The sequence below is a fragment of the Nicotiana attenuata genome, unplaced genomic scaffold, assembly GCF_001879085.1.
Source record: "Nicotiana attenuata strain UT unplaced genomic scaffold, NIATTr2, whole genome shotgun sequence".
Taxonomy (NCBI): Eukaryota; Viridiplantae; Streptophyta; class Magnoliopsida; order Solanales; family Solanaceae; genus Nicotiana; species Nicotiana attenuata.
Window position 1 is genome coordinate 317,769 of NW_017670863.1, and position 72,089 is coordinate 389,857.

The following is a 72,089-nucleotide window of genomic DNA, read 5'->3' on the forward strand; positions in this document are numbered from 1 at the left end:
AGGTTGGCTTAAAAGGCCAAGTTTGACTTTGGTCAACGTTTTGAGTAAACGACCTCAGAATTAGGATTTGGAGGTTCCAACAGGTTCGTGTGATGATTTCGGACTTAGGCGTACGTCCGGATCGGGTTTTGGATGACCCGGGAGCGTTTTGGCGCAAAAATAGTGAAAGTTGATTCCTTAAGGATTTTGAAGTTCTTTAAATTTGGTTTGGAGCGGGCTTTTTAGTTATCGAGGTCCGAACGGAAATTTGAGACCGGGAATAGTTCCGTATTGTCATTTAAGACTTGTACGCAAAATTTGGTGTCAATCCCAGTAGTATAAGTGTGTTTTGTTACATTGGAGGTAGATTGAAGAACTTGAAGTTCATAAGTTTGATTCAATTGGTTTTAGGGGGTGATTCTTAGATATAGCGTTGTTTCGGGCGTTCCGAGGGTTCGAGCGAGTCTGTTTTATGATTTCAAACTTGTCGGTATGTTCGGGCAGGGCCTCGGGGGCCCCGAGCGTCAATTGGATGAGGCTCGAGTTAAGTTAGAAAAATTTAGAAGGTGCTGAAGCTCCAGTTCTGTCATAATCGCACCTGCAGTTGGCCAGCCGCAGGTGCGAGACCGCAAAATCCCACAATTCGCAGATGCGGCCAAAGGGGAGGAGCCCAGGAATCGCAAATGCAGCTCCTCTTCTGCAGAAGCGGCCCCCAGACCACAGATGCGGCCCCAGCTGGCCTGGTCAAATTCCGCAGATACGGACCTTTCCTCGCAGAAGCGAGACCGCAGATGCGGTCCCCTAACCGCAGGTGCGGAAATCGCAGAAGGAAGTGCCTTCATTTAATACGAGAATGTGTCATTTTTGACAGATTTCATTCATTCCTTGGGCGATCTGGGAGCTTCCAAAGAGAGGATTCTGGCCTAGCATCTTGAGGTAAGTTATTCCTACTTAATGTGAGTTTAATACATAGTTTAGGGGTAGATTACAACATGTAAGTTATTGAAAATTGTGGGTTTAGAGTAAAACCTAGGGTTTTGATAAAAACAAGTTTTAACCACGAAATTCGTTAGGAAATGAAGTAAAAATTATATATTCTTGATCCTTAGGTTATGGGTAACAACTTCCCTCGAAAATTTCCAGAAGCCGGGCACGTGGGCCCGGGGATGAATGTTAGGAAACTTGTATTTAGGGTTAGGAAATTACTTTAATAGTTAGAATATGAACTCTTGAGCTTGTATTGACTAGTTCTTAGCCCATTTGAATAGTTTTGGATCGTTCGGCTCCGAATTGAGGGTTTGAGCGCGTTCCTGAAATTGGAAGTAAGCTTTGGAGCAAGGTGAGTCTCCTTTCTAACCTCTTAAGAGGGAAATAACCACCTAGGTGAATTAAATAAATGTATGTGACTATATGTAGGGGTTATGTACGTACGTGGTGACGAGAGTCCGTGCGTACCTACTATTATGCTAATTGTCCGGGTAGTTTAGGACCCGTATCATGCCATACTTGCAAATGCTTACGTTCTTGCTTGCTACTGAAATCACTTAGGACATGCTAGAAAGTGTAAATAAATATAAACGGATGTATGCACTTACTTGAGAACTTGTATGAATTTATTTGACTATAAATGAGTATGTGTGCTTACTTGATAACAATTGCTATTTGTGGCTCGGGCCGATCACCTCGGTAGAAATAGATTCATCTATGGCGCCATTCGACCCTCTGGCAGTGCACAGCTTATTATTATTTTGGACCGGGCCGTACGACCTCGGCATGATGTGCGCATGTTATTTATGTGGAACTTGTACACGGCCAAAATCGGAGAGTTCGACTTTGCGACTGTGGCACTCCACGCCCGACCTCGAGGAGCTCGAAGTGGAATTCGAAGGCGGACCCCGAGGTACTTCCTTCGAGGGGGCACATCGAAGGTCAATCTCGGAGCAACACTAGTCGGTGATCGTCATGGAAAGGGGATTCACCCCTCCTATATAAAGGGGACCCTTGTAATTTTGTAAGGGGAGATCGGATTATTACACGATACATTGATTATAATACAACATTCTCTGTTCTCTTCGCCTTAACAATTGTTCTACACATTTATTACTTATTCTTTCAATGTTCATTTATTGTTCATTCATTGTTCTTCATTTATTGCTCATTATTAACCGCAAAAGGCCATCTTGAGGCCTAATTATCATTGTTTCTTCATCAATAAGCTCACTACCAACTGCCTTAAGCAAGCCTCGAAGCCCCTGCTCCGGCCAACTCGAGGCTCGGTTTTGTGACAACTTTGGTTTGCTTTCCTTATTCTCTTTATTTACTCTTAGCATCTATTGCCTAACAACTAGTATTAATATAAACCACGTATTTTTAGAACCACAAAATCAAATATAATTGTCATTACCATTTTCAAGGTAAACAGTTTGGCACCCAACTCGAGGCTCGGTTTTATGACAACTTTGGTTTGCTTTCCTTATTCTCTTTATTTACTCTTAGCATCTATTGCCTACAACTAGTATTAAAATAAATCACGTATTTTTAGAATTACAAAATCAAATATAATTGTCATTAAATTTTCAAGGTAAACTGTTTGGCGCCCACCGTGGGGCTAAAAGTAATAGTGATTGTTTAGGTGCTAGTTCTCTGAAAACACAAGTTATTCTTCACACTTTTTCTTGTCCAAGAATCTGTGATTTCAGGTCAAAATGTCTAACTCAGCGAATGCACGCGAAAACAACGGTATTAGGCTTTAGCGAGAAAACGGTGCAGACGCTGGTGTACCACCGCAAAACCCAGGGGTAGCACCAGCAGATGCTGGCGTACCACCGCAAAACCCAGGGGCGGCACCAGCACAAATCCCCATCAACTTAAGCTCACGCAATGCTGTGCATGTCGACATAAGCTCTCACACCGACGGAAGTGTGCGCGGGGAAAAAAACCTTAGTCTTCAAGTCATTTTTGAGATGTTGCAAGCGCAACAAGTGGCTATTGCTCAGCTACAAAGTCAACAAAAGACTCCATGCACAGCAGCACCAGAAACGGCTCCTCGAGTCGAGCAGGCACCAGAAAGATCGAGTAACAACAGGTCAGCAGCAGACCCCGCCATTATGAAGATGCCCGAGGACCTCACTAAAAGGATCGAATCAGGAGAAAAGAAGATAGAGGATAACGATAAAAAGGTGGAGACTTATAACTCGAGGGTCGATCAGATCCCGGGCGCACCTCCGATCCTGAAGGGCGTAGATTCAAAGAAGTTCGTATAGAAACCATTCCCACCAAGCGCGGCTCCAAAGCCCATCCCAAAGAAATTTAGAATGCCCGTTGTCCCAAAGTATAACGGGGCCTCGGACCCCGATGAGCACGTCACTGCTTATACTTGTGCTGTAAAAGGGAATGACTTAAAGGGTGACGAGATTGAATATGTCTTGCTGAAGAAATTTGGAGAGACACTGTCGAAGGGGGCCATGATGTGGTATCACAACCTACCCCCAAACTCGATAGATTCATTTGCCATGTTGGCAGACTCTTGTGTGAGGGCACACGCCGGTACCATCAAGGTCGCCACCAGGAAGTCCGATGTTTTCAAAATCAAGCAGAGAGAAAACGAGATGCTAAGGGAATTTGTATCTCAATTTCAGATGGAGAAAATGGAATTACCACCGGTCTCCGATAACTGGGCAGTACAAGCCTTCACTCAGGGCTTGAATGAACAAAACTCGGTAGCTTCGAAGCAACTAAAACAAAATTTGATCGAATATCCCGTCGTGACCTGGGCGGATGTGCACAACAGGTATCAATCGAAGATCAGGGTGGAAGACGACCAATTAGGAGCCCTTTTGCACTCAATATATCCTAGCAGGCTCTTAACAAAGAAACAAAGGTTTACGAAAAGGGAGTCGAGACCAAAAAAGGAAAGATACCGGCCTTACGTAGAAGATAAAAGGAACGCCCCGAAGCATAATGTGCCTCGAGGCAATCAAAGGACAGATCGGGGTCAAAATTCCCGGGGACTCATGAGTAAAGCCGGGTTCGATAGGCACACTAGGCCAGTAGAGGCACCCCGGCTATCCGAGTACAATTTTAACGTCGATGTCTTGGGCATCGTATCAGCCATATGCAGAATCAAAGATACCAGGAGGCCAAAACCCATACTATCAAACCCTTCACAAAGGAACCCTAATTTGATATGCAAATATCACGGCACTCACAGTCAAAAGACCGAGGACTGCATATAGCTTCGAGAAGAGGTACCCCGTCTAATCAACGAAGGGCATCTTCGAGAGTTCCTTAGCGACCAAGCTAAAAACCATTTTCGGAAAAGAGAGGCAAAGAGGAAGAACGAACCAGAAGAACCACGGCACGTCATCCACATGATCATTGGAGGGGCCGATGCCCCACAGGGACCCGTTGTCAGACGAACGGAAATATCCATCACCGGGGAAAAGCGAACTCGGAGTTACATACCAGAGGATGCTCTCATATTCAGCGAAGAGGACATCAGACCTTGTCTCAACCTCATAAGGACGCACTGGTAATTTCTTTTGTTTTGAGTAAATTTCAAATTAAACGTGTGCTCGTGGATCCAGGTAGCTCGGCCAACATAATCAGGTTGAGGGTGGTCGAAAAGCTAGGACTGCTCGACCAGATCGTACCCGCCTCTCGAGTCCTCAATGGATTCAACATGGTGAGCGAGACGACGAAAGGGGAGATCATCCTCCCGGTCAACGTGGCCGGTACAATCCAAGATACCAAATTCCATATCATCGAAGGTGACATGAGATACAATGCCTTACTTGGAAGGCCATGGATACACAGTATATGGGCAGTGCCATCAACCCTTCATCAAATGATAAATTTCCAACCAAGGATGGAGTAAAAGCAGTGTATGGGGAGCAGCATGCAGCGAGGGAGATGTTCGCGGTGCACGACATGGCACCGGCATCGACACCCTCCACCTCGAAAGAGCATTTAGACAAACAAACAGCCAAGTAGCAACCGCAACCGACATTCTCGGCTGCACCCCAATGAGTGAATAAAGGACCATGCTGCGCCCTCGTAGCAAGCAATTGAAACGCATCGAAGCAATTGAAACACATCGAGGCTCAAACGCTATCATTGCTGAGGTACAACCCGCTCCCTTTTCATTTACGTTTTATACTAACCTATTGTAGGTATTCAATTGAAAGGAATCAAAGGACTTTCCAGCTCAAAGACCTTGGGTTTTAAAGCATGCGTTGCGCTCTTTTTCCCTTGGGTTTTATCCCGAACGGGTTTTACCGGCGAGGTTTTTTAACGAGGCAACATCCATATGCTACCTAAGGAGAACTCATCAAGTATTCAAGGCTTCTCTTCGATCAACCTCAAATACTGGGGGGCATCACTCCAGGAGGTCATCTCTCAGAAGAAATCAAACTACGCCCAGGAGGACTTCGATAGGAGAATGTTGTATTGGGCCAAACGGTCAAATGAACCGTGTCCATGTAGAATAATGGACCCTCCAAAGGCAAAAAACATGTACGCATATATCATGTAATTGAGGAAGCCTCTTTGCTTATCAACACTTTGTGCATCGAAGAAATTCTCTACTGTCACGAAAAACGGCCCAAGAGCCAAAAAAACTCTCGAACATCCGGGGACTGTCATCAACAGTCAGCTCATCGAAGCCATCGAAGACTCGAATTCGTAAGACCTCGATCAGGCAACTTTGAGCTCGTAAGCCCACAGTGAGGCAACATCAAATCTGTAAGACCTAAACAAGGCATGCTCAAATTTATAAGACCTTAAAAAGGCATAACCCCGATATTAAGGCCAAGGCTATATATTCGAACTTGTAAGACCCCTAAAAAGGCATACCCTCAATATAGACGCCAAGGTCACCGCACACGGGGACTAAAGGCTACGGCCAAACATAAAGACTACGGTCGAACATAAAGGCTACGGCCGAATTAACGCGGCTCGGAGACGTCCGACTGCTGCCATAAAACTAAAGACCTCCAAATACTTCAAAAATGCTTTGAAAAGAACTGGTTAATCAGGCTACCCTCGGCATAAGCAAAGGAGCTTCGATAATATCAGCTCCGAACAATAAAAAGGCTTCGAAAACAATTAGCCTTCGATGAAAAGGTTTCGAAAACTCAACCTTCGAGTGAGCCTCCCAAGGTACTCAGCTATCGTCACATATCAACTCATAATCGAGGTTCTCGTTTGAGTCGTCGAAGAGTCAGACGAACATAAAAAATGTCAAGGCATAATCAAAACTTCAAAAGTCCTTAGCCAAAATGAGGGGAAAATATAGCCATATTAGAGGTCGCATCGACCCAATCTAAAAAGAGCCTAAGGGCCAATGCGTAAGAGCCTAAGGGCCAGCCTAAAGAGCCTAAGGGCCAATGCGTAAGAGCCTAAGGGCCAGCCTAAAAAGCCTAAGGGCCAACATGTTGAAAACCTAAGGGTCAATGAGCCCGAGTCAAAATTTGACTCGAGGATCGAACACCGAACGGTCAACTGTTATTAACCACTCATCGAGCATGAAAACCTGAAGGGTTTATATCATAAGTCAGACACACCGAACTGGTTATCGACAAGCATCAAAATTTATTCCAAAAAGGAAAAGGGAAAACAAGAAATAACGAAAAGCAAAAATCCATATATATATGATAAAGTTTCACGAAGACATATTTACAAGCATCGCGCCTGGAGCCCTTACACAAAAAAGGAACAAATGAAAACCTAATCTACCGCCGGGGTTAGTGACCAGACGGAGCTCCCTCGGAAGTTATTCCTTCAACGGCCTGGCCCTCGACCCCCGGAACATCGACAGACTCCTCCCTCTCGGGAATTAACCTTTGTCTTCATCATCCTCCGAGCTGCTGGTCGAATCACTGGCTGAACCATCATCGGAAGAAAGCAGAGTTGCCGATCCTTTCTCTAGGGCCTTCACCCTCTCGATCTCGGCAGACAAGTCGATGCCCCCTGCATATACATCCTCGAGAGCCTGTCTCCGAGATCTTAATCGGGCATGTTCCAAGGCTCTGGACAGTTTAAGCTCGACTTCTTTGGATACCTTCCTGGCTCGAGCATTTGCAATAAAACAGCATCTTTTCGGTATGAGGATATGAGTGCAGCAGCTTCGGACTTAGCTGCAGATAGCTCAGCAACTAATTCAGCATGGAGATCTTTGTACTTGCGGCTTTCTCCCCTCGCCCCTTGAATTTGGCACTCAACCGAGGTCAGCTTCTCTCGAAGAGTATCTTTATCGGAAGACACCTCATCCATGCGCTGCTTCAGCCCAAGGATTTCGGTATCTCTGACTTTAAGCTCCTCTCGCATTAGATCATCTTTTTGGTTGAGCTGAAAAAGTCAAATTAAGGTATCAAACACTCAATTGACTGAAGCACAAAAATAAGCCCACGAAGGTCGTATTACCTGCTCATCGAGATTGGCCCGCTCTCGAGATATCCTCTCCAAATGAGCTCGATGGTCACCTAGCTCCCCCTCCTTTTGGGCATGAAGGGCCTTAAGTTCGTCCAATTTAGAAACGAGCTTCCTAAATTCGTTCTCACAACGAGCCAACTCAGCTTGTGACTTGGAAAAAGCTTGGTTGGAGAGCTTCGCGGCCGGAAAACAAAGAAGAAGGGAGTCGGAAAAGCAAGAATCGAAACTCAAAATACAACGGTCAAGTCAAGATTACCTGTTGTCGAAGCTTCTCGGCTTCTTCAAAGATCAATGAGGCATCGATATCAGGGCCTTCCTCAACCCCGGCAAAATATCCTTCAAACATACTATTCTCTCCGGGGGATGCCCCCACGTCGGGAGTTTTCATATCTTGGGCATCCCGTATTTGCCCAGGAGAGAATGATGGGCCCGGCAGAGGCTCATCTGCGTTGATCACCTCGACTGGTTCAACGGGGGCCCTCTCCCTCCTTCGAGGGGCTTCATCATTGGTTTCTTCGGGTTCATCAACCAGGTGCCCCTCGGCACCCGATGTGTTTTTATCGTTGGTCGGCCAGGGGACTTCGTCTAAGCTCCCTTTAACAATTCCCTCAGTTCGGGTCGGGACCACCTCGGCGGCCTCTGTTCCAGCAGCCTTCGGCTCACTCACCTTCAGCTCAGTAGACTTCGTGGCAATAGCACTTCTTCTCCCCCTAAGTGCCAGCGGGCAGTCATCACTCTCTTTGCCCTCGGCACAAAGACTTTCGGCCGCCTCTTGAGTTGAGGCCACTGAATCGGCCTCAGGCTTTTGAACTTTAGCCTTTTTCGTCTTTGGGGACTCATCTGGTGATTTCTTCTTTCTCTTTTTCTCCTTAGCAGGCTTCGGGGTATCTGCTTCCCCAGGTTGGGGTTCCCTCATCAAAACGGCCTCTCTAAGGCCTGCACAGGCACAGAGGACAAGAGTACTATCGAGAGATATCTTCTCTAAGGAGGCTCAAGTATGACAAAAAAAATAAAAACTCACCATGGTTTTTGGCATCCCAACGGTTCTTAGCCAGATCCCGCCACACGCGTTTAGATATGGGCAGATTGAATCGAGTCATCGGACCCAGCCCGGGAGATCCTTGACGGCACCGGGGTACCACTCGGCAGCTGTATCATCGAAAGGAGTTAATTCAAAGGCAAGAAAAGATGTCCGATTAGCAAAACATTTTTACTTACTATTCATATTCCATTCCTCGAGGAATGGCATTCTCTCAGCGGGGATCAGGTCCGAGGTCCTGACTCGGACGAAGCAGCTCATCTACCCTCGGTCCTTGTCTTCATCAATGCTAGCAAAAAAGGCCTTCGGGGATCAATGTTTTAGCTTGATCAAGCCACTACGATACGGTTGGGGGCTATACAGTCTAATTAGATGGTTGAGGGTAAAAGGCATCCCCTCGGCCATGTTTGAGAAATACCTAATCATATAAACTATGCGCCAGAATGATGGATAGATTTGTCCAAGTGTCACCTGGTATTGGCTACAGAAATCGAGGATCACTTGATCTATCGATGGTAAAGAGGCTTCTACCAGGCCTAAGGTGAAAGGATATGTGTATACACAGAGGAAGCCGGCCTTGTGCTTGGTTATGTCTTCTCCTCGTGAAGGAATCTCTACTTGCACTGCCTCCTCCCAACTACAGTCGGCCTTCACCTTCTCGATTTCAGTTATTAAACTGATATATTGAGACATGGGTTCACATGGTCCCGCAACAGAGGAGGGGTTTTCGACCTGGAAATCAGAAGATGTATCACAAGGCCCGGGAGTACACTCCTCGATACTAGGAGGAACTACCAGTTTACCTTTGGTCGTTCGAGAAGACGATGAAGCCTTTTCCTTTTGAGGAACAGTTTTAGAGGTTTTTGCCATTTCTAAAGCGGAATACCCGAGAAAATGGAAAATGTCGTTAGAAAAGAGAAGGGAGAGTTCAAAGAAATTGAAAGGGGCTAAATGAAATCTTGGAAGCACTAAGAGAGTAATATCGGCAAAGTTATGGGGTTTTGTCTATTTATGGAGGTCGTTTGAACGTGTTGAGGAAGCCAAAAGGCCGACCGCCGGCCGCCTACAATTAATGATTTTGGGAATCGTACAAAAGCAGCTCTTCAGTCACTTTAACCGCTTATGTCATGATGTTGACGTCAGGACCAAAGCATCAGGAATCGGATTGTCAGAAATTATTAAGGAAAATCTACGAGTTGGGCGCGAGTAGTCACTCGCTCAGCTATTGAAGCCCAAGGGCTACCCGAGTTTGAGCCAGTTCTCACTCGGGGACTATTCATAAAGCCTCAGGGCTATCTTTACTTCGAGTTCGAGCAAACGCTCGCTTGACTATTAAGCCCAAGGGCTACCCGAGTTCGAGTCAGCTCTCACTCGGGGACTATTCAAAAAGCTTCAGGGCTATCTTTACTTCGAGTTCGAGCAAAAGCTCGCTCGACTATTAAGCCCAAGGGCTACCCGAGTTCGAGCCAGTTCTCGCTCGGGGACTATTAATAAAGTGTTAGGGCTATCTTCATCTCAAGTTCAAGCAAATGTTCTCTTGATTATTTTAGCCCAAGGGCCACCCGAGTTCGAATATGTCCTCACTCAGGGACTATCTATAACGCCTTAGGACTATCTTTATTTTAAGTTCAAAGAAAATTTTCGCTCAGTTGGGGGCTTCCCGAGTTCAAGCAAACTCTCACTCCGGGATTATTTGTAAAGGCCTAAGGGCTATCTTTACTTTCAGATCATCAAACAAACGGTCACCCGGTTGCTGAATCCAAAGGTTATTTGGGTTCGAGAAAATTCTCACCCGAGGACTGCCAACAAAGCCTAAAAGGGCTAGATTTATTTCAAAAGTCGAGACCCAGCTCTCACTCAATTTAGGCTCAGAAGTACCGCTGACCTAAGTTCGCATCAAATCAATCCAAGCTCAGTCCGAGGGATAAGGAAGGACTTCAAGAAGCATCGTATTAATTAAATTAATAACCTGATGGTTTATTATTACTATTTTCCGAATCCGGTATTCGGACCAATCGTTAGAGTCGAACACTTGGATTTTTCACAAACGAAAGCAGAACGAAATTCAACACAAATCAAAGGCAAAACGAAGACATTCTTGTATTAATAAAAGATGTTTTACAAAGCCCACGAGGGGCCCTTACACAGAAACAAAGAAGCAAAAAACAACAGCCAAAGGCCTAATCTACTTTCGAGGGACGTCCTCAAGGGCAACATCCTCGAGAACCTTTCTCTCAGGGACTTCATTTCGATCTTTAGAACGTGGTCTTCGAGAATCTCCTCCGAAGCAGCAATAGATGAAGAAAAGGCTATAGCCTATCAAAGAGCAAAAGCTTTTGACAAGCAAAGAAAATTGTGGCCTGGAAAAGCTTGGTGAGTAGGGGTATCGTCAGCACTACTATTGTGAAGCCACTTCTTGAGACATTGCACCAGTGTGGGATGCAAAAGTTAGTAGATAGTGCCACCTCACTCCATGGAAAGAAAAAGGAGTGAAGCGCCACACCAGGTTGAAGTTAAGAGAGATGAGCAGCGGTTTACAGTCCACATATCTTCTGATACGGGAAGAATCTGATGCCCTCCTCTCATCGGGCCAACAACAACAACAACAACTCAACATAATTCTTTTTAGAGGGGAATGGCCTCGAAAAAGAGCCATGGCATGACTGATAAGGTTGATGCCTTATGACCTTATGGTCACAGTTTTGAACCATAAGAATAAGAGATCAGAAGAGGATACAGAGAAAGGGAAAGACTAAAGATTGTTGAAGAAAGAATGTATGAAGCTTTGCTTTCAGAAATCCCTTATTTATAGAGAAATGGCGACGAAACTCATGACGCATTCAAAGTTTTTGGGGAAACGGACCGGCACTGCACTTAATGTTTTTTTGGGAAACGAACCGGCGGTGCATTCAATGCTTCTGGGGGAATGAACCGACGGGACGTTTCGAACGCCTACATTGCAAGCGAATGTCATCACAAGAGGTTCGAGAAAATCGAAGTCAATATCGTTTAATATCTTTTCATTCTAAGAAACGCGGGGACTATCTGTACACAGCCAAAATTGGAGATTTCGACTTTGGGACTACTGTGGCACTCCATGCCCGACCTCGAGGAGCTCGAAGTGGAATTCGAAGGCAGACCCCGAGGCACTTCCTTGAGGGGGCATATCGAAGGTCAATCTCGGAGAAACACAAGTCGGTGATCGTCATGGAAAGGTGGGAGACCCCCGAAGGCACGCGATGAGGACTGACAGAGTGTGCAAGAATAGTACAAATCTATACTGAGCCGTTGTATAGCTGTACTAGTAGCATTTCTTCGTCATTTAATAGACGCGTACTATGTTGGGATTCACCCCTCCTATATAAAGGGGACCCTTTTCATTTTTTAAGGGAAGATCGTATTATTACACGATACATTGATTATAATAAAACATTCTCTGCTCTCTTCGCTTTAACAATTGTTCTACACATTTATTGCTTATTCTTTCATTGTTTATTTATTGTTCATTCATTTTTCTTCATTTATTGCTCATTGTTAACCGCAAAAGGCCATCTTTGAGGCCTCATTATCATTGTTTCTTCATCAATAAGCTCACTACCAACTGCCCTAAGCAAGCCACGAAGCCTCTGCTCCGGCCAACTCGAGGCTCGGTTTGGTTTGCTTCCTTATTCTCTTTATTTACTCTTAGCATCTATTGCCTAACAACTAGTATTAAAATAAATCTCGTATTTTTAGAACCACAAAATGAAATATAATTGTCATTACCATTTTCAAGGTAAACAGAACTTTTCCGTGATATACTCTACTTAAATGCTTTGAAATGTACTTATTACATGACATGATTGAAATTGATATACTGTTAAGAAGTAATATCCTATTTCTCCTTATTTTGGGACTATCATCATATTCATGCTATTCATGCTTAGCGTAACACCTAAATATTATTGATATTGGCCTTAGTAAGTGTCAAGTCAACCCCTCGCCACTACTTCTTCGAGGTTAGACTGGTCACTTGCTGGGTACATGTTGTTTATGTACTCATACTATGCTTTTGTACTTAACTGTATAGGATCTGAGGCAGGTGCATCTAGTTACCCATCCGGCGCGCATTCCTAATTCCTGATCGAGATCTCATGGTGAGCTGCCTCTTTTGAGCTGTTCAGCAGCATACCGGAGTTCTCTTCTTTGTTGTTGTTATGTACTGTCTATTCTGTTCAGGCAGTAGGATAGTGGTATTTTTGTACATTCTACTAGTTGCCCTTGTACTTGTGACACTAGTTCCTGGCACACACTTTGTAGACTATTATTTTGGGTTGATTCTCTATTAATATGAACTTGTTAATTATCGGCTGTTTTAAATTTAAGATCAAGTAAATGGCAGGATGGGTTGGTAAAATAAATGAGAACTCACTAGTTGAGTAGAGTTGGCTTTCCTAACAACGGTTTTGGGCGCCATCACGACCTACGATGGAATTTGGGTCGTGACACCCTAACCCCTCAAATCCCTCATCTTCTTCATCTCTCTCATCTCTATAACCCTAGTCGCCCCACCGCTGCCGGAAATCACCCACGGCGGCGGCCCGTCTCCAAACACGCCCAAAACTTCACCAGACAACCACCACATTCTCCTCATCTCGTATCTCCGTTCAATTTCACCAGAAACCCCACCAAAACTAGTAAATTTTAGATCCAAAATTCCAGAAAACCCCTAATTCGGCCCGTTTTAAAAATTGCTTTGGTATTTTTTTTGTTCGTTTTGGTTCGAGACTCACATGAATCGAGTGTTGTTGATGAGAGCAATAATTTTAGGTTAGTTTCGTCCCATTTTGAAGTTACCGGAGTCTACTCTATTCATCGTTGGCGGCCAGAGTCATCACTTCTGTTGCTCGCCGGTTTATTTCGTTCATTCATTCTTTAGAGTTTAAATTAGTATCTCTTTCCTCATTTGTTCTTGCTCTGTTTTTCTTTCTACCTTTCTTTTCTTTTCGGTTGGGTAATTAAACTTCACTGTTAATTGCATGCTCAATTAGTTTAACTAATAAACTGATTTAGATTAATTAAAGTTTAAGTATTTAGTAAAATCCCTGATTATAATTGGATTTCAGAATATGGCATTTGTTGTGTTTTGGGCTCTTTCTTATTGAAACCGGACTGGGCCTGTCTTAAGCCATTTGGCCATGACATTTGGCCCAGACCCAAGAAGAAATTTATAGAAAAGGGACAGTTGTCCCAATTTGTTAGAAAAGAGCTAGAAATAAAAGAACTATCTAGAAACAGGGACAGTTGTCCAAATTCAAGTTTTAAAAGATGCTCTTTTCTTGAAATTTAGGGACTGATTTCTGAGAATTATTCCCCCATGCTTTTGAGCACATGACAGATACTCTATATATAGGACCTCTTATTTTCTCACAAAGACAGGTTAATTTTTGCATTCTCACCAGCACATTCACTAATTCTCCATAGAAAAACAATCTGAGAGTTGAATTTAGACTTAGAAAAAACCAAAAAAAAAAAGAGAAAAGAGTTGAAAGCTATTTTGAATTCCATGGCAATTTTTTAGTAGGTCTTAAGTTCTCGTTGGATTTTGGAGTGGATTCGAAGCTGTTTTTCTTGCTGTCACTGCTGCCATTTTCTGCTATTTTCTGTTGTTTCTTTTCCAACTTCAAAGATCTATTTTCTTATTCTGTTTACTTGCTGCATCCAGGTACCACCTTGATCAAATGATGTAAGTTTTGTTTTGTTTGATTGAAAGTTTTAAAAGATGTGTTTGTGCCTTGTTGTTCCCTTTGTTGTCTATTGATTGATATTCATTATAGCAGATTCTATTTGTTTGCTGTCATGAGAACCTAAATTGAATTGTAAGTTAAGTTTGCTATATCTATCATGCTAGAAAAACAGTTTTCTTGTAGGTTTGTTTTACTGATTTTCCTCGAATAACTGGTGCTACTAAGGATGAGACTTGGCCTGGGATACATGTGAAGGCAGGAGGAGGAAATAGTGTGTGTTGGTTCAAGTGCCTGAAGCATATTTGCATTAAGCCACTGTTAAGATATTACATTGTTTTTCTCTATTTAACTCAGGTCATGACTTTGTTCATTAAGGAAGTTACGAATCTGGAAAATATTAATAATGGTCATGTTATTTTAGAAATATGTAATCAGTATAAAGCAGCACTCGCAGGTGTATGTGTAGTCCATTCGATATTTTAAATGCATGAATTAATTACTGATTTTTATTAAAGCTAGCAACCATGTCAGCTTGTTAAAGTGGTAAATTATGATCCATTTGCTTGGGATTCTTGTCTTGATTTGGCCTTAATTTTAAATTTGTGGCCATTCGTGAATGTGTAATAAGCAGGGTTATCTTTGTAAAGAACCCATCTGAGTTTAAAGCATCGACATCTTCTTGTTAAACGTCGTAAAAATTTCACAGGGCGCCCTATTTGGTCGTCCCATTTAACCTATACCCATTTTTTTAAAGTTTTAACTTGTACCCACTTTTTAAACAACTTCAGTCCCCTTTCTCCTCTTCCTTCTCCTCCTTCTTTTTCTTCTTCTTCTTCTTCTTTCTTCTGCTGCTGTTAGTGCTGCTATGAAACTTCAGTTCATGGGATGATTTCCATAAGTATGTTTATCAGATTATTTAAAAACAAATTATAAATAATTACGCAAGTTAGTAGACAATAATTTGTGAATATTTTCACGTAATTCTGTTCTTTTCACGTTTATTATTTCCAAAATTTATAATTTAGATATTGTTGGCAATCTGATTATTTTATAGTAGTAATACACTATGAAAGAATAAGGTGATTATTTATCTAGTATGTTAGAAAGCTTTTTCAAAAACTTCAGCTTATATAGTGCTGAAGTTTTTACAAATGAACTAAATAACTTCAGCATCTTCTGCTGAAGTTTTTGAAAAAGCTTTATGACAAAACTAATGAATCCAGGACAAAAAAACTTCAGCTTATATAGTGCTGAAGTTTTTATAAATGAACTAAATAGCTTCAGCATCTTCTGCTGAAGTTTTTAAAAAAGCTTATCCAGGACAAAAAAACTTCAGCTTATTTAGTGCTGAAATTTTTACAAATGAACTAAATAACTTCAGCATCTTATCCAGGACAAAAAAACTTCAGCGTATTGCCTTTGCTACTTCAGGCCCGTCTACTAGAATGCTGAAGTTTTGCGTGATTGTCTTTGCTACTTCAGCCCTGTATGCTGAAGTTACGCGAAAAAGTTGTACGCTTGCAATTTGCAAATTTTTTGCAAAGCGGACACAAATTAAAACGCGACCCAAAAAGCGGATATAGAAGTAAATCCCCCTTAAACGTCCCACGTGGTATTATTGGGCCTATACTTCACTTGGTCCATTTCAAGCGTTTAGGACTAGTTTGAAAATCACTGACCGTTAGAATAAGACCAATTCATAAGAATTCATTTCATACTTTTAGTTTCAGTAACTCTTTGTTGATTAACTTCACGTGATTTAGTTTAATGCCTTACATTAAATAAAAATTAGAATAACTATTGAAAATATCGTAGTTTGCTTTAGGCGCGTTTAATAATAACTCATCATGACCATGGGTACGGTTCCCGTGGCATGGTTACGATACGTAATTCCCAAAATTCGGGTGCACATTTTATGTGACTCAACTACAACTTCAAATAATAATAAAATTTAAGACGTTGTAAATCGCGGGTGCGTTTCACGTGGCGCGATTCACAATGTGTATAAAAACAAACAAGTGTGCGACATCGCGACTTGTTCAAACAAATTTCATAAATATTAAAAGCGGTTAAAAAGGTAAAAATGCACAATATATTCTAAATATATAATAAATAAGATAATTAGGCCAATTATTAATAGTTGAGCGACCATGCTAAAACCACGAAACTCGGGAGTGCCTCACACCTTCTCCCGGGTTAACAGAATTCTTTACTCGGTCTACTGTGTTCGCAGACCAAAAATGGAGTCAATTTCCTCGATTTGGGATATAAAATAAAACGGTGACTTGGGACACCATCCATTATTTCAAGTGACGACTCTGAATCAATAAATAATCTCATTTCGAATGTGTTACAGGGCGGAATCCACCGGCGAATTCGCCGGAAATAGCAACAAACCCAACAGTCTCATCTCACTTGCAGATTATGAATAGAAAATTCCGTTTTTTTACTAAACTTAGTACAGTAGACTAATCTAGAAAATAAAATCCATGATAACAAAAAAGAATTCAAAAGAAGAAAACAAATACTAGAAAAGAAATTATCTAAAAAAGTTCCAACTATTATTAGTACACCATATGAATCCAGTGTGTGAAATTTGACAATACTAGTTACACAGAGGAGAAAAGCTTACATATTAATAGAACAATAGCAAAATAAATTTAAAATAAAGATGCACATTACATATACAACAAAAAAAATTAGAAATAATCCTCAGATTTTCATAGAGGAATGACAAAAATTAGAGAACAAAACCCCGTGAATAAAAAAAACTTACACAATAAGGGATACCCATTACACAAACAAACAAAAAAAATCTAAACTTTTTGGCATAAAGAAGAGTATGACACTTCCTTCCATCTTCCATAAAAATGATTCTAATAGAGAATTTAATTTTGGATTTGCCTCATGGACAAAAGCACTCATAAAAACAAAAATGATGAAGAGCGAGAGGGTGTGTGAGAGAGAGAAAGAGAGAGAGAGAGTGTTATGTTTAAAAATTTGGGTGGGTCAATATCCGGGCGGGTTACCGGTGAACTTTTTATAATTTGGCGTAGGGTTACGTTAGACCAATGGGACGATGACACATGAATACTAATTAAATTTTCTTTTTCTTCTGAATTTTCTGTTAGTAATAAGGGTAATGTTGAGCCCAAAAGATAATGGTAGAGGCATTTTTATTCAAATAGGTGGACGAAGGGTATTTTTGTACCAATTTCAATATTTTAAGGGCAATTTTTAGGATATGATAAAGATTTTTCCTTCAACAGCATAGCAAATTACTAAGTTGGCATATTAACAATATTTACTTTATTATAACAAAGAGTGTTTTAGGAAATGAATTCTTAAGAAGATCTAAACTTTTTTTTGGAAATTGGTAGCTTGATATGTTTTTGTTATCATATGTCCATATTTGATAAGTGTAATTAAGTTAAATATTTAAATTTACCAAGAGCAATAATCAATAGTAATTTGCTCTTCTATTGAAAGGAAAAATATTTATCACTTTGCTACTTTATGGAAAGTAAATTAAATCATATCCTAAAGTATGTTGTTAATTACTCAAACCAAATGTGAACTTACTTAAATCATATGTCCCAAACTTTAAAATTCCAAACTACAAATAAGACATCAATGTATAGTGAAAGGCAAAAACAAATTAATTATAACAAAAATGGCTTTCAATACCAATTCTTTCTTGATTCTCATTTTTGTTGTGGCTTTTACTTTATCTCAATTCTCATTTTCTACTGCAGATGATACAACACCAAGTGTTCATCTCATTGCAGATTTGCCTACAAATAGAACACCAACAATGCAAGTTACATGTAAAATACAAACAGGATTGCCTTTACTTTCTGTAACTATGGTTCCAGGCCAAGAATTTCCATTTGATGCTGGTATTGTTAATGATATTTATGTTTGTTTTGCTGAATGGGGTGCTATTTATGCTTGGTTTAATGCATATGATCCACTTAAAGATGATAAAGGTAAACCTATTGTTTATTGGTCAATTAGAATTAATGGTTTTTTTAAGAGTTGGGATAGAGTTAATTGGGTTGGGGTTACAGATTGGGTTAACTAGCTTTCCCTTTTGTATGGTTGTTACGTGTTATTGTATCGTATCATTACTTTAAATAAAATGTTTGTTTTGATTGTTACTTAAATTTTATCTTATTGTAATGTTATATTCGTCGTTACGTAACAACGAAAAGTGCTACTTTACAGCTTGTTTGGATGATTATTACCTATTGTATCGCATTGTTACTTTAAATAAAATATTTGTTTTGATTGTTACTTAAATTTTATTGTATCGTATCGTTAAATTCGTCGTTACGTAACGACAAAAAGTGCTACTTTACCGCTTGTTTGGATGATCGTTACCTATTGTATTATATCGTATTATTACTTTAAATAAAATATTTGTTTTAATGTTACTTAAATTGTAGTGTACCGTATCGTAAATCCGTAGTTACGTAACGACGAAAAGTGCCACCTCATGGAACGACTAATTTCGTGTGGTCACGTCGTTATCTTATTATTTTTCCCTCATCTTGCCCTTCCTTATTATTAAATAATTTTATTTTATTATTTACTGTAACCTTTTATATAATAATTCTATCTCGAATCATATTTTTTATTTATAATACTGCAAGTTCATTCTTCATATTGTTGGTGCACGACGTCATGTAATGACGGCAAATAATACACTCTATTCAAACATTGTATACATTAAAAAGATACAGTAAATACAATACAATACATTACGAAACGATCATATTATATCGATCGCTACGTAACAGGAGAAAAGTGTCATTTTATGGAACGACCGAGTTGTTGTGGTCGCATCGTTACCTTATTTTTTTCCTCTCATCTTGCCCTTCCTTATTATTAAATATTCTTATTTTATCATTTAGCCTACCTTTTTATACAATAATTTTTTCTCATAGCTTATTTTTTTTCTTTATAATATTACAAGTTTATTCTTCGTATCATTGGTGCATAACATCATGAAACGACGGCTAACAATACAATCTATCCAAACATTATATATATCAAAACGATACAATACAATATAATACATTACTATACAATATATTATAAAATGATACATAATTGTCCCTGTTCGATTTTTATCTTCTCTTTATTTATTGCCGGATTTATGGTTAAAATCATCTTTTTAAAGTCATGATCTAATCCCAACAATAATCTGGACGGCTAGCCGTTGATAATTGAAGGAATATTTTACCAATGTATATCCACCGGATTTTTAGAAGGCTGGCCGCGGAAAATCTGTCGAAACTTATTTAAATAAATAACTAAATTATTCTAAGAATTATTGTTTAAAAATTGTTTTATCGAAAGAGAAAAGAAAGATCGCCTTTATTGTCGGATTTTGAAATCATTTCTTGAGTTATTGACTACTCCCTCCGGTCCAAAATAAGTGATTTTTTGGCCTTTTTCTTGTGGTCCAAAATAAGTGATTTTTCTAGATTTCAAGAATGAATTAATTATTTTTTTCCTACATTGTCCTTGGAGTAAATAGTGTTGGAATATGTGTTAGGAGTGTTTATATGAGAAAGTAAAGGTTAATATGATCAATTTTATTGCTAATTAATGTTAAAAGGTGGGTTTCTTAATCTGTGTGAAAACATTCAAAAAATCACTTATTTTGGACAGGAGGAGTACAAAATTAGATTTACTTTTTATTCGTAAAATAAGGCAATTCAACGTACAAAGCATCCCGCGTTTCGAGAAAGGAAGGAAAAAGACAAAACAAAATGACCGACATGCCTTCAAATAATACCATTCGGTTATGCCAAATATTGTAACTATGTTAACTTGGAAAACTTATTGAAGTGAAAATTGAAGAGAGAAAAAAGTCTACATATTGAAATTTGCAAAACATATAAAACAAAAAAAGGAAATGAGTCAAAGAAAGTTTTTCAACCTACCACAGGCAAGGGCATATACAAGATTTTTTATATGCGATCAATATTTATAGAAGTGCAAAGAATAAATAATATTAATTATCATATTATCTAATAAGAAATAGTCTTAATCAATTGATTTTGTTGAGTCTTAAGCTAGAAGAGGTCATGAGTTCAACTTATCTACAATTTTTAACAATAGAGGCTCTTTCAAATATTTACCAAAAATAAAAAATTCTAGTTGAGGTTTGAACTTCTAAACTCTAGTGCGAAATTAGGATTAATCAGCATGTCAAACATCAGTATATGTTTAGTGGTGTCATTTCCTTTACCTTATTATTTTCGTACAGTATTACTATACATATCTCGTAAAAAAAAATCGACGAAGCGGATTCGCGTGACACCGCTTCGTACCACGCGCATCCGCCCCTCAACATGTTTACATATATTCAAATCTTTTCAAAAATTCTATTCCTCAAATCTTATCAAGATTTTACTACATTTGAAGAAACTCATCTCCTAAAAATCTGATTTTAGATTACAATTAATCCAACTCTCAACTTGCAATAAATCAAGTCATGTAACAAACTCTAGAATTCAAAACTATAAAAGGAGAACATTAAAAGCAAAAATGCATATATCATATAACAAATATTATTGGAGCAATGGCTTCAAATATTACAAACTCTTTCTTGATTCTCATTCTTGCTATGTTTTTCACCTTCTCATTTTCTATCGAAGACACCCCACAAATTGTTCACTTAATTAGCAAATTAGATAATGGTACAAATCCAGTCCAAATTAAATGCAAAGTAAATGGTGCAATTAGTGCTGATTTAACTCTTAAATCAGGCCAAGATTTTCAATTTACAGCTAATGTGAAGGGTAAATATAATTGTGAAGCTTCTTGGGGTAGATTAATTGCTGCATTTGATGCATTTGAACCTGTAAGAGATAAAGGCCATTCTATTATTTACTGGTGGGTAAAAAAAGATGGTTTTTATCTTAGTTGGAACAAAATTGATTGGAAATTGATTGTAGAATGGGAGTCTGAATAACTTCCCCCTTATGTTGTTTCTTGAAAATTGTTATTTGATATTGGTTTTATAAGGGAAAAGATTTAAATTTATCTCTGAGGTATTTGATTTGTCTTACATTTGCCCTTCGTTTTTATTTCGGTTTATGAAAACCTCGTATCGTTAATTTTGTCCGATCCAATTTATGTCGGCCAACTTAGCTCTGGTATATGTCACGATGGAGTCACGTAGACAAATATTATAAGAGTTAAATTTATCCCTAAAATATTAAATTGATTTATTATATAAATTCGAATAATTTGAAGCATATCCGTAAACAACTAAAAATATCTATATATACCCTAAACAACTAAAAATATCAAAATATACATCACGATTCACGTGTCTCCCATCGTATCAGTTAAATCAGGCCATTATTTCAAAATATACCTTTAAGACTAATATTAATCTTAGTCTCTCTTTTTGCTTTTATTTTATTTTAAGAAGGTCCGCTATTTCAAATTTAAAGTAAAATAGAATTAGTGGTAACTTTTAAAGGTATGTCGAAAGACTCCACTTTTCATGGCGACCAAAATTTAGTCGCCAGCGAAATGTTACTTTCTATGGCGAGCCTGGTGACTACAATGGTCTCCAAACCATGATTTTTTCTTGTAACTTTGTTAGGTCGTCAACAAAATGCTTACTTTCTGAGACGTTAGGAGTCGCCACAAAAGAAAACTCTATTTCTTGTAGTGACGTATATTGTATATTTTTTAGTTTAGCGTGGAAAATGTAACAACCCGATCGGTCGTTTTGTTTTCTAAAACCCCGTTCCCCTAAATAAGACTCGTCGTACGTGCTTTTACTGTTTTATGACTTGCGGGGATGGTTAGTACGAGATTGGAAGGGTTCGGGTTGAAATCGGAACACTTGGTTCCTTAAGGTTAGCTAAAAAGGCTAAGTTTGACTTCGGTCAATGTTTTGAGCAAACAACCTCGAAATCGGGATTTGACGGTTCCAATAGGTTTGTATGATGATTTCGGACTTAGACGTATGTTCAAATCGGGTTTTGGATTATCCGGGAGCGTTTCGGCACCTAATAGTGAAAGTTGGCTCTTTGAAGGTTTTTGAAGTTCTTTAAATTTGGTTTCGAGTAGGTTTTGGTGATATCGAGGTCCAAATTGGATTCCGAGATCGGAAATAATTCTGTAATGTCATTTAAGACTTGTACGCAAAAATTAGTGTCATTTCGAGTAGTCTAAGTATGATTTGGCGCGTTTTGAGCGATCTAGAAACTTGAAGTTCATATTTTGATTCAATTTGATTTTGGGGTGTGATTCTTAGTTTTATTGTTGTTTTACGCGTTTCGATAGTTTGAGCAAGTCCGTATTATGTTTATAGACTTGTTGGTGTAGTTGGACAGGGTCCCGAGGGGCTCGGGTGTGTTTCGGACCACCCGGAGCCAAGTTGAGGAAACCAGATTTTCCTGTTCTGGTTTCCTTCTTCACGAACGTGGAAGGACCATCGCGTTCGCGAAGAAGGAATTGGGGCTGGGGGGGATGTTGTGTTACGCGTTCGCGATAGGTAGCTCCCATTCGCGAAGAAGAGGGCTGATGGGCAGAGAGTTTTAAAACTCGGGACTTAGGCCTTTTCCTCTCATTTTTCACACACTTGGGTGATTTTGGAGTTTCAAAAAGGGGATTTCAACCTAGCTATTAATTTCTACCTAATGTGAGTTTAATACATAGATTATGGGTAGATTTTAACATGTAAATTTGTAAAATTTATGGGTTAGATGAAAAACCTAGGTTTTTGATAAAAATGGGATTTAACCACGAAATTTGTTATGGAATTTAGTGAAAATCATATATTTGAGTTCATGAGGTTATGGGTAACAACTTTCTTCGAAATTTTCGGAATCTGGGCACGTGGGCCTGGGGGTGAATTTTAGGAATCCAACACTTGGGGTTGGGTAATCACTTTAATAGTTGGAATATGAACTTTTGAACATGTATTGATTAATTTTTATACTATTTGACTAGTTTTGGATTGTTCGGCACCGAGTTGAGGCTTTAGAGTGAATTTGGGGCCAGAATGTAAGCTTTGAGACTAGGTAAGTCTCTTTTCTAATCTTGTAAGAGGGTATTAACCCCATAGGTGAATCAATTAATATGTGCTTCTATTTGTGGGGGCTATGTACGCATGAGATGACGGGAGTCCGTACGTAGCTACTAATTATGCTTATGTCCAGGTAGTCTAGGACTCATACCATGTTATACATATGATGTAAGCACCTACTTGTTAACTTAATTGCTTAAATCATGTTGGAACTTGATAAAGGAAATTGTAAAAGGTTAAATATCACTTACTTGAATTCTTGGACATGTCACTTGATTGTTATTGAGAATTGTGTTACTTTAAATATTAGCCTCTTAATAAATCTTGAATCAGCTGTTACAAAGTATTTTCCCTTTTCGTGGAGCGAGCCGAACGCCTCGGTAGCATATAGATGCATCTATGGTTCGTGCCGTTTGACCCTCGGCAATATATAGTTTAAATATTTTATATTGGATCGCGCCGTACGACCTCGGCATAAATTGCGCGTAATAAATTTTTGAAACCAATTATAATTGATATTGCTTCATTGGCTTGAGATATAAATTGTTAAATGATGGAAATAAACTTGGGATTTACTATTAGTGAAAGGATTGTTTATTATTTCCTGTAATTGAGTTTTCAGCTATAATTATGTAATCCATGATTAGTTATAATTTTGACATTTTATTGTTAGCCCATAGTAAGTGTCAAAATCGACCCTTTGTTGGACTGGATACTTATTGGGTACATGTTGTTTATGTACTCACACTACACTTCTGCACTAAACGTGTAGGATCTAAGGCAGGTGCATCTGGATATCAGTCCGGCGCGCATCCTTGACTACTACTACGAGATTTCGTGGTGAGCTGTCTTCTGAGCCCGTTCTGCAGCAGCCGGAGTCTTTCTTTTGCTTGTATTTTTCTGTTTATTTCACTTCAGACAGTAGTGTAGTATTCTTTTATATATTCTACTAGTTGCCCATACACTTGTGACACCGTCTTGGAAGTTTAAGCTAGTAGACACTTGATGGTTTTTGGGTTATCTTATTTATCTCACTGCTTTAAAAATCTTGATCTCTCATTTTTATTAAATCCTTACTTCTTATTTATGCACAAACTAAAAGTCAACTATTTCAAATTTTAAAAGCAGAGTTAGTTTACTGTAGGCTTGCCTAGCAATAACGTTGGGCGCCATCACGACCCATAGGAGAAATTGGGTCGTGACAGAAAAAGTTTGAATTATTGTTGAGATTGTTGGTTTTGCCTTTTCCTACATTCTTTATATATGTGCCTAATATATCAAATATGATTTTATGTTAAATAATTATCATTAATGAAGCATCAATTTTATTCTATCTTTGCATGCAGGTATTTCAAGAAATTATTGATTTCGCATGCTACATTTAAAATACAAAATTTAATAAGTTATCAAATATGAAAAAATGATAACGAAGTCTTACCAAACTACCAAGTCTCAGAAATGTTAAATCTTCCTAAATATTATTTTTCCTAAAAAAAACTCATTATTTCAACTATATATAGGAGAGTGGCGAAGGCAAAACAAATAAATTATAACAAACCTTCATACAAAGAATGGCTTCCATTACAAACCATTTCTTGATTTTCATTTTTGTTGTGTGTTTTACCTTGTCTCAATTCTCATCTTCTTTTGCACACAAAACACCAATTGTTCATTTTATTAGCAATTTGGCAAATGAGACAGAATCAGTCCAAATTAATTGCAAAGCAGGCGGATTCCCTAGGGTTTCACAAGCTCTTCAACCCGGCCAAATTTTTTCATTTGAAGCAGATAAAATGAAAAATACATATTATTGTGTAGCCATATGGGGTTTGCAATTCACTTCTATTAAAGCATTTCAACCAAAAAGAGACAAAGACCATCATAATATCTATTGGTTGGTGAAAGAAGATGGGTTTTATCGCAGTTGGAATAAGGTTCATTGGAACTTGATTGCGGGATGGGACCGTGGGATATGATCAGAGATGAAGTCAGGATTTGAATCCGTAACCGACACATTAGCTCGGCTCTTGAATATGATAGTTGATTAATTAATTAGCTTCTCCTTTGTTTAGTTCTTGCAAATTGTTATTTTATGTCGTTTTAATTCACATGATATTGGTTTTACAAGTATACATTCTATAAATTCGATTTACAATGAAGAATTACCGTCTGATTCCTATTAGATTTTAATCTTCTTTTCATTTTTCGTTTCTTGATTTATTTATGATTATAATCACCTTCTTTCCCTTGGCGTGCAATTTATAAGACCAAGATAGTATAGATATTAGCACATTCATTCCAACAGTAACGGCTCACGGATTATTTTACCAGACCTAGGTTTAATATTTTCTGCTTGCAATATCATTAATCAACTTTGTCACGATCCAAAAGTTAACGGCTTTGACTAACATTTGACGACTTAAATCCATCGGGCGAATCCTTAATCCCATCGTATATTATATAAATAAACTTAAGATAATTAAATATTTTTGGTCTAGCGGCAAAATGTATAACTTTTCAACAACAAAAAAAGGGTCAATGACACAAATGACATTGAAAGGAGTTGATCTTGAAGGTTAACCAATAGGGGTGTTCATAAAAACCCGAAAAATCGAACCAAACCGAAAACCAAACCAAACCGACCAAAAAAACCGATACTTTTTGGTTTGGTTTGGTTTTGGTCTTGAATTTTAAAAACCGATCAAATTTGGTTTGGTTTTGGTTTTAATCAGAAAAAACCGAAAAAAAATCGAACCAAACCGACAATATGAGTAGCTATTTCAAATTTATTATTCACCTATATATATATGTATATTTTTTTTACAAAGTTTCAAAAATTTAATGGTAAATGTTAATAGTTTGCCCTTTTAGTATAGTTCTTTACCTTTACCTTCTAGTTTGATTGGTAGTTTTCTTTTGTTAAGTGTAAGAATCCATTTCGTATTAAAAATAATATATTTTTAATTGAGTCCTTAAATTATTCATCACTATTTGATTCAATTATCATCAATATATCTTGGTAAATAATAGATTTCTCAAAGGGCAATTGATTTGATAGTGTTACGTTGAAAATGTGGTCTCCGAAATATGTGTTTGGTAGTGTATATCGTATATTTAAGAAAAAACCGACAAATAACCGAAAATCCGACAAAACCCGACATAAACCGAATCGAGAAAAAATCGACTTAAGTGGTTTGGTTTGGTTCTAATATTTGAAAAACCGACTTACTTGGTTTGGTTTCTTTTTAGGGAAAAACCGATCCAAACCGAACCATGAACATCCCTATTAACCAATACTCAGGTAACCTATTTTAAGGGAGAAATTCAAAAATAGCCAGATTACAAGTGGTTGTTCAAAAATAGCCCAATTTCAAAAGTAATCGAAATCTAGCCACTTTTCATGTAAAGATAAATCTGAGCGAAAATACTGTTCAAAACCCGGAAAATACACCAGTATATTATGGTGGAGTTCCAGCATAAGTATACTTGAACTTCAGCATATTATACTGGAGTTCTAGGATAAGTATGCTGGAACTCCAGCATAATATGATGGAGTTCCAGCATAAGTACACTAGAACTCCAGCATAATATACTGGAATTCCAGCAAAGTATACCGGTCCAGTATAATATGCTGGAAGTTCATACACAAGTGCTCGAATCTCCAGTATATTATGCTGAAACTTTTCGTGTGTTGGAGTTCCAGCATAATATGCTGGAAGTTCATACACAGGTGCACCGAACTCCAGTATATTATGCTGGATCGGTCTCTGTTGCAGCAAAATAGTGGCTATTTTTCATTGACTTGTTAAACGCCGGCTATTTTTGAATGACCAGTCCGAAAACTGGCTAGACCGTGCTATTTTTTACCTATTTTAAAGGTCAAAAGTTAAAGATCACTCTTATATGTCCTATTTTTGTCATTTCAGGAGAAAAAAAAGTATGGTATTATTACACAAACAGGCGGCCAGATTCAATGCTTACCTTTTTTAATCGGTATACACACATTATACATTGATTATACTAGTTATATAATACATATATTATATATCCGACGGCTATTTTTACTTTAAAAAATTAGGTATACGGCTATTTGGGTTAATTCTTCAAAAAGTATTTGGCCCCAAAACAAATGGAGTCTATAAAGGCCCATTTGAAAGTAAGGGCCTTAGCCCAAAAAAAAATAAGTTAAAGCGAGCTTTCTGCCTTAAATACCCAACCCTCAACTGTTAATTCCCCCCCTTTTCCATATTTCTCTCTGGACGACGAACTTCGCTTTGCTCCGGAATCAATTGTATGTACTTTTTTTGCTCCGACCAAAACCCTAACCCCTAAATTTTAATTGTAAACAACAAATTTTACTGATTTTGCATCAATATTTATGTATTTGTTTTACTTTCTCAAAGAATGCATCAACCTTTATATCATTGTTGTGATTTTTGCGAGTCTTTTTTTTTGATTGGTTAATATTTGTTAAATATATGATTTTTGCGAGTTAAATATGCGTTTTTTATTTGCTTCTCATACGATAGTAGCTCAAAGTTGTGATGGTAGTGGGGTGTTAGTAATAAATATTGTTTCAAAATTGCTGATTGTTAAAGGGTGGATGTATATGTATATTGATTGTGTAAAATTCGTGTTTAAGGTGTTCAGTGTTCAAAGTATATCTCTAGCTAGTAGTTCTATCATATTCTTTTACTATAAATTTCAGAGGCGGAGGGTTCTGATTCTAGGAGAGCGACATCAATTGCTAGTAACTAACTAGGTTTTGAATTTCTTAACACATATACAGGGTTTTGGGGGGGGGGGGGTAAGCTACTTGTTTGAACCCATATCTTAAAGGGTACATTAACTCCTGGTAACGTAGCCTTTTTTTTTTATTATTTTTTTATTTTTTATATTTGTGAATTTAGTAGGGCAAAGATGACTCTATCGGAAGAGGAGCTCTCGAGACTTTTCAGAGTTCGTAAGACACTGATGGAAATGTTGGCGGATAGAGGTTACCTTGTTGGAGAGTTTGAGATAAATATGTCAAAACATCAGTTTCTTCAGAAGTATGGTGAGAATATGAAAAGAGAAGACCTTGTTATTCAGAAAGCCAAGCGCAACAACAGTTCTGAGCTGGTCTGTGCTCTTTCAATATCCTTTATTGCCTAATTTTCAATTAAAGTATTTGCATAATAGTTGGACTGAAGCTTAGTTGTTGTTGGCATCTTAACTAAGCTTACTGTCAGTTTATTTGCAGTCCTTTCTTGTCTAAGGATTTTGATCTTTCCTTTAATAGATCAGCTTTTTGGGTTTTGTTTTACTTATCCAGCAAAAGTATTGATTCTTTTCCAGGTTGTTATGTTACTCCTTTTCTACTAGCATGTTAGTATACTCTGTCACTTCATTGTATAACTGAAGATTTCATTTTGATGTAGTCTCAGAGTATCTTGTCATTGTTGTAATAGATGCTCTTGACATTGAAAAACTATCTTGCCGAAGACAAGTTAAGGGGATATCATAGAAAGATGGCTATTTCTTTCCACCACATAGTGAAGTAAACATATTTTATGTTAAACAATGTTTTCCATTATCATGAAGAAAAGGGAAGAAAAAAAAAGTTTGTCAATTAGAAAATGAAAACACATTAAAGGTTAATTATGGATAAATGACCCCAATATGGTAAATGTAATTGGGAAGGACATTCAAAAAAAAATCAAAGTTGGAGTTCACCAAAACAAATGGAAAAATCCTGATCGTGCAAACTTTATCTGTGACGTAGAAGAATGAAAAGAAGAGAAAGCTCGTCACTATGTACAATATAGATAAAAGACTTAAAGATAAAAAAAGTGTATTTTTGTACCCCCTGAGCTTTTGTCTAGCTGTAAGATTGCAACACGTGATGTGTGGACTAGGCGCACGTCAAATATTTGAATCCTGTCGCTGACAATAGATACTAGAGAAGGGTAGAGGGACGAACCTATTACCCCCACAGAGTTTAGAACTGCACACCATTTTATCCTCGGGGATTTCTCAGTTATCAGAAAAAATAGGAAGTGTACTTCTGTAGGATGTAACAACTATGCCTGAGTACCAAGCTAGGTGGGGCCGGTGGTATGAATACTCCTATCTATGTCACTCCATTTGGACATATTTTCTCTATATATAACAATGAGTTCAATATTGGACTTGTTCACAACAGAAAGAAGAAACATCAGTGAATTTAATTTTGTTCTGTTGACATCTTAATAATACAGGCTGAAGAAAATTTTTGCTCTCTGATTCCAAATGACTCGACAGTAAGGAAGAAAAAGGAAACTAGAGAGGGGAAAGAATGTCTCCTTATTTTTTAGTTCAATAATGGAAAGGGATATGTATGTCGTTCAGAATCCAGGAACACTAAAGTTGGGAATTGGAGTTGTAGTTTTAGTTGCAACTCTACCTTACATCACTTAGGTGTAAAGTTACAATCTCGGTGGAGGCTTTTCCTGCATCTTCCTTTCCCTCCATACCCGACTTTTCACTGTAATCCCCGCACCAAAAGAACTTAAAGTGTTCAATATGAAAGCAACAAAAGTTTACTTGTAAAAATGTGTATAAATGCTTTTGTAATATAGCAACTAAGGAAACAGTTGATGGGTAATTTGATATGTCAATTTGTCCTTTGAATCTGTTTTGGTATGTGTTTAGCATAAAAAATTTCAGATGTTTTTAGCTACTTCAACATTTGAGTTTCTTGCATTTCACTTGGAATAATTTGCTCAACGAAATTATTTGCTACCCATGTCTCAGCCATTTCCTTGGTTTATTGAATCCAGATATATGTGTTCTTCCCAGAGGAGGCAAAGGTTGGTGTTAAGACAATGAAAACTTATACAGAACGCATGAAAAAAGAAGATGTCTTCCAAGCAATCCTCGTTGTACAACAAAATTTGACTCCCTTTGCCCGTACCTGCATTTCTGAAATATCTACAAAATTCCATTTGGAGGTTTTCCAGGTGACTGCTCTACTATGTCTACAAATATTTTATCCTTACTACTTTGAACGAAGGATTGAAATTGTTATAAAATAGCTGAGGAGCTCAGTTTACTCTACTTTTGTGATCATTTTTTTGTTACATTTTTTATTTGGTTTTTTCGATTTTGGTCTAACTACGGTTCATTTGAGCACCTGACACTACATCTCAAGTAGCAGGACCACCAAAATCAGAGTTTATTGTGATTTGCGACCATTTGCATTTTGATAGGGGGATTATCCATATATGAAATTTATCAATTCATCTTCTTTGGGTCTTGACCGAGAGTGATTCTACTGGCATTTTCACTCATATGAAGGATTATTTGGTATTCCTCCTTTTTCATTTTTGTGGTGTGTGTGGGTGGGGGGAGGGGGGGGGGGGGACATTTCTGTTCTTTGTTTGACTTGGTAATCGGGGAGCTTGCATTTTGCACCTTTAGTTGCTTTATGTGATTGATAATTATCCATTTAGATAGTGAAAATTGGTGCTTAATCATCGTGCTATGTGTTTAATGTTTCAGGAAGCAGAGCTGTTGGTAAACATAAAAAATCATGTTCTAGTTCCAGAGCACCAGCCACTTACTCCTGAAGAAAAGAAGACCTTGTTGGAACGATATACTGTGAAAGAAACACAGGTTCGTGTTGATAACATTATTGCACTTGTTAAACTTTTGACCTCATATAATACATTAAAGACCAGGAGACACATGGTGCCTTCATAATTTTGAAGGCAGAATCTTTTAGTGCTAGTGTGGTTAAGAGTGAAAGAATTAATGCGATGGCTTTGTATTCCCTTCGACCTATTGTGAATGAAATTGAAGATAGAGAAAGGAAGAAGATAAAGCAGCATGCTTCCTTATAGTGTTAAAGCCAAAATTGTCGTGATCTCCCTTAGTAGTCTAGAAATTAACCAATTTTTTCTTTGCGTCTTGTTTTGTGTGAAAGATCATGTGAAACCTTGTTTCGAATAGCTGTTTGTCTATGTTAATACATTTCTATAGCTTGACTTCTATTATGACTTGGGGTTTGGCTGAGGGGAAATTTTATACGGAACTAGGGTCCAGCTGGGAGGCTTGCCCAAACGTATCTATGGTTTGAACAATTCAGTTTCCATGTTGAGTTATGCTTTGATGAACCTAATGTTTGTTAATTGAGTAGCTTTGATGAAAAAACTACCAGCATGCATTGATTATTACTGTCGTTGCCTAGTTATCTTATGCTTCTACCTTTTGGCAGATTGTTTTGTTCCTGTCATCTTGGTTAGCGCTGCCACTTTTGACTTGTGCTATTTGGATAAGTGCGGTTGATTGCTATTGCATCTTTCTATCTAATCGAATGCCTAATAATTTCTTCTGTTAAAACAGCTTCCTCGAATTCAGATCACCGATCCTATTGCTAGATATTATGGGCTAAAACGTGGCCAAGTCGTGAAGATTATCAGACCAAGTGAGACTGCAGGCCGTTATATTACTTACCGATATGTGGTGTGAATTAGTTTTGATGTTTTCACCAGTTGAAATGTAAGCACTGACCAAAAAAGTCAAGTGATGTAGTTGTTTCCTTCCCATTTTCTTTTCATATGAAATTATGAGAGACCAATTTTATATGTAAACTACACCTCTGGGCTCTGCATCTTTTTCCGAGGTTGCCCTGGTTCTGACTTCTGACCTCTAAAATGTGCACAAAATCATGTGTAACATCTGTTAGTTTGTATTGTCCATACATGAACATATTTGAAACTAAGAATGCATTTGTAGATGCAGTCTTCACTCTGTCAATCTACAAGCATGAATTTGCAATGTCACACACTACCCTGAGCCGAGGGTCTATTGGAAACAGCCTCTCTATCCTCACAAGGTGGGGGTAAAGTCTGCGTACACACTACCCTCCCCATACCTCACACCGCCTCTCTATCCTCACAAGGTAGGGGTAAAGTCTGCGTACACACTACCCTCCCCATACCCCACGGTGTGAGATAATATTGAGTATGTCACTACCCTCCCCATACCCCACGGTGTGAGATAATATTGAGTATGTTGTTGTTGTACACACTATATAAGCTATCTTTCTATCATAGAAATTGAGAATGATGAGCAAACAAAGAGCTAGGTTCAGGTTGTAGCCATGAAAAGCACCCTTAGAATGAGAACATCAACCTGCTGAAAAGAAGAGTTTTTGTTCCCTACTAAATTGTACTCCTTTCCTCTTTTTTATGTTGCTTTAATAGTCTAATAATTGGATTTTACTAGCCGGATTAATTCAGATTTGCGCTGTGTAGAACCTATTAAGGGGGAAGTGTACCCTACTTTGGGTTTCTCCACTCTTATGACTCGAACTTGAAACCTCTAGTTAAAGGTGGATGGATACTATCCATTTCCAAATCCTTGGTAATCCCAATCTGTAAAACAAGGAGAACTTTGCCATATAACTTCCATTAGTATTTTATGGTCTAGCCAACAAAATGTACATTGCAGTACAAGAAAACAAAGAAAAAACTTCAACAAGAAGTACATCAGGTAGACACTCGATTAAACACCTCTAAGAATTAGAACAAGTGTAAAAACTTCTATCAGAGAAAACTGCAACTTCCCCAACCGTCAAAATGGTAGCTCAGTGCACAAGGCATTCCGCATTCATACAGGATCCGGGGAAGGGCCGCAATCCAAGGAGTACGATATAGACAACCTACCCTAACGCAAGACTGTTTCCATCGTTCGAACTCGTGATTTATTGGTCGCACGGAGACAACTAGCTTCCCCAACCATCAAAACATCTTATTGGTAGTAACTCTCCATCAACTAGTCAAACCAGATTTCTTCATCTCAATACACAAAATTTCATCATTTCCAAAACCATGCAAATGAAGAAGCAAAAAATATTTCTTGAAATATGAAAATTCCTAGTGAATTTTGATGGAAATTAAAACAAATAATATGGTTCAGTAACCTTCTAGCCATTACAACAAACCTAGACTCCATACTAATTGTTGCTAAAAGAAGAAAAAGGTCAAGAAAATATGCTATAGACTCAACACTAATTAACCTGCCCTATATATCAACATACTTCATATAGTAATCCTACTATATTCCAATCCTCTGCTTCCTCATCTCCAAAACTTTCCTATGAGAATTTGAATGCAAATTAGCTGAAAAAGTAGGACTATTCGCGGGACGATACTCAGGCAACAACCTTCCAGACTTATACCGGACCCCACAGGCGTTGCAGAGCGTCTTAGGTCCCATAGGACCTGCACGCCATTGTGGGGTCTTATCGACCCCACAATGCTGACACCTCCTACCAATGCTAGCTCTTTTAGCTGTCGTCATTGGTAATGAGAGCAATTCCCATTCTTGCTTATTGTTCTTGATTTTCAATTTTCTTCCCCATACGCAATGCTCATTTGTTAAGTCAGCGAAGCTAATTCTTCGCCTTCTCTTGCCCCGTGCACGCACGGGGTAGTTAACTGGAACTTGTAGGCTGCCACAGCCGATCATAAACGCGTTTTCCTTGTCGTTTATATTGCAACTGTTATTGTTAGTGCTGATACTGCTACCGTTTTCCAGTACTGAAACTGGGCTGTGGTGATCAAATATGATATTCGGGACATTTTCGGAGAATATATCAAACTCTACTGCTGGAAATGCATCTTTATTTGATAGCCATTCCAATTCTTCCTCTACAGATTCCTGCAATATGCATTTTGTTAATACAATGATATTTCAATTTAAATGATGTTTGATTGGCTCGAAATTTGAAAGAAAAACTTTTAGAACTTGTGATTTTAAATATACCGATACACTAAGATCCCGCTATACGCGGAGTCTGGAGAAGGGCCAGACCACAAGGGTCTATAGTACGCAACTTTACCCTGCATTTCAGCAAAAAGCTGTTTCACGGCTCTTTAAATGGAACGTGTGATTTTAAATATACCATGATATTTATTTAACTATAATGACATGTATTAAAGATAAATAAAAATATTTAGGAGGGAATATAATATTTTGTAGGGCTAATGTTGAATAAGAAAAGTCAATTCCAAAAGAATTTGTATATAGGGACCAAAATGTCTTTTTATATTTAAAGAATGCAAGTGGAAATCAGATACGTTGTATTATTCGTACAGCTCAGTGCCTCGTGATAACCAACGTACCAATCATAAAGATATGTCGGCCATATTTTTATTTCCAAAAATACCCTTATCATTTCCTAGCAAAAAAGAATTGCAAAAAATATACTATTTTCTTTTGTGAATGGAATTTAATAAAGAACGTGCCATGAATATATTCTTAGGGTTTCAAGGGTAAAATAGTCAAAATAGGAAAATTCTTGAACGCCTCCACTTTTGTCAGAGGGTATCTTGTTCCCTCCGCCGGAAAATTGTCGCGTTCCATTTTTAGTCCACGTAAAAAAGAAGGACATGTTACATTATTTTTTAAACGGAAAGCTTTAATAGACACATAAATATTAGAATATTTTTAAAATAACAAGTTTTAAAAGTTTTATATAGTCACACAAATATTATAGCGTATTTAAAATCACAAATTTTATAAGTTCCTTTAAAAAAAATAAAAAAGGGTCAACTCGATGCACAAGATATCTCGCGTTCACGCAGGTATGGGAAGAACCGCACCCGAAGGAATTGACGTAGACAGCCTATCTTTGCAAGCATTAGCGGCTGCTTCCACAACTCGAACTCGTGACCTATAGGTCACACGGAGATAATTTTACCGTTATCATATGGCTTCTCTAAAATTTTATGTTTTAAAACTTTGTGTCAAATTAAACTACGACAAACAAAGTGAAACGAAAGGAAATATCAATCAATGACTTACAGAAAATGAACGGCTATGATCATCCGGGAGAAAGCTAACGTTGGTTGAAGAATCCAAAGAAGAAAAAGAAGAAGAAGAAGAAATAGAAGGATGTTTTTCTTCATCCAAAGAGAAGTTCAAAATATCATCATCAACCATAAAACAAGTTGTTGAGTCCAAAGCTTCGACCATATTCATTTTCCAACAAAGAAAAAACTTAGAAAAATTTTAGAATAGAAGAAAAAATGAAACTTAGTTTGGTTCTTTGGCTTTGAGTTGGTTTGAATCTGTTGAGAGAGATATTAGGGAGAAATAGTGGGTTGAGAAGAGACTTAAGAGAGAGAGATTTGATCTCTTTCCTCTCTCTTTCTTTTATGGTATATAGTTGTAAACTCTATTATTGTTACCCATAAAGTTAAGGTTTTTTTGGATGGCAAGTTGGCAACAAGAGGATGTTGATTTTTTGCTTGTTTTTTAATTTTATTTTCTTTCCTTTTACGTTTGCACATTGAAATGATACCCTGCTTATCTAATTTTCTATTATACCGTCAGACTTCTCTATAACAATATTCTCATATAACAGTCATTCATTATGAAAGTCATATTTTTCTGGAACCGATTTTTATAATATGTTATAATATATATTTTTTATAACCGTGCTTCACTATAGCAGCAAAAAAAATATCAGAACGAACGAGACCGTTATAGAGTAATTTTTACTTCAACTTATATGGTGTAATTTGACTGGATACTACAAAATTTAAAAGGGAAATTTACACAAATGTTCCAAATAAATCTCAACTTACCAACCTCTAGCCATTAGTCATAGACTTACCAAAACTAGCCAACAAAAATTGAAAAACCAAATAATAGGGTTCTTTTTCTCAAGAATCACATGCAAAAATCACCTTCCATATTTTAAAGCGTGATTAGCAACATTAGATACAAGACGGAAAGGAAATTTCATGGACGGGGTAGCAAATAAGGTGATGAAATACAAAAATCTATACAATATTCCAAAAATCTAAACAAAAAAGGAACTTTTTCAATGGATATAGTTGAAATTCATTGAAAATATATAGATAAGCCAATATACAAAATTTGAGGAAGATTGGAGGTGATTTGGACTGGTTTTGTATCAAAATTCGTAATTAAATCGAGTTCAAAAAAGTCTTCTGCGACACATGTATCAAACATGTATCACGCATGTATCTCACACACAGATATACATGGATATACATGTGATACATAATTGATACAAATATGATACATGTGTGATACACAAATGATACATAGTGTGATACACATCTCATTTTTTTCATGTTCAGCTTTTACTTCGAATTTTCAATTTAAAACACCTCAAAACTTCACCAAATCATCCCAAAACTGAGATTCAAGCTCCTTAAGTTGTGCCCAATCTATTCTAATAACACCCACTCAAAACAAAGCAAAAAATTTGATATTTTTTTGCTACAAATAGCTAATTGGCTAAATTGGCTAATATTAGTAATATTTTATCAATTGACCAATTTTTGTAATGAACTACTTGTAAATGGACATAGCTGGTAATTTCCCAATTTAAAAAGGAAAAAAATCTTCAAACTTGTCGGTCTTAAACATTATACAACATTGTGTAGCTGTAAATTTCTTGAAACTTGTGATCCAAAATATATAGAAGTTTTCGGGGGTAAAGTTGGATATTATTTTCTCTACAAAATCATGTACTCCTGTTCGAACAGACTGGAACAGGGTTGGGTTCGGACGGACCCCAAAACTTTTGCTTAAACCTTATATTTGTATTAAAAAATTCATTAAATATATAAAATATTTAATAAGTTATTAAGGAAATAGTATCAGGTAAATTGAAACGGAGGAAATAGCCTATTATTTATTTATTATTTTTAAATATAAAAATATAGTACTGTTTTTTTTAACTAACTACTAAGAAAATAGTATCATGTAAATTGAAACAGGTAAATAGCCTATTATTATATCTTTTTTCTCATTTTTCCAAATTTACATCAATCATTGACCAATTATAGGATGCCTTATAGGGATTTTCCAAGAAATTATTTTCACTACAAAATTATGCATTGTTCGAACAGATTGAAGCAAAATTAATTTTCCATATTCAAAAGAAGATTGGTAGTAATAAATTGGATTTACTTTCTTAATTTAAGATTTTAGACCAAGAGATAAGTTTGACTCAAGAATTTGGGTTAGATTGGCTTGATTCAGTAACGGATTTGTAATTGTGTTCTTAATTATGAGGTTATCATCATTGAGTATATTGAATGCTGAAATAAATCTAAGTTATGGTGAAATAATAATTCCTATTAAACCATGCATCAATTTTCTCTATTGCCAAAAATATCCTTTTACCAAGATACTTCCTTCGTCTCAAATTATCCATCGTGTTTCTCTTTTACACGTCCCTTAAGAAAATATTAAATAGGAGAGGTTTTTGACTGTTTTACTCTTATTTATCTCTTAAGACATAATCTCTCTTCATTAATATTTACTCATAATTGAGGTATTTATAGTCTTCAAGAACAATTAATATTAAGGGTAAATTAGGAAAAAAATAATTAATTTGGTTTTGAACTTCAAAAATGACAATTAATTTGAGACAACTATTTTTAGAAAATACGACAGATAATTCGAGATAGAGGGAGTAGCTATTATAAGTTAGATACTCCTTCTATTTATTTTACTTGTCTACTTTAGAGATGTTCAATTTTACTTGTCCAGTTTCGAAAATCAAGAGATAATTTACCATTTTATATCTATTTTACCATTATTATTAAATACTCCTAATAATTTTGAATTTATTTTCTAATATTTTAATTAGGGGTGTTATAGTCAAAATTATTAATTCTTTTAAGAGGTGTGCTTAGTCAAACATGAACAAGTAAAAATAGATGGAAAGAGTACTTAAATAATGTTAATTGTGGTTCTAATACGGAAGTGAATGTGAAATTAAAATTAACACTAAACAAGATACATAAACATTTAATCTAGTTCAAATTTGAATATGAAGTCATTATTTACATTTATTCTTTACCAAAAAGATCTTGCTAAGACAACTATCGTTTTTCTTTTTATAATTAAATTTTCTCGTCTGTATTTATTTATTTATTTCAAAAAAGTAGGTATAGCTTTGCTATTAATTATATTTAGGTATTGGTCTGTATCAAATCGACAAGACCAGAAATAGTACTAATTAAAGTACATTATGAATGAACGTACACCCAACATTTCGTGAACCTGAAAAGGACTATTCACTGTCTCTTGTTTCTTAATACTATGTTTGGTATTTGTATTGGTGTTCCGCTTGTTTCGAATTCGAGTTGTATAAGGCTTGGTCGTGTACGGATCGGATCGGATCGGATTTAGCACATTTTGGATTTGAATTTCGGTTTTAGAAAATGCAATCCGAATCCGATCCGAATTATATCGGATCGGATCGGATTTAAAAGTTTGGATCGGACCGGATTTCAGATCGTGTTATTATGCCTCAAAGTTGCAAACTAATATGTATATTTTCTTTGTAAAAGAGGCAATACATTAAGGAAAATTCATGTTTATGCAATTATGAGAGTACTATGGTGCCAATATAGCTAAATCTAGCCATTGTAAAGGTAATAACTTGGATGAAGATGTAAATGAAGTACTGACTATCCGAATTTAAAGTGTAGTATTTATACATTGCCTAATAATTTCGGATTTCTATCGGATCGGATTAAAATATATCAATTCGAATCCGATCCGAAATTCGAAATTTTAATAAACACAATCCGAAATCCGAATATGAAATTGAATGGATCGGTCCGATCCGAATGAACAACCCCATATAAGGCCCATTAAATATAAAAATTAAGATTTTTTTCATGGGATTTTTTCCTTCCTATACCATATATGAAACCTTATTACCAAAAATGTGCATAATTTGTTAATTACCCGCCCAGTCCACACTTTAACTATAATTTATATACCAATCCATAATTAGGCAGATTTTGCCATTTAAAACGCGCGAAAAAAAAGGCACAAAATCTGCGTTTGATTCTTTCCACATTAAATTCGAAATTTGAAACGGAAAGAGATCTGATTGCTGCGTAATTCTCTCTTTCACTACAATTCAAAAACAACGCAGAGCTTCAGAAGCTTCAACAACGCAATACAAATTGTAGAATTCAAAATTGTTCTTCATCGTCCTCGGTACTCAAATTGTCGAACCTATATCTGTTTTTCATCTTTTTTCTCTCAACTACACGAAATCATGTCAAAAATCCCAATAATGCTAAAATTGAATGGGAATTGGGATAACTATGGCAGATTTAGAGATTTTGAAGTTGATGCCATTGTGGTAGATGAGAATACAGGTTTGTGTAGTTCGAAAATGCTTAGAATTTTAGTTTTATGATATTATCTACAAATTTACTACATATATCTACAATTTGACTACAAGTTCTTTATTTGGTGCAGGAAAAAAATATTTTAATATACAATATCTCCAGATTGTAGATAAATTGTAGAAAAATTGTAGTTTACTTGTAGTTTGTAGTTAATTTGTAGATAAATTGTAGATAAAATGTAGATATATTATAGATACTATATTTTTAATATTGTAAATTTTTTTTCTTTGTGTTTATTCTGAAAATGTAGGTGAGGGCTTCAACAGATCATATACATACTGTGTTGGATGGTGTGAAGCGGTACATTGTGTGTCTAGAAAACAAGAAATGTAGTTGTGGCCAATTCCAACTTGAAGAACTTCCATGTGTAAATTGTTTTCAGATTGTAGTTATAATGTAGGTTAAATGTAGTTAATTTGTAATTTTTGTAAAATTTTGTAGACAATTTGCAGATTAATTGTGGATAACACATTTCTACGATTGGAGTATTTATTTCTTATTTTTTGTTGTGTAATTTATATTCAACTGACAGTTATATACAAATGTTACATAGAACATGGAGGTAAACATCTAAAAATTACCTACAGTTTAAGTACCTAATATAAGAATAACTACAGTGAATGTACAAATTACCTACAGTTTAAGTACCTAATATAAGAATAACTACAATTTACCTACAGTTACAGGGCAAACAGGAAACACATCATCCACAATCATGTCTACATTATATCTACATTTTAGACTACAATTAATCGTGGAATGTTCTACATAAACTACAAACTAACTACAATTACACTACAAACAGTAAATCTAGGTGAGGGCTTCAACAGATCATATCCATTACACTAAATCTACAATTACACTACAATTACACTGCAATTACACTACAAAATACACGACAAACAGTAAATCTAGGTGAGGGCTTCAACAGTCAGTATTTCTAAGTCGTTTGGAGAAGTTGTCGGCAGCTTTTCATATTAGTCTCTTTACCAATAAATTTCTCATTTTTGACTTTTCCAGAAGAGGGAATTTTGTTTGGTACCCAAAAACAATTGTTGCAGAGGAAATTGGCACGACATTCAAATATAATGAGATTTCGCTGGCTAATGCATCTCAAGGACATCTTTCGTTGATTGATCTTGCAATCGTGGATGAAGAACAAGAAAGAATGTGGGGTATGGGTAAAAACGTGGGTGAGGGGGTGAGGGGTAAGGAGAGAGAAACGTGAGATATATGGATACCTTTAATTAAGGAGTAAAAACTGCCCATTAATTAGATATGGATACCTTTATTTAAGGAGTAAAAACAGCCCATTAATTAGACCCTTAATTAAGCATGGTATAGGATTGGTAATTTGGTATACTAAGTGTAATTTACTCAAACCTTAAACATGTAGGGTAAAAAGGTTTCCTATGTAGTATAGGAATGTAAAAATTCCTTTTTTCATACATAGAACTCAAATCTAAAATTTCTGATTAATGGAGTAAAGATCCAGGGGCGGAGCCAGCCATTCGACTATGGGTTCGGCCGAACTCAGTGGCTTTGGTCCAAACATTATATTTCTCTAAAGAAATTCATTGAATATGCACTACTTATTAATTTAGAATTCAGTAACTAAAAAAAAAAAAAAAAAAAAACTAGAATCCTAAAACCATAGAGTTCAAATCTCGGCTTCGCCTTTGTAAAGGTCTCATTCATCCGACTACAACATATAGTGATTAACTGCCTCTATTTATTTATTTATTTATTTATTTGTTTATTTATGTTGTTTCTTTAACTTCGGTTATTCTATCATCTTATATTGTTGTTGTTACGACTTGTTGTTTCTGCTTCTTTTTTATTTTTTCCTTGAGCTGAATGTCTATTGAAAATAGTCTTTCTACCTTCACACACCCTACTTTGTGGGATTATACTGAATTTGTTGTTATTTTTGTTGTTGTCTCTATTTATTTATTATAGAATCTTCACATGGTGTTTTCCATTTTCGGAGGTAGGATACAACTGTAAATAATTAAAAGATTATGGGCATTATTGTCATAACACATGTATCTTACATTATTAGAAAGAGCAGGCCGCTTAAGCAACTTGTTGAATGATTACGTTAATGTAACCAATTAAAAAGAGCCACGTATGTATTAAGTTATTAACTTTGATAAATTACATAGTAGGAAAAATCTTTGACTATTCCGACACCGCATGTGGCGGCGATGATGTAGTAATGAGACTTTTATTTTTATTTTATTTTTTTGTTTTAAGGAAAAATTCAAAAGTCGGAATCAAAAGTATAAACAAGGTGGTTTTAACTTTTACGAAATGACGAATGAGTAAAATCGAAGCTAGATTATTCTTGAGATTTTACGAACAACATCAACAAATCCAGTAATTTAACATAATTGAGAACCACGAAAAATAGTATATACGCAGTCCTTACACATATTATGTGTTTTATTTGATGTGATATTCTTATTTTTTGCAGAATATGAAAAATTCTCTTCCTTTGAACATTTGTTGAATATTCTTGATTTTTTAACATTTTAATGTCTAACCAAATTCAATTTTCTCTCGATACGTTCCTCAAAAAATCCGATTCGGGTGAATTTACCCTCCAACTAACGAAGAGATCTTGGCAGAATTGCCACATATGAAATTGAGCAATTTATAATAATTGTAGATAATTTTTTTAATATGCAAGTTTTTTTTTTTAAATGTATGTGTTTATATGAAAATTATGTATTTTGACTATTGTTTCTAAACTCTATCACATTAAAGCCCAGTTTATGCATAATTTTTGTTTCTTTCAAAAATGTGTTTGTCCATGAAATTTTACAAGTTTTTGAAAGACTTCAGAAAATGAGTTTTTCAAAATTACTGTTTCAAAATTTCCAGAATTATTTTCCCCACTCACAAAACTGTAACATTTTTGAAGTAAAATACATATCCAAACTTAATTTTAAATTTCAAATACTATTTTTTAACTTAATTTCAAATACTATTTTTTTTCAAAAAATAAAATTATATCCAAACGCCTATTAAATTTGACAAGTAAGATATTTGTTTAAGCGTAACATTGACTCTCTTGACTTATTCTTTTTTTTTTTTTGAGAAATCTAAAATTGAATATCTCCTATGACTTTCCTTTTTATTTATTTATTTTGTGATCCGGTGCTTTTTAAAATAATTTTAAGTGGAGTTAATTTGCCCGTTGGTAGGGACCACCCATGTTTTGGAAATTCTATGATTAGATTTAGTGGTTAGATGCTTGCAACTACTCTCCCATTTTGCATGTGATAGTCACATGCAGTATAGAAAAAAGTCATATTGTGTGTTCTGTATTTTGTATTATTCAAATTGAAGTAGAAGGAAAGTAGCTTCCCTTTTGTGACCCTATACACATCAACTCAATGATTCTGTAGACAAAGGAGGAGGATATATCGGAAACAATTTCTTTATTTTTACGTCTTATTTGAACGTTACCAGAGGCATATCCAATGAAGCTATGGGCTCAAGTTCAACTGAACCCATAACTTTCGCTCATACCTTGTAATTTTACCAAAAAAAATCATTAAATATGTACAAATAATAAATTATGAACCCATTAAAGATGAATGTGGTAGAATTGCAAATCTGAACCCATAAAGTTTGAATCTTGAATCCACCTGTGGTTGTTACATGTCGTTTCATAATTTATCGTATTCTATTGTATTGTTTGATGAATACCATGTTCGGATTGATTGTATCGTTTGTCGTCGTTTCATGATTTCATGCACCAAATATATGAAGAATAAACTTTTACTAAGAAAAAATAGGATACAAAGTAGAATTATCATATAAAAAAGTAGGATAAAGGATAAAATGTTATTATTTAATAATAAAGAAGCGCAAAATGAGATTAAAAAACGCAAGGTAACGACGCCACTATTTGACCAAAAAGTATTAAACCTTTTGTTAAACTAATTAATGATGAAATAAAGGATAAATCTTAGCCAAGGATAATTAACTCTAGATCTAAGCGCATTGAACAAGAGAATAAGATATAATCAAGCTTATAAACTTCATAAGATATCAAATGTAAATGATAGGCTTACATTCTTGACATATTATCCCATGATGTAGCGATTAAGACAGAAAAGATGGAATGCCATAGATGAGGACGAGATCTAACTTTATTGATTCAACAAACATGATTACAGAGATTTATTTTTCCCTATCTAAACCCTTTCATGGTTTTCTTCTCTTCTTCTCCTTCTGAGAGAGAAAAAGTCACACTTCTCTTGTCTTCTCACCTCCTATATATATTGTCAGTATTCCCTTTTGTCCATCGGTCCTTAACCAGAGTGCCTTCATCCCTTGACCGTACTTCACGTCGTCTCCCTCAGCTACCATGACATTTTCTTCGCCATACAGGCTTTTTGATGGCTCGATCTCGGTGATGGCCGAGGTATTCGTTGTTATTACATCTAGTGGGTACGACCACAACTTAGTTAGCCTCTTACCATTCCTGTTAGCGCTAATCCACGTGTGGTCAAATTTTGACCCATACAGTTAGTCCCTCCGCTCGTTGGGGTCGCCTATTGGCGAGCTCGACGGGCGGACCCTATTGATTCCAAAATGGAAAAATCTGAATGCTCAATGCGAGGGACGAGAACCTCATGGTGAGGTAGCGACGTGATGCTTCGAGAATTGCATCGGACTGTTACGTACGTGCAAGATTAGACCTTCATGTCAGTTCAGGGTGTCATCAATATTCCCCATGCGTCATTATGGCGCATGTTTTCCAGATATTATGTCATTTCCCGTGCCCTTTCCATTTTCTAACCGGCGGCTCTTAGTTTTCCCGCTTAGGGCATTTGTATCCCTATAAATAAGGGGGGAGCTCCTCATTTGAATGTTACGTTTTTCAATTGCTTAAGAGAGAATTTCACAAGTCTTCTCCTCTTTCCTTAGTCTCTCATATCTCTGCTTCCGCTAGAATTTGCAGTGACCATTGTCTTTCTCATTCATCATATTCGCTTCTTTCGATCAAAGAAAACAAATGGCCGGTACTTCTTCCTACTCCGATAACGCTTTAGTTGCTCCGTACCGGAGAATGATGCACCCCTTCTTGAAGAGGGAGCGGAGGTGGTGGAAGATGAGGGATTTCCGACAGTGGATGAGGTGGTTCCCCGCCCGGGGAAGGCGAGGACCGATTTTAACAGCCCTTCCGGGGATGAACCTAAGCATGTTCCTTCCACGATGGATGCTGCAGCGATCATGGCGTTTAAAGCCAAATGGGGGATCCCCGATCATATTGAAATGGTGCCGGCGGATAAGGATATAGTGTATTTACATCGCTCGGGTTACTGTGCGTTTTACGCGTACCCCTTTGTAATCGGGTACACGTTTCCCCTTCTTTCTTTGGTGGTTGATTTCTGCCGTTTTTATGAGGTGTGCCCAACTCAACTCTCCCCGTATGCGTATAAGCTCTTCCTCATTGATCACGTCCAACTATAGTCTTAAAAAAGATAAGCGGTCGCTGCAAATATAATCTGGTCTAAAAGTCCGGAGTCGAACAGAGAACTAAGGTTTCACTATAACTGTTCAATATCACTCGGAAGACAAGCTCGACAATTCCTAAGTTATAATATTAAGATTTTTATGTCTAACTAATTAACTAACAAATTAAAGAAGTAAATTAAAAACTAGGGATACTAAGGGTTGGAGAAAAGATTAGGAGGTCTAGAGTTATGATTTCCCCAATTGTCAGAATCCTTCCCGCTACGTCTTTTATAATTTCGCCTAAGTATTCTCTACCGATCGTGAGTACTCTGAGTGTCGTAGCTCTCTCTCGAGCAACTACCACAATTTACTAGATGTATTCTCTCGAACTACACTAGCTAGCACTAATTCACCGCTCACTATGATTGCACCAAGGTTTCGTTATCTCTAATCCCACCTTTAAACCCTCCGTATTGATCTCTCACATACGTTAGGAGTGATGTTGTTCAACAACTACCTAAATATATACTCTCTCTCGAGTAGTACACACTAAATAGGCACAGTCAATTGATGCACATTCAATCAACAACAACAAACACGTAGTTGAACAAGTAGAGAAATCCAACGGCTTAATTATATAAAAATTTAACAATAATTCATCCTCCAAAAGGTTCCATCAAAACCCTAGATAACAAATTAGCTATTCATAATAGTAATGCATAACTACAATACTAGAATTCATAACCAATAATAGAAATAGGAAAAAGAAAGTGAAACTCGTGGAAGAATTCTCCGCCTCGCTCCCAGTGTGTTCTTGTCTCCTTAGGTCGAATCGCCCGGTCTCCTTAGCCTCCTTAGGTCTAAATTATGTCAAAAGTATGTCAAAGGTCCTCAAAATATCATTTTTCCATGTATATATACCAAGTAGGGTCGGGCCCAAATAATTATACCTTCTCCTACACGAAAAAGGACACTTTTCCAGGTCAGGACGTCCGCGGCCGCGGATCCAACCGCGGATTTTGGCCAGTTTCTGCCTCACATCCGCGGCCAATGCGTGGCCACGCACTTGTCGCACATTTGTCACCGTGTTCTGTTTGGAATTTGGAGAAACGTAAAACATGCAAGTTGTAGCTCTTTGAATTAGATTCCCAACCATATATTGTGGAGATTAAATGAAGTTCCGAGAGAAAAGTTATGTGCATTTTACTAGACAATGCGCAATATGCTACTCGATTCTCCGTTCGTTCTTAACTATCATCCGTTGATCCCCGAACACGATCCCGGCTTAATTCCTTGGGATTTTACTCAGACTTCAAAGCTCCAAATCACTTGAATTCATTCCATAACATCTACATAGCTCGGAATCACTCCTACAAGGCATAAAACACATAATTAGTGCAAAACACTAGCGATTAAAGCGCAAACTCAACTGAAGTGTAGTAAATTGGAATGTAATAATCGACTAAAATACGTAATTATAGCCTATCATCACTCATGCTCATCAAGTACGCAGAGCTGGCCAGCCGAGGAATTTCTCTAGGGCATATGCTCCACCTCTTCACCCCCCCCCCCATCTTCTTCAGGGCACGATGATTCACATGCGTCATCGAGGAACCAAGAGCTTGGTGGTGAAGATGGACGACAAGACCAACCGCCGCTTCTGGGAAAACTACTTTTACGTTCGAACGGAGCATGTCGTATCAAACCCGGCGGGGTTTCCTGAGACGTGGAATTTTGCTCGTAAGTTCTCCTTTCTGTTTAATTTGTGCAATTTTTCTTAAGATGGACATCCGTTGTCTCTCTTTAACGACTTCGCTGAGGATTTACTTTTGTTTTTGTAGCCAAGAGACTACCTCCCCCGCTTGTTGCCAATATCCGTGAGTGGGTGAGTGAAATTCTCCCCCACACGGTGGGGATTCGCGAGTGGGCGTCTTTCCATGAGAAGTTTGGGCGCAAGCCACTTACTGGTGAGTTGGTTCGTTGTGGTTCCGCTTTGTTCTTTACTTCATAGTTTTTTTTATCTCGTCGTTATGTGATCAAATCCCTCTTTACTGACAGGTCGGAGAGGAGCGAGAAGGACGAGGGCTCCTTCGCTCGCCTTCCGTCAAGCGGTGCTCTCTACCCGGCCCGCACCAAGAGCTATTGCGGGCGAGGGCGTAGAAAATCCGGCTGCGCCAGCGGCCAAAGCCGTACACTCGGAGGCTACTCCTCAACCAAAGACTCCGGTTCCCGTAGTCCGATCAACATGGGAACCTTCCCGCATTGGTAGTGGAGAGGCCCCATCGAAGAGGCAAAGGGTAGCGTTGGAAGGGGCTTCTTTAGCTGAAACACCCTCGAGGGGCGACCTTGCGTCGACGGCCCCCGAGACCGGCGGTGGTGCTAACCTGGATGCGGAGGCGATGCCTGTTACGAGCGTTCGGAAGACTATTGTGATAGAGGGACGGAGCTCCGTGGCTGCTGTTGTTGTTCCGAGAAGGGCATCGTCATCTCGGCCGAACCGCACCCCTTCTTCGGCTAATGAGAGGGGGAAAAGCGTCATAGTTGAGGATTATGAATTCGAATCCGACATTGACCGTGAGGACATGAGGATGTTCGAGGAGGGTTTTACCCAAACTGTGGTAAGGGCGGAAGGCTCTTCTCGAATACTCGAAATTCCTTCGGATCCCAACCTGTTGCAAGACACGGTCGATTTGGTGCCACAGTTTGATATTCTATGCTCCGCCGTTGAGAGAGAATCTCTTCAGGAGGTCACTGATTCTGAGTTGTCACGCGGTGTGGCAGCGATGGCCTTAAGGGTGAGTTCCCTTTTGCTTTCTTCGTTTTATGACTTTTGTTTTTATACTGACTCTTTCTTCCCTTTCCTTTTTAGACTTACATGCTGGAGGTCGAGAGTGCTCGTAGGGAGGAGACGCCGGCTGAGATTTTTCTGAAAATGGCCGAGAAGTATCGGCGGTATCGCAACAGATGCCGTGAGATGCACGAACAGCTTCGAGCGGGCGCTAGTACCCAGTCCATCAGGGAGGAGTTGGAGAAAAGAGATGAGGAGCTGATGCGGTCTATTAGTAGATGCAGTGAGCTTGAGAAGCTGCTTCACGCCAAGGACGAAGAGCTTGAGGTGGGCAAAGGGGTTGCCGCGGAGTGCGAGGACCTTCAGGCGAAGGTTCTGTCTTTACGAGCTGAGCTTGAGCAAAATGCTTCTAAAGTCGACGCTCTCAGTGCAGAATTGGCGGAGAAGGTGGACAAGCTGTAAAGGAAAGTGGTCGAGTTGGAGAGAGCCGAGGGTGCTCGAGTGTCGGCTTTAGCGAGGGCGGCGGCACTAGAAGACACTATCCGCATCCTCAAGTCCGAGCAGGAATCTGAGAGGGCGACAACCACGCTGAGGGAGGCACGGCTCGAGGAGCGAATTGGTGAACTTGACCGGTATGCTTCGAGCTAGGGAGATCGAGTTGCGGATCTTGAAGCTGAGAAGGCGCAATTATTGGCTGAAGCTCCGCCTCAGGAGTCTGCATCGGCTGTTGTTCCTCGCCGCCTGTATGAGCTATGGGTCCATGTTGAGGCCCAACGTGATACATACAAGGGTTTGTGGGAGGCGGGGAGCATTCCTGAGGACGCATTTGAAGATGCTCGGGTGAAGGCACGCAAGGCTCGTATTGCCTGCGGTTACGACCCTGCGACATCGGAGGCTGGTGAGGGTGTTGGTATTGGGGATGGACCTCCTTCTGATGATGATGATGTTGGGGAGAACGACGGTGGGGATGACGCCGAGTGAAATTTTGTTGCAGCTTCTGTACTTAGTTTTTTTGTGCTCTTTTGTTGTTTATTTTCATCTTTTTCTTGAGGGCCTGTTTTGGCCTATTATAAGGTGCGGCTATTGTGCGCGTACATTTGAATAAGATAGTTGCTTCGCCTTTGTTTGTGTATCTTTTGACTTTCTTTTTCCTTCTCTCCCATTTCTTTGTTTTTTCTTTCTTGGAAGAAGATCTTCGAATTTCTCCGTGACGAGTCCCTAAACTTTTAATTGGGAATTCGAATGAGGGCGGATCCAGTTTGCTTGATCAGAGCGAAGTCGAATTTCATAGTTTGATTTCAAATAAGGTCAATTCGTATCTGCAAGTTCGGACGGGGTGACTTCTGATTTGCCAACTTGGGCGAAATCAACCTTGATTTGTATATTCGAATGAGGTCGAATTGACTTGCCAACTTGGGCGAAGTAAATGTTGACTTGTACATTCGAGCGAGGTCGAACTCAGAGTTGCCAACTTGGGCGAAGTCAATTTTGACTTATGAATTCGAACGAGGTCGAATTTAGACTTGCCCACTTAGGCGAAGTCAATTTTGATTCATATACTAGAATGGGGTCGAATTCAGACTTGCCAACTTGGGCAAAGTCAAATTTGATTCATATACTCGAACGGGGTCGAATTTAGACTTGCCAACTTGGGCGAAGTTACTCTTTCATGGCGAGTTCGGCGATGGCAGGGGGCAAGCTCGCGTGAGATCGAACTATGACCCGTTTGAGTTCGACGGGATCAAGCTTTGATTTGTACTTAGCGATGGCCAATAGCAGTAAGGTTAATTCGAGCTAGGTCAAAATTGTAACCCGTTGTAAATTCGAGCGAGGTCGAACTTTCCTTTTGTTTGGCGATGGCCGATGGCCGTAAGGGTGTTAATTCGAGCGAGGTCAAAATTGTAACCCGTTTAAATTTGAGCGAGGTCGAACTTTCCTTTCGTTTGTGTCACGACCCGAATTTCCCACCTTCGGGACTGTGATTGCGCCTAACATTGCACTCGCTAGGCAAGCCAACGTTACAGATTATTTCACCTTTTTCCTTTGTTCTTTTATAATTAAAAGTTAACCAAACTAAGTCAGCGGAAATAAAAGCGAAAGTACATGATTTAACTAATTACCTTTATACTATTAACGAAAACAGAAGTAGATACCACCCAGAAACTGGTGTCACAACTCATGAACAGTCTACGGATACTACAAGTAATGGTTTAAAAGAAAATACATCTGCCTCGGAGAAAGTAAAACAGAAATGAAGTAAAGATAGGAGGGGACGCCAGGGCCTGCGGACGCCTCCAGGACTACCTTGGGTCTCCTGAGTGCAGTAATAGCAACCAACCTCTCGATCAGCCACTAGCTTCGAAATCTGCACAGAAAGTGCAGAGTGCAGTATCAGTACAACCGACCCCATGTACTGGTAAGTTCCGAGCCTAACCTCGAAGAAATAGTGACGAGGCTACGGCGGGGCATAACAATATATAACCTGCAACAGTTTATACAAAGACAGAAAGGAAATACAGAATGAAATATAACAGTAACTTGTATTAAACAAACATGGAACCCAGTCTTTCCATCATTACTCAGCTATAACCAATCCTTAAGAGAATTTCAACACCACGATAATGGACCTCAGCGGAAAAAGAATACATAAACAACAAATGATGCGGCGCGCATCCCGATCCCACCATATAATCAATAACAGTATACATATTCACCCTTATTACTCCTTGTTGCGGCGTGCAAACCGATCCCACCAGTCCACCCTTATTACTCCTCAATATATCACCCTTATTTCTCCTGTTGCGGCGGGCAACCCGATCCCACCTGTCCACCCTTATTACTCTTTCTTGCGGTGCGTAACCCGATCCCACCAGACAATCACAATTCACCCTTATTCCTCCTGTTTCGGCGTGCAACCCGATCCCAATATATATATATATATATCATCACCAATCACAAAATAAAGACAAGTGTTTCACAAGTTAATTCAAATCCTCCGAAACACTTATACCTCAAACCAACATCCGTTCGTCCTCGAACGGACATAGAAAAGTTCCTGAGTCGGTGAAAAGATGGGGATATCGGCTCCGTATATCGGACTCGGACTCCCAGGTAGCTGCCTCAACAGGCTGACCTCTTGTGACGACCCGACCAGTCATCTCATGAGTTACCGCTCCGTTTCCCCCATTTCTGCTTCTTTATGCTTCGTTATCCCTGTTTTTATGTGGTCGAGTTGATTGGTCTGAGTTCGGAGTGAATTTGGTAAGAAATGAGACACTTAATCTCTTTTAAGAAGGCTTAAGTTGGAAAAGTCAACCGGACGTTGACTTATGAGTTAGAGGGTTCGGATGTGAGTTCCGATGGTTCGGTTAGCTTCGGGAGGTGATTTGTGACTTGGGAGTGTGATCGGAAGTGGTTTTGGAGGTCCGGTGTAGAATTAGGCTTGAATTGGCGAAGTTAGTATTTTGGCGAATTCCGGTTGATAGGTGAAATTTTGATCCGAGGATCGGAATGGAATTCCGAGAGTTGTTGTAGCTTCGTTATGTGATTTGTGATGTGTGTGTAAAATTTCAGGTCATTCGGAGGTGGTTTGGTTGGGTTTTTGATCAAAAGCGTGTTTCGGAAGTTTTTGGAAAACTTAGGCTTAAATTCGAGGTGAATTTATGGTTTTGGTGTTGTTTGAGGTGTTTTGATGATTGGAACAAGTTTGAATGAGGTTTTAGGATGTGTTGGTGCTTTTGGTTGAGGTCCCGGGGGCCTCGGGGTGATTTCGGATGGCTACCGGGAAGTTTTGAGACTAAGGAATTTCAGAAATTTGCAGCAGCAGTTGCAGGTGTAATTTGGCCTTCGCGATCGCGAGCCTGGGGCCGCGATCGCATAGAAGGATTTTTGGCAGGCCAGGTTAATGCTCTTCGCGTTCGCGTTATTGGTTTCGTGATCGCGGAAGGTTAGTTAGTGGTGCTTCGCGTTTGCAGAGAAGGGTTCGCGATCGCGTATTAGTAATTGAAGGTCCAGCAAAGTTGTTCTCCGCGTTCGCATAGCTCTGGGAAATCAAACATCGCGTTCGCAGGTATGGCATCACATTCGCATAGTTCTTTTGGGAGGTCTTAGAGTATTTCCCTTCTCGATCGCGAGCCTGGGGCCGCGATCGCATAGAAGGAAGTACAGAAGCTGGGCAGAAAGTTATAAACATTTCATCCGCGAGTTTTAGCCATTTTTCCACCATAGTTGAGTATTTTGAGAGCTCTTTGAGGGAAATTGAAGAGGGTTTCAAGGAGAAGTGATTGGAGGTAAGTTCTATGAACCAAAAACGTGATTATATTGTGAAATTAACCTAGAAATTCATGGAAATTTAGCTAAAAATGGAAGAACTAGGGCTTGAGATTTTGAGATTTAAAATTGGGATTTGAAGGGCCATTTGAGGTCGGATTTGAGAATTTTTGATATGTATGAACTCGTGGAGGGATAAGGAACCCGTTGATGTGAAAATTTCTAAGTTTCGAGAAGTGGGCCCGGGGCTCGGGTTTTGCTAATTTCGGGATTTTTGATATTTTTCGATTGTTTTCGCTTGGGTTTTGTTCCCTTAGCCTATTGTGACGTATTCGTTCTGGTTTTGGTCAGATTCGACGCACGGGGAGGCCAATTTGAGAGGCAAGGGCATAGCGAGCTAGAGCTTTAGCCGGTTCGAGGTGAGTAATGAATGTAAATGATGTCCTGAGGGTTTGAAACCCCAGATTTGCACATCGTAGTGCTATATTGAGGTGAGACACGCGCTTGATGATGAGCGTGGGGTCGTTTACTATTGGGGATTGTGATTTGGTCCGTCTCGAGTGATGCTTTTACCGCGTATTTGATTGAAGCTTGATTGATATCAACATTATTTGGACTGATTGCCATATTTGGGCTTCGTGCCAACTATTTGAACCCTTCGGGGAGTTTTTATCGCTATTTCCTCACTTTTTGATTTACTACTTGAACTCAGTCGTACCATTTTCTACTGTTTTACAACTCAGTCACTTTTACTCGGTTTTTGAAACTAAAATGATATGTTAAATGATGTTTTGGGCTGAGAACTACTGTTTTGCTAATGCCCGAGGGGCTAATATGATTTCTGGACTGAGTATGGCCAAGGGCCAGATGTGAGGATACTATGGGATCGGGTTGCTCGCCGCAACAGTGTATACTGATATTGATATGAGGCCGAGGGCCTAGATTGGTGCCACGAGATGGCTTGTTATTGCGCTTGGGCCGTAAGGGGCCCCTCCCGGAGTCTGCACACCCCCAGTGAGCGTCGTCGACGATAAATATATGGATCGGGCTGCACGCCGCAGCGGGTACTATAGGGTACCGTTCTACGTGTTGATTTTCCTTTTACTGTCTATCACCTAACTGCTTACTTGTTGTAGAATTATCATATTTCGTCTCCATTGGTTTATTGCTTTCATATTACTTGTTTCAAACTGCCGCATTATAGATTACTCTGTGTTTCTCCGTGATTTCTTATTCTCAGTCATTATTTATGCTTATTACTCACTGGGTCGGAGTACTCACATTACTCCCTGCACCGTGTATGCAGATACAGGCATAGCAGAGTCCGCTCCTGAGTGCTGATCCTCCCAGTCCAGGCAGTGATTTGGAGACTACGAGGTAGTTGTTAGCGTCCGCAGCCCCCGTGCCTCCCCTATCTTATCATTTTCATGTTCCTAGAACTATTGTATCGGATGTAGTGTTCAGTAGACTCGTATCTGGATTTCTTAGTTGCTCATGACTTGTGATACCCCGGTTTGGGCTGTGTCAGGATGATTTATTCTGTCGTTATCATAACTTCCGCAAATTTTGACTATTATAGCATGTTTAATAACTGTTTCTGGCATTTAACTGCTTAAAAGAGGTGTTTTGTTGTGGTTTGGCTGGCCTTGTCTTCACGAGAGGCGCCATCACGACCGGGTTCGGGAATTGGGTCGTGACACCTCTCCACTGCACACGAACCGAAGGATAACTCTTCGATCTCAACTGTCGAACCTGCCAGTCTAGAATAGCTACCGGCTCCTCCTCGTAGGTCAAATCCTTGTCCAACTGGACAGTGCTGAAGTCTAACACGTGGGATGGATCGTCGTGATACTTCCGAAGCATGGACACATGAAACACTGGATGCACAGCTGATAAACCTGGCGGAAATGCAAGTCTGTAGGCCACCTCTCCCACTCGATCAAGGATCTCAAATAGCCCGATGAACCTAGGGCTTAGCTTGCCCTTCTTCCCAAATCTCATCACGCCCTTCATGGGCGACACTCGAAGCAACACTCGCTCTCCAACCATGAATGCCACATCACGAACCTTACGGTCGGCATAACTCTTTTGCCTGGACTGAGCTGAACGAAGTCTATCCTGAATGATCTTAACCTTATCCAAGGCATCCTGCACTAGATCTGTACCCAACAACCGAGCCTCTCCCGGCTCAAACCACCCAACTGGCGATCGACACCGTCTACCATATAATGACTCATAAGGAGCCATCTGGATGCTCGACTGATAGCTGTTGTTGTAGGCAAACTCCGCTAGCGGCAAGAACTGATCCCAAGAACCTCCAAAGTCAATAACACAGGCGTAGAGCATATCCTCCAAAATTTCAAAAGTACGCTCGGACTGCCCGTCCGTCTGAGGATGAAATGTTGTGCTCAACTCGACCCGCATACCCAACTGACGCTGCACTGCCCTCTAGAAATGCGAGGTAAACTGAGTACCTCGATCAGAAATGATAGACACGGGCACACCATGAAGACGAACGATCTCCCGGATATAGATCTCAGCCAACTACTCTGAAGAATAGGAAACTGCCACAGGAATGAAATGCGCTGACTTAGTCAGCCTATCAATAATAACCCATAATGCATCGAACTTCCTCTGAGTCCATGGGAGTCCAACAACAAAATCCATAGTGACACGCTCCCACTTCCACTCAGGATTCTTAATCTTCTGAAGCAAACCACCAGGTCTCTGATGCTCGTACTTTACCTGCCGACAATTTAAACACTGAGCTACATATGCAACAATGTCCTTCTTCATCCTTCTCCACCAGTAATGCTACCGCAAGTCATGATACATCTTGGCGGTGCCCGGATGAATAGAATACTGGGAACTATGGCCCTCCTCTAGAATCAACTCACAAAGTCCATCCACATTAGGCACACAAACTCGACCCTGCATTCTTAAAACTCCGTCATCTCCAACTGTAACCTGCTTGGCACCTCCGTGCCGCACTGTGTCCCTAAGGTAAGCAAATGAGGATCATCATACTGCCGATCTCTGATACGCTCAAATAATGAAGACCGAGCGACTGTACAAGCTAGAACACAGCTGGGATCAGAAACATCCAACCTCACGAACTGATTGGCCAAAGCCTGAACATCCAAAGCAAGCGGTCTCTCACCGACGGGAATATACGCAAGGCTACTCATACTAGCCGACTTACTACTCAAAGCATCGACCACCACATTGGCCTTCCCGCGATGATACAAGATGGTGATATCATAGTCTTTCCGTAGCTCCAACCACCTTCTCTGCCTCAAATTGAGCTCCTTCTTCTTGAACAAATACTGCAAACTCTTATGATCCGTGAACACCTCACACGACATGCCATATAAATAATGCCTCCAAATCTTCAGCGCGTGAACAATGGCTGCTAGCTCCAAATCATGAACTGGATAATTCTTCTCGTGAATCTTCAACTGCAGTGAAGCATATGCAATAACCTTGCCATTCTGCATCAACACCGCACCAAGTCCAATACGAGATGCGTCACAATATACTGTATATGGCCCTGAACTTGTGGGAAACAACACCGGCGTCGAAGTCAAAGCTGTCTTGAGCTTCTGAAAGCTCACCTCACACTCGTCTGACCACCTGGCACTCTTCTGGGTCAACCTGGTCATCGGGGCTGCTATAGATGAAAACCCCTCTACAAACCGATGACAATAACCCGCCAAACCCAAGAAACTCCAGATCTCTGTAGCTGATGTGGGCCTAGGCCAGTCCTTGACTGCCTCAATCTTCTTAGGATCCACCTGAATGCCCTCTACTGATACAACATGACCCAAGAAAGCAACTGAACTCAACCAAAAATCACATTTCGAAAACTTAGCATATAACGGGCTGTCTCTCAGAGTCTGAAGAACGATCCGAAGATGTTGCACATGCTCTCCTCGGCTGCGGGAGTAGATCAAGATATCATCAATGAAGACAATCACAAAGAAATACAGATAGAGCCTGAACACCCGGTTCATCAAATCCATAAATGTTGTTGGGGCATTTGTCAACCCAAATGATATCATTAGAAACTCATAATGCCCGTACCGAGTGCGAAAAGATGTCTTAGGGACATTGGATGTCCTAATCCCTCAACTGATGGTAGCCAGATCTCAAATCAATTTTTGAAAACACCTTGGCACCCTGAAGCTGATCAAATAAGTCATCAATCCTCGGCAATGGATACTTGTTCTTGATGGTGAATTTGTTCAACCGCCGATAATCTATGCACATCCTCATCGATCTATCTTTCTTCTTAACAAACAACACTGGCGCACCCCAGGGCGAGACACTATGTCTAATAAAACCCTTATCAAGCAAATCTTGTAACTGCTCCTTCAATTCTTTCAACTTTGGCGAGGCCATGCAGTACGACGAAATAGAAATGGGCTGAGTGCCCGGAGCCAAATCAATGCAAAAGTCAATATCCCAGTCGGGTGGCATCCCTGGCAGGTCTGCAGGGAATGCCTCTGGAAACTCTCGGACAACTGGCACAGAATCCATAGAAGGAACCTCAGCACTAGAATCACGAACATAAGCCAAATAAGCCAAACACCCCTTCTCGACCATACGCCGAGCCTTCATATAAGAAATAACCATGCTGATAGAATGACTAGGAGTACCTCTCCACTCCAATCGAGGCAACCCCAGCAAAGCTAAGGTCACGGTCTTGGCATGACAGTCCAATATAGCATGGTAAGGTGACAGCCAATCCATCCCCAAATGACATCGAAATCCACCATATCGAGAAGTACGAGATCTACACTAGTCTCAAGACCCCCCAATAACAACCACACACGAACAATAGACATAATTTACAACAATAGAATCCCCTACTGGCATGGAACATACACGGGAGCACTCAAAGAATCACGAGGCACAACCAAATATGGAGAGAAATAAGATGACACATAGGAGTATGTAGACCCTGGATCAAATAGAGCTGAAGCATCTCTACAGCAAATTGAAACCGTACCTATGATAACTGTATCGGAGGACTCAGCCTCAGGCCTAGCTGGAATACCATAATATAGGGCTGGGCCCCACCACCCTGAACCATATCCCTGGGACGACCTCCTACTGGCTGGCCTCCACCGCAGCCTGGCCTCCACCTCTAATGGCCTGACCTCCACCTCAAGCGGGCTGACCCCTACCCCTGGCTCCCTGACCCCTACCTCTAGCTGGTTGGGCAGGCGGTGCTGGAATCATGGCACGAGAACTCTACTGCTGCGACTGAACACCCACTAATCTCGGACAGGTCTTCCGGATATGCCTATACTCACCACACTCAAAACATCCATCTGAATACTGCTGCTGGGGAAACTGAGAATGACCCTAACGGGCCGACTGATTGCGATAATAACTCTGAAGTGGAGGTGCTGTGATGGGAGCTGGCGGGGAACTATAAGCTGGCTGCCCTGAAGGAGGTACATAAGGACCACGACCCCCTGAAGCTCCATGGGATGCCTGAAGCGCTGAATGAAACGGCCTGGGATGATGGCCCCTACCAAAAGTACCTCGACCTCCAGATGAGGTCCCACTGAATCCACCGGAGTGACGAGGCCTTTTAGGACCCCTGACCACTCCCCTAAGTTAAAACCATCTCAACTCATTTGGCCATATTGGCTGCATCCTGGAAAGAAATCTCACTCCTTGTCTCCTTAGCCATCTGCAATCTGATAGGCTGAGCAAGTCCCTCAATAAACCTCCTCACCCTCTCTCTCTCTCGGTTGGAAGTATAAGAAGAGCATGACGGGCCAAGTCTACAAATCTGGTCTCGTACTGAGTGACGATCATAGAACCCTGCTGAAGGCGCTCAAACTGCCTCCGATAGTCCTCTCTCTGAGTGATAGGAAGATACTTATCCAAGAATAGCTGCGAGAACTGGTCCCAAGTGAGAGCTGGTGACGCGACTGGTTTGGCCAAACAATAATATCTCCACCATTTCTTGGCGGAACCTGATAGACGGAAAGAAGCAAAGTTGACCCCAGTGGTCTCCACTATCCCCATATTCTAGAACCTCGTGACAACTGTCCAAATAGTCCTGGGGATCCTCTAAAGATGTACCGCTATAAGTAGTAGTGAAAAGTTTGGTGAACCTGTCCAATCTCCACAAGGCATCAGAAGACATAGCTGCTCCATCACCGGTCTGTGCTACAACACCCGGCGGGACTACCCCAACTGGCTGAGCTGCTGGAGTCTGAAACTAGGGAGCCATCTGCTCTGGAGTGTGAGTAGCGGGAGTCTGTGCTCCTCCCTCAGCCCGAGAGACGGCTGGTGCTACTGGAAGTATGTCGCCCTGAGTAACACTCTCCATGAGGCCCACTAGATAGACCAAAGCATCCTGAAGTACCGGGGTAGCTATGAACCCCTCTGGAACCTGAGCTGGGCCCGCTGGAACGGTCTGGGCCGGAACCTCATCATCAAACTCAACCTGAGGCTCCGCCGCTGGGGCTGCTGCTCGAGCTCTAGGCTGAGCCCTACCCCTGCCTCGGCCTCTAGCACGGCCTCGACCTCGTCCTCTCCCCTCGTAGGAGCTACTACTGAGGGCTCGAGCTGCTAATCAGCTGATGAAGCGGTACGTGTTCTCGCCATCTGCGAAAGAACAGAGTAGAAGTTCAATTAGCATTGAGAGATCAAACCGCACGACAGAGATAAATAGAAGTGAAATTGTTCCTAACTCTGTAGCCTCTAGGGGATAAGCACAGACGTCCCCGTATCGATCCCTCAGACTCTACCAAGCTTGTTCGTGAATTGTGAGACCTAGGCAACCTAGTGCTATGATACCAACTTGCCATGACCCGAATTTCCCACCTTCGGGACCGTGATGGCCCCTAGCATTGCACTCGCTAGGCAAGCCAACATTACAGATTATTTCACCTTTTTCCTTTGTTCTTTTATAACTAAACGTTAACAAAACTAAGTCAGCGGAAATAAAAGCGAAAGTACGTGATTTAACTAATTACCCTTATACTATTAACGAAAACAGAAGTAGATACCACCCAGAAACTGGTGTCACAACTCACGAACAGTCTACGGATACTACAAGTAATGGTTTGAAGAAAATACATTTGTCCCGGAGAAAGTAAAACAGAAATGAAGTAAAGATAGGAGGGGACACCAGGGCCTGCGGACGCCTGCAGGACTACCTTGGGTCTCCTGAGTGCAGTAATAGCAACCAACCTCTCGATCAGCCAGTAGCTCCGAAATCTGCACAGTAAGTGCAGAGTGCAGTATCAGTACAACCGACCCCATGTACTGGTAAGTGCCGAGCCTAACCTCGACGAAGTAGTGACGAGGCTACGGCGGGGCATAACAATATATAACCTGCAACAGTTTATACTAAGACAAAAAGGAAATACAGAATGAAATATAATAGTAACTTGCATTAAATAAACACGGAACCCAGTCTTTCCATCATTACTCAGCTATAACCAATCCTTAAGAGAATTTCAACACCACGATAATGGACCTCAGCGGAAAAAGAATACATAAACAACAAATGATGCGGCACGCATCCTGATCCCACCATATAATCAATAACAGTATACATATTCACCCTTATTACTCCTTGTTGCGGCGTGCAACCCGGTCCCACAAGTACACCCTTATTACTCCTCAATATATCACCCTTATTCCTCCTGTTGCGGCGTGCAACCGATTCCACCTGTCCACCCTTATTACTCCTTGTTGCGCCGCGCAACCCGATCCCACCAGACAATCACAATTCACCTTTATTCCTCCTGTTGCGGCGTGCAACCCGATCCCAATATATGTATATCAGCACCAATCACAAATTAAAGTCAAGTGTTTCACGAGTTAACTCAAATCCTCCGCAACACTTATACCTCAAACCAACACAATGGAATATCACTACAAGTATGAAACTTCACCAGTTAAAACTACACAACAAAACCAACCAAAGTGCACCATGAAGAACCAATAAACCAACATAAGCCAACAGTGTGATATAATGGAACTATGGAACAATTAACAACAACAATAGAGAAATAACATTTAACAAGAAACAATTAGGCATGGAAGCATCAATAAGCAAGTAGCAATTAAGACAGGAAAGCAATATATAGGGAAGCGGGGAAAGGGAACAGGCTAAACAGGTAATTTGGCGACGCATAGGTGCTCGTCACCACACCTATGCGCCACACACATGATATTTCACATAGCAAGTAAGTCGGGGATCCCTAATCCCTCAAGTCAAGGTTAGACCAAACACTTACCTCAAGCCAACGGGTAATTCACAGCTCAATCACCGCTTTACCTCTCGATTCCACCACCAATCCACTCGTATCTAGACATTTTTAACTTAATAACATCAATAAATGCTAAAGAAACCAATTCCAATGCATAATTTATAGATTTCCCAATATTTTTTCCAAAAAGTCAAAAATCAACCCCGGGCCCGCTTGGTCAAAACTCAAAATTCGAACCAAAACCCGATTACCCATTCACCCCCGAGCCCGGATATACAATTGGTTTTGGAATCCAACCCCAAATTGAGGTCCAAATTCCCAAATTTCGAAATTCCTAGGTTCTACCCAAAAACACCCAATTCCACCATGAAAACCCTAGATTTTATGGTGAAATCTTGTAAAAAGATGAAATAGATTGAAAGAAATAAGTTAAGAATCATTTACCTATGATTTGGGGAAGAGATGGTCTTTGGAAAATCGCCTCTTGAAGTTTAGGTTTTGAAAAATGGGAGAATGAATCAAAAATCCCGTCTAAGTCCCTTTTTGCAAAGTTGCAGATGTCGCATTTGCGACCAGAGCTTGCAAATGCGAGACATGCGTCGCAAATGCGAACCTGCCACATTTCTGCTACTATCGCAAATGCGAACCTTTGTTCGCAATTGCGACGATACCCCCTTCCCTGACTACTTCGCATTTGCGAACCCTGCTGGCCTAGGCCTTCTTCGCAATTGCGATGAAGACCACGCAATTGCCATGCCTGTTTGGCTCGCAATTGCGAAGCCTTATCTCGCAATTGTGAGATCAGAGGCTTGCAACAGATACCAGATACACCAGCAATTCCCTAAGTTCCAAAATCATTCCGTAGCCTATCCAAAACTCACCCAAGCCCTCGGGGCTCCAAACCAAACATGCATACAAGTCTTAAAACATCATACGAACTTGCTCATGCGATCAAATCGCCAAAATAACACCTAGAACTACGAATTCAACACCAAAATACATAAAATTTTCAAGATAGTTTCAAACTTCCTATTTTCTCACCAAATTTAACAGATAAGGTCTAAATATTATAACAGATCTATACCGGGCTTCGGAACCAAAATATGGGCCCAATACTAATAAGATCAAATCATTATCATTGCATTTTCAATCTTATCAATTTTTTTCAAAAATTCATTTATCGGGCTAGGGACCTCGGAATTCAATTCCGGGCATACGCCTGGGTCCTATATTTTACTATGGACCCTCCGGGACCGTCAAAATACGGGTCCGGGACCGTCGGAATACGGGTCCGGGTCCGTTTACCCAAAACATTGAACAAAGTCAACAAAAATCATTCTTTCTTAAATTTTTCACATAAAAGCTTTTCCGATATGCGTCCGGACTGCGCACGCAAATCAAAGAGAGATAAATGGAGGTTTTTAAGGCCTCGGAACACGGAATCAGATTCTAAAATAAAAGATGACCCTTTGGGTCATCATAGTTTGGCGATGGCCGTAAGGGTGTTAATTCGAGCCAGGTCAAAATTGTAACCCGTTGTAAATTTGCGAGGTCGAACTTTCCTTTTGTTTAGCGATGGACGATGGCCATAAGGGTGTTAGATCGAGCGAGGTCGAAATGGTAACCCGTTGTAAATTCGAGCGAGGTTAAACTTTCCTTCCATTTGGCGATGGCCGATGACCGTAAGGGTGTTAATTCGAGCGAGGTCAAAATTGTAACCCGTTGTAAATTCGAGCGAGGTCAAACTTTCCTTTCGTATGGCGATGGTCGATGGCTGTAAGGGTGTTAATTCGAGCGAGGTCGATATTGTAACCCGTTGTAAATTCGAGCGAGGTCGAACTTTCCTTCCATTTGGCGATGGCCGATGACCGTAAGGGTGTTAATTCGAGCGAGGTCGAGATTGTAACCCGTTGTATTACTCTTATTGGAGATCATCACTCATCGCCGTATTGTTTATGCGTGTGTCGAGGTGAGTCCCGGTTTGCTTAATTTTGCCTTCATTGGAGAGCATCGTGCATCGGGGTGAGTCTCGATTCGTTTAACTTATCTTTTATTGGAGAATACTGTGCGTTTCATGGGCCCATCGCCCAGTCCCCGGTTCTGGAGATTGTTTCTTAATAATGTCGACTTGTTCTGAACCATTTCTGTCATTTGTAATGGTACGGCTTAGAGGGCTTTGCTCGGTTATTGCTTGCGGGATGGTATGGTACGGAACATTTTCCTAGTGTGTTTGGTGGTGCTCGCTCCTTGCTCGCGTATCAGTGAGAATGCTCGTGTTCCTATTCTCAACCAAAAAGAGAGCGTGACAAGTTAAACCCAAATGAAATTGCCTGTTACCTTGGCCTGGCAAGTTGGTGAAAAGGGGAAAGGAGCTGTAGGGTCACTCGCTTCGCCCCGTGCTCGAATGCCGGTTTCAGATTTGGCAGCCATGTTTGGCTTCGTCGTTAGTCGCGTCTAGGCTTCTCGTGGGTTGGACTTTCCTTGCCCATTGGGATATCGGGGCCGAGTCTCAATCCTATCCCGTCCGATATGCGCAAACAATAAGGGATACATGTCATACTTTGTTCATAAATCACATAGTGCGTGTGGGTACGAAAGTAAGACATGATACGCCTGTTATTTCAAAGAATCACACAGTAGGCCATCATCCCTCCCTAAGAGGTGGGAGTACAGGCCGGTATATAAGGTGTGCGTCAAATAGGATTGCGGTCATGCTAAGTGCGTAGTGACCGTGACCCTACTTTGAACATGCATATGACGTGCCAAACCCATCGCTACATATGAGGCGTGGGTTTTGCATAGGCATCGAACATAATTTCGATTTCACGTAGAGATCTGACCTAGATTGGTTCGGTTATCCCAAAAGCTTATCTATCACTTTTTCGAGTTGGTGTTTACACCGAGATGGTGAGTCTATGACAGCCTGGAAGCGATATTTGGCACATAGCTAGTTTCATATCTAAAGGAAACTAAGAATTTGGCTAAGAAATTCCCACAGACGGCGCCAAATTGGTTGACCAAAAAGTGTTAAATCTTTTGTTAAACTAATTAATGATGAAATAAAGGATAAATCTTAGCCAAGGAGAATTAACTCTAGATCTAAGCGCATTGAACAAGAGAATAAGATATAATCAAGCTTATAAACTTCATAAGATATCAAATGTAAATGATAGGATTACATTCTTGACATATTATCCCATGATGTAGCGATTAAGACAGAAAAGATGGAATGCCATAGATGAGGACGAGATCTAACTTTATTGATTCAACAAACATGACTACAGAGATTTGTTTTTCCCTATCTAAACCCTTTCATGGTTTTCTTCCCTTCTTCTCCTTCTGAGAGAGAAAAAGCGCCCCTTCTCTTGTCTTCTCACCTCTTATATATATTGTCAGTATTCCCTTTTGTCCATCGGTCCTTAACCAGAGTGCCTTCATCCCTTGACTGTACTTCACGCCGTCTCCCTCAGCTACCATGACATTTTCTTCGCCATACAGGCTTTTTGATGGCGCGATATCGGCGGTGGCCGAGGTATTCGTTGTTATTACATCTAGTGGGTACGACCATGGCTTAGTTAGCCTCTTACCATTCCTGTTAGCGCTAATCCACGTGTGGTCAGATTTTTACCCGTACAACCACCACAACAAATTTGTCGTTACATAAAGTGGCACTTTTTGTCATTACATAATGACGGATTTAACGATACAACATAATAAAATTTAAGTAACAATCAAAACAAACGTTGTATTTAAAGTAACAATACGATACAATACAATAGGTGACAACCATCCAAACAAGTTGTTACAAGATAGAGGGTTTGCGTACACACTACTTTTCTTAAACTCGTATTTTAGGATTTCGATGGGTATGTTATTGTTGCCGTAAGGGAAGATCTTCCTTGTTCTTCACAAAAGGTTGATTAAAGTTGGGAATTAGTTACACTTTTAGTATTCTATAATTCAGTAAATTTCAGTTTAATTGTTGAAAGTGCATTAGACATTATCTCTACCACAAAAAATTATGGTGGGAGTGATAAGTACCCCAATCCTTAGCCAGAGATATCAAATTCGTACCCTGAGGATGAAACCGTTTTCAAATTTCAATAGAGTGTTTTACTCCCAAAATGAGATTTTCTGTCGCGAATCTAAATTGTCGGGCCCAAATCGAATAGCAGAGGGGTGAAAAATCCAAAAAGAAAGCATCATTTCTAATTTAATATAAGATATCCCATGTGCTTACACATGTATATTTGTTTTTCTTTTTAAGCGTCAGTAAATATTGATATAATTGCAAATGATAGTGTTAAAACTTTTAAAAGTATGACTAAATGTAATGATATGATATGCTACCTTTCCAACTAAAAGTAGTTCTTTCTTACAAGATTCAACATGATATGGTTTGTACATACTCTAATAATTTGTACATAAGCTCAAGTTTCTTATCAAGAAGGACTATAAGTGCATATGTGATTTCTAACTAACGAGACGTTTTATTTCTCACAAATTTATAAATCCATATCTTACACTTTTGGGTCTATAAAATTCTGGGTCCATAAAATTGTGAGGCAAAAAAGAGGTGTCTGGGCTGTTACATACCCCCTCCTCCCCTTCTTATGGACTCAACGTCCTCGCTCCGCATGGGATTTTGCCTAGTTATGTGAGGCACAAAATAAAACTTTTCCTAACTTATAGATTATTAAGCACATTCCAAATGAGCCATCAAGTCAATTAGCAACTTATACAAATTGAAGCCATGAAATATAAAGTTATTTCTTCAATTTAAATACAAAATCTATTAGTTTTAAATAAATTATACACATTAAGATGCTGAAATACAAACAATCTTAATTATCCAGCGTTAAATTTTTGATACAATACTTAATAATTGGATATATATTCATATTCAGATATCTTACTCGTTGAAACAAAAATACGAGGTCTAAAATGTGCCTCGAAGAGTATTAGAGTATTGTTGAGAAAAAAGAAAATGAGCAAAATATTGACATCAAAGGATCTTGAATTACGAATGAAATGGGCATGATACAGCTATCCGCAGGTCTTGAGCCGAGGGTCTATTGGAAACAGCCTCTCTATCCTCACAAGATAGGGGTAAGGTCTGCGTACAAACTACCCTCCCCAAACCCCACGGTGTTGGATAATACTGGGTATGTTGTTGTTGTTGTACAATTATCAGCAGGGCTTGCCCAATTCAGTACATAATCTTACTCTGAAAAAGCTCAATATACAACAATCAGTTTCCAATCAAAGAATTGGCTACCTGACATTGATACACTATAAATTTTTAATATTTCAAGTGGTTCAATGAGTAGCTCGTGTCATATCTTCTGTCTATTCGCTAGTTTATTCATATAGTCGACCCCAACTTGTTTGGGACTGGTGCATAGTTGTAGTAGTTGTTGTTGTCGCCGTCGTCATAGTATTCATCTCTTCGTCTCTTCCTTTGCTATGTTTATCATCTGGAAGAAGAGCTCTTCTCATATTGACATTGATCAGACAAATATGATCCATTAGAAAAAAGCTGAAGTAATTTTTTTTCTAGCCTCTTTGCTCCTGGACCGGGTCTTAGGATTTCAGCGTCTCCCCAAACGCTACATTTGTTAGTTTCACTGTCACCTAAACACCATCCACCTGGCACTGGTTCGTCACGATTGTGGTGGAGAAGTTCATGGTCAATCTGATCAAGAACCGGATCGTCTGCCTCAAATGGCGAGGCAAATGCCGCTCCACTCATCAATAGGTCATTGAAGTCACTGGAGTTTAGTCGGCGAGCTTGTGATCTGGAGTTAAAAGAAGCATAGAGCATGTTGTGGTTGATCGTTGTCCTATTGAAATTCCGCGAGTTGCACAAAATGGTTGGAAAATAAACAGATTCTGAGGATGGTGAGTTTGACAAGTACATTAACAGAGTTCTAGGGAGGTTTTCTGAGCCTAAGATACAGTACTCAGTAAACCTCCGAGTCAAAATAGCTGATGATGACCCTGCAATAAGAACAAATTAGTCAGCGGTAGTATGAAACTCGTGTAAAACCAGTTAACTTTTAGCAAATATGCTAAACAAAGGAAGGGCTTTAACCACCTAAGTAGGGTTAAACACTAAGGATTAATTCTTCTTTGTCTGGCCAATGGGCATTGTCATTTATTTCTTGTTTGACTCCAACTCACATGGGCAAGGAAGCAGAATGAACAAAGAGGGAATTCACCTAACTCGGTCCTGGATTTGCGCTAAAATGCAACTTAGTTATTGAACTCCAAAGATGAGGATGTTACATTGTAGTACAAATCTGTGGTGCTTCATAGGAATCCAACATTTTTGGTATAAGTGGTAAGAAGCAAGTACTCTAAAGCTAAGGTTTAGGTTGTATGGTTCACTAAAACCTTTCCCACTTCATTTTCTAAGAACTTAATGATATATCTCGTTTTAGCTTCCTGGATTTCTATATTCCAAGATAACTGCTTTATACACCGCCGGTGTAAGGACTTTTTTTGCACCACCAGATCACCTTTACCTGTTGTAGCAGGTAACTTGTTTATGTACAAGGTTACAAATTCCACACTTTAAGGAGGCTTACCTATAGATATCATTTGGATGACGGATGACCTGAAATTCTTTATACTGACGGTGTATATCACTTAAACTCTTCTATAAATGTGAAGATGTTCATTTGGGTTCTCAACATATCCGTGCCACAAATATTCCATTTCAGCCTTTGAATTTGAGAAACTGCAGTTGGTACAATGCCATTATCCAAATCAAACTTATGATTCTTTCATGATTGGCAAAGTCGGTAGACCCTTTCCTGGGAAAATTTAAATTAGAATCTCAACTACAAATCATTCCCTTAAAGCTAGATGTCTGCGTAATTTATCCTGTCGGACAAACTTAACCCCTGTAATTAGCAGTAATCATCAAATTTTGGACTGTTTTAGCTCCCTATCATAGTATAGTCTTCTCTTGTAATGGAGCTAACATATGTAATGAAATTACTTATTTCATCAAGAGAAAGATTATAATAATTTTAAACTGTCATATGCACTCTTTCCCTTATTCACCTATCAACGCTATGGTTCCATTAAATATCTGTGATTTATGTGATAAAGACTTAGACGATAGACCCTTATGAGACTTAACATGAATGATTTTTTGCAGATCCAGAACGAATAAGTTGATGAATCCATTTTGGCGAGTGCTTGGTCATTTTGGCTAGAGAGAAATGTGAGTGTTTACAGCTTCACACAGGACGGAAAACATTTTGGCGAAAGATGGTTTTCCTCTGCTTCCTAATGCTTTAAAACTGATAAAGGAATGGTACTCTTAACATATAATGTTCTGCCTCAATTTTATGTTCTACTTTAGCCTTTACTCCTTTCTCTTTAACAAAAGGTATGCTTTGTTCTCAGTGTTATAGTTGGCCTCCCCATCAAGAAAATCTTTTTTTACTCGATTACAAGGCAAAAAAGGCAAAAATATTATTCCCACATTCAATACCTATTGATGCAGTTAAATGATCTCAGCATCCTCACCTGTGAATAATCGATAAGCATCTGGCAGTTCCCTTTTCTGAGTGGCGTAATATACTTCACTTTCTTCTGCAAGATAAAGCCCGGGATCAACAACTATCGGCTTCAACTTCTTTGACCTACACAATCCAAAGAACCGTATGTTACCCGTGTGTTCATATTCTTACGTAGTACAGGAGAATCGTATAATAGGAGAAGGAAATGGTCATACTCTCTCCAGCCAATGTAGCTCGAGTGGTTGACAAAATTAAGATCCTTGGGTAGATATGATAAAATGTGAAGAAGATCTGAAAATCGACAAGAATTTCACCAGTTAACGCATCAGTCATCACTCATCACCAAAGAGAAAGCAAGGTATAGGGAGAAATGAGTTAACGAAAAGATAATGGATTGAGATTCTACTGTAAACCAATCCAAGCACACGAATGGCACAGTTCAACGACAAGAATTTGCATAACAAAACCATCAGTTATCACTCATCAACTGAATAGATAGCCAGGTGCAAGGACAAATGGAGTTCAACTACACAGCTTCATTGATCGAAAATCTAACAGAATAAACTTTTCCAAGTAAGGCATTTTTACTTTTCCGAGTAAGGCATTTTTACTTACTAAAGAAGCTACGAATATCAATGAACTTCTCCGTAAATGCTTCTAACAAACTTATCCAAGAAACAAATTGCATCAAGTGCATATTCAGGCGTAGAAAAATGTCAACAACATAGAATAATCCCTTCACAACTAAAGTGGTCAATTGCCATTTTAAAGATAACTCGCTTCCCATAATATTTAAACTTCTTGCAAAAAAAAAAAAAAAAATCAATCTTTTTTCGTTTTGATAACGGAGAAATCCATCTGGGGCCAACCCTTAAGATCAATTGCAGCCTTCGGAACTTGGGGATATTGCCCACCCCCCACCCCCCTTCCCCTCCCCCAACTCTTCTCCACTTAGTATACTAGGCTAAGTTCGACAAAAACCAATCTTAGTATGAACTCAATTAAGATCCTAAATCACCAAAAAATGGAATTCAACACTCAAAAAGAAAAAGATTTTTTTTCAGCGATAAAAGATCACCCTTTACAACTAAGGTGGTCAATGGTCATCTTAAGGATAACTCACCTACATATACTCCCTTTATTCCGACTTGCATGATCCTATTTTTAGTCTGATCAAAAAAGAATGACCTTATTCTAAATATAGAAACAATTTAACTTTAAGCTTTTCATTTTACTCTTAGTGAGAAGCTTTTATACACACAACTGTTATGACATATTTAACACGACAAACTTCAAAAGTCTTATACTTGTACAAATGTTATGGCATATTTAAGACGACAAATTCAAAAGTCTTCGTCAGTAAGAACTCAATTAAGATCCAAAACTCACAACAAAAGGCCCAAAAATTAGCTAGCAAAAGAAATTCAAACAAAAAACAAATAAAAATCAAAAAAAAATTCTATTTCATACCATCTTGAGTAACAAGTGGATAATCAGCAGCTGAAAGATTAATAAACCAATTCCAAGATTTTGAAAGTTTCAAAAGAATAGAAGCTCCATGTAGTGTAGCAGCCAATGCAGAACTCCCAATTTTGTATCTAAAATCAGCTTTTCCAATAACATTCACATTTTGGGCAGCTTTAAATACTGGCACGGATTGAACAGTAAGTGCTAAATTATTAAGTTCTGATTTAGAAGCTTTTTTATCAAGATGGATTAAATACTGGTTTTTTGGATGGTAAATGGAAAATAGTAATCTAAGGATTCTTGAAGAGTCTTTAGTGGAACCTGAGATGAGGTAAGCTATTGAAGGGGGGGTGGGTGGGAGGGTAGTTTGGTCATTTGGGTTGGATGGGGAGTTGAGGTAGTGTGGGAAAAGGGAAGGGTGGGGTGGGGGTAAGAGAGGGGGTGGGAGGGGTAAAGGAGAGGGAAAGTATAAGGAGAAGAGAGAATAGGGTGGTGATTAAGAGGATAAAGGGTGTTGAAAAAGTGATGCTGCGGCAAATGCTGGTGGTGGTGGTGGTGGCGGCGGCGGCGGAGGAGGAGGAAATGGTGGTGGGTGGTGGTTGAAGGTGGTGCATTTTTGTTGCAAATGCTACTGCTGCCGGCGATAGAGAAAATGCTAAAGTGTTTATGTTTGGGTAGTTTGTGATCATTTTGTACTTTAACTTTGTCAAAAAACATCTTCTTCTTTTTTTCTTTATTCAAATATTTAACAAGTTTTTTTTCTCAAACTTAAGAAATTTTTCAAAATCTTTTCCTTTTTTCCAAAAAATTTCCACTTTTTTTTCGAAATCAACATTTGTTCATAAAATTTTCAATTTTCAATTGAAGATTCATTTTGAAAATTTTCGAAAATTTAAAAAACTCTAAAAGACTGTATTTCAAAATTTTCATTCAAATCACTCACAAAACTTCAAAAACAACTCAAAATTATATTCATGTCCAAACACAACTCTAATTTTCAAATACCAATTTTACTTGAAATTTTTTTTTAACCTTTTTTTTGGAATTTTACAATTGTTATGTCCAAACGCCCACTAAAAATAGACCCAAAAATAGCATAAATTATACCTCCTAATATGAGTTTTGGTTTAAAAAGTTTGGTTTCTATTAATAGCTTGTTTGGTCATGCTTCTTTTGATTTAAAAGTGCTTTTTCTGGCAAAAAATATTTTTTTTCAAAGTTAAGGTTTGACCAAGCTTTATAAGGAAAAAAGTGTTTGACTAGAAGCATATGGAGCTTTTGAGAAACAACAAAAAATAGTTTCTTCCCAAAAACACTTAAGAATTTTTGAGAGAAAATACACTTATAAATACTTTTTAAAAGCTTGATTAAATACTACAGTAAATAACTCAATAATGCTTTTTTAATTGATTAGTCAAATACAAATTATTTCATCAAAAATAATTATTTTAAAGTACTTATGAGAAAAATATTTTCAAAATAAACTGATTTTAGAAGCAACGTCAAAATTGCTATAAATAGACAGAACAATAAGGACATTTTTTACAACCTAGAGGACCAATATTGTTCAATGGTGTACTTAGGGGACTATTTCTTAACTCGCCTATTTTCCCATTTTCTTGAAAATTTTAGTATTAAATGTCTTTTGCAATTAACAGCGTGGAATCCTTCAACTCCTATTTAAGTATTATCAGCTCGCCAAATTGACACACAGCTCAAAACTCCATTTTCTTTAAGCCAAAAACATCCATGGCAGAAGACAAAATTAAAACCAGTGAACCCCAAAAAGGAGTTGAAAGTTCCAATTTACAGTGGGCCCCACAAGCATGGGCCCACTTAGAATTAGTCCGTTCAAAATCACCATTAATTCAATGCATAACAAACTTCGTTTCAATGGATTTCATGGCCAACACTTTATTATCCGCCGGCGCATCGCCGGCAATGATTCATTCAGTTGATGAAATTCCGGAATTTACACCAAAAACCCTCGGAGTTTGCATAAATATGGGAACACTCACACCTGACTGGCTACCGGGTATGAAGTTGGCTGCAGAAGTGGCTAACCAGTGCAAGAAGCCTTGGGTGCTTGATCCTGTAGCTGCTGGCGGAACAAGTTTCCGGTTAAAGGCGTGTTTGGAGATGATGAATTTTAGGCCTAGTGTTGTTAGAGGGAATGGGTCTGAGATTCTTGCTCTTTTTAAGGGTTCTGTTGACTCTAATTCCAAGGTATGATAATATATACTTCCTCTTTTCCAATTTATGTGTTACTCGACACAAAGTTTAAGAAAAAAAAGGAAGACTTTAAAAATTTATGGTCTAAATAAAATAAAAATTTGGAAGTTGAAGCGTTTCTAAATATGGAAAGCTGACATTGTTTTGGACAAACTGAAAAGGAAATAGTGTCGCATAAGTTGGGATGGAAGTAGTATACAATATTTTGTATCAGCTGTTTTTGCATACTATATACTCTATATCCAATTCATATGATACAGTTGACTTGACACGAAGTTTAAGGAAAAAATAGTTTTGAAAGATTTGTGATTATAAAAGCTTTTTATTAATGGTAAAAAGTGAAAAGTTTATAGTTAAAAATTTTCCAAATATATAAATATGTCATTCTTTTTGGAACTAATTAGTAAAAAAAATAGTGTCACATAAACTGGAACGAATGGAGTATGGAATATCAATATTATCATTGATGGTATGCTTACATTATGTCCAATGTTTACTAGGAGTTCTTTTTAGTTTAGTCTGTTAAGAGATATATATATATATGTTAATTGCTAGTAGAAAATGTAGAGAACCTCTACAACGTTTAAGAATACTAAATTATTGAATATTGGG

At 38.9% G+C, this 72,089-nt stretch overlaps 3 protein-coding genes and 1 pseudogene across 5 annotated transcripts in view; 2 read left to right on the forward strand and 2 right to left on the reverse strand.

The window, feature by feature from the left end:
- Positions 1-27,443: 27,443 nt before the first annotated feature.
- Positions 27,444-32,013, forward strand: LOC109244002 (DNA-directed RNA polymerases II and IV subunit 5A-like). 2 transcript variants are annotated; one of them, XM_019411028.1, is made up of 5 exons: positions 27,444-27,530; positions 28,150-28,360; positions 30,040-30,219; positions 30,761-30,874; positions 31,604-32,013. In XM_019411028.1, the coding sequence occupies exons 2-5, from the start codon at positions 28,160-28,162 to the stop codon at positions 31,727-31,729; spliced, it is 621 nt and encodes a 206-aa protein (XP_019266573.1). In that variant the 5' UTR covers positions 27,444-27,530; positions 28,150-28,159; the 3' UTR covers positions 31,730-32,013. The 2 variants fall into 2 exon arrangements, with proteins under 2 accessions (XP_019266573.1, XP_019266574.1); XM_019411029.1 differs by having other exon boundaries at positions 27,446-27,530; positions 28,153-28,360.
- Positions 32,014-32,640: 627 nt separating this feature from the next.
- LOC109244003 (GATA transcription factor 1-like) lies at positions 32,641-35,436 on the reverse strand. 2 transcript variants are annotated; one of them, XM_019411031.1, is made up of 3 exons: positions 35,072-35,163; positions 34,870-34,940; positions 32,641-33,925 (listed from the first exon to the last, which is right to left on the reverse strand). In XM_019411031.1, exons 2-3 carry the CDS (start codon positions 34,906-34,908, stop codon positions 33,320-33,322), a joined length of 645 nt encoding a protein of 214 aa, XP_019266576.1. In that variant the 5' UTR covers positions 34,909-34,940; positions 35,072-35,163; the 3' UTR covers positions 32,641-33,319. The 2 variants fall into 2 exon arrangements, with proteins under 2 accessions (XP_019266576.1, XP_019266575.1); XM_019411030.1 differs by lacking the exon at positions 34,870-34,940 and having other exon boundaries at positions 35,072-35,436.
- Positions 35,437-65,231: 29,795 nt separating this feature from the next.
- LOC109244004 lies at positions 65,232-69,928 on the reverse strand (annotated as a pseudogene).
- A 941-nt stretch (positions 69,929-70,869) lies between these two features.
- LOC109244006 (hydroxyethylthiazole kinase) overlaps positions 70,870-72,089 on the forward strand; it is a 2,685-nt gene continuing 1,465 nt past the window's right edge. The window contains exon 1 of the mRNA XM_019411033.1: positions 70,870-71,471. Within this exon, the coding sequence (XP_019266578.1) occupies positions 70,995-71,471 (477 nt within the window). The 5' untranslated portion in view covers positions 70,870-70,994. The remainder of the gene's footprint in view (positions 71,472-72,089) is intronic.

What these genes read in the sequence shown, in the direction of transcription:
- LOC109244002 (XM_019411028.1), top strand. Translation starts at nt 28,160, where the DNA reads ATGACTCTATCGGAAGAGGAGCTCTCGAGACTTTTCAGAGTTCGTAAG. An exon ending in TCCATTTGGAGGTTTTCCAG is followed by an intron (nt 30,220 to 30,760) that starts GTGACTGCTCTA and finishes TTAATGTTTCAG; the next exon opens with GAAGCAGAGCTGTTGGTAAA. An exon ending in ATACTGTGAAAGAAACACAG is followed by an intron (nt 30,875 to 31,603) that starts GTTCGTGTTGAT and finishes CTGTTAAAACAG; the next exon opens with CTTCCTCGAATTCAGATCAC.
- LOC109244003 (XM_019411030.1), bottom strand. Translation starts at nt 35,248, where the DNA reads ATGAATATGGTCGAAGCTTTGGACTCAACAACTTGTTTTATGGTTGAT. An exon ending in ATCATAGCCGTTCATTTTCT is followed by an intron (nt 33,926 to 35,071) that starts GTAAGTCATTGA and finishes TGCATATTGCAG; the next exon opens with GAATCTGTAGAGGAAGAATT.